General features: G+C 51.5%; 3 protein-coding genes and 1 non-coding gene across 4 annotated transcripts; all 4 read right to left on the reverse strand.

Annotated features, from left to right (window-relative positions):
- Positions 1–1,159: 1,159 nt before the first annotated feature.
- On the reverse strand, positions 1,160–26,466 carry LOC149428728 (isoleucine--tRNA ligase, cytoplasmic-like; the record flags this gene model as incomplete). The annotated part of the gene is made up of 8 exons (XM_089667070.1): positions 26,421–26,466; positions 22,231–22,357; positions 19,684–19,840; positions 7,165–7,284; positions 7,000–7,082; positions 1,568–1,685; positions 1,336–1,483; positions 1,160–1,247 (listed from the first exon to the last, which is right to left on the reverse strand). Coding segments are annotated over exons 1-8 (872 nt in total), but the record flags the coding sequence as incomplete, so codon positions are not given.
- LOC149428729 (small nucleolar RNA SNORA84) lies at positions 19,938–20,070 on the reverse strand. Its single transcript, XR_016310688.1, has one exon. It is a non-coding gene; the product is annotated as a small nucleolar RNA SNORA84 (small nucleolar RNA).
- Positions 26,467–31,855: 5,389 nt separating the features above from the next.
- Positions 31,856–44,898, reverse strand: LOC149428730 (galectin-1-like). Its single transcript, XM_089667069.1, has 4 exons — positions 44,758–44,898; positions 38,632–38,711; positions 36,002–36,173; positions 31,856–33,913 (listed from the first exon to the last, which is right to left on the reverse strand). The coding sequence occupies exons 1-4, from the start codon at positions 44,767–44,769 to the stop codon at positions 33,770–33,772; spliced, it is 408 nt and encodes a 135-aa protein (XP_089523195.1). The 5' UTR covers positions 44,770–44,898; the 3' UTR covers positions 31,856–33,769.
- Positions 36,180–38,265, reverse strand: LOC149428731 (uncharacterized). Its single transcript, XM_089667068.1, has 2 exons — positions 38,244–38,265; positions 36,180–37,915 (listed from the first exon to the last, which is right to left on the reverse strand). Exons 1-2 carry the CDS (start codon positions 38,263–38,265, stop codon positions 36,825–36,827), a joined length of 1,113 nt encoding a protein of 370 aa, XP_089523194.1. The 3' UTR covers positions 36,180–36,824.
- Positions 44,899–51,232: the final 6,334 nt, after the last annotated feature.

A 51,232-nucleotide genomic window follows, 5' to 3' on the forward strand; every position in this document is an offset into this window, starting at 1 on the left:
AGTGGTGTATAGATAAATCCTAATCCCTGGCTCCGCCTTGTATAGTGGTGTACAGGTAAATCCTAGTCCCCGGCTCCGCCTTGAATAGTGGTGTACAGGTAAATTCTAGTCCCCCGGCTCCGCCTTCTATAGTGGTGTATAGGTAAATCCTAGTCCCTGACTCCGTCTTGTATAGTGGTGAAAAGGTAAATCCTAGTCCCTGACTCCGCCTTTTCTAGTGGTGTAAAGGTAAATCTTAGTCCCTGACTCCGCCTTGTATAGTGGTGTAAAGGTAAATCTTAGTCCCTGACTCCGCCTTGCATAGTGGTGTAAAGGTAAATCTTAGTCCCTGACCCCGCCTTGCATAGTGGTGTAAAGGTAAATCTTAGTCCCTGACTCCGCCTTGTATAGTGGTGTAAAGGTAAATCCTAGTCCCTGACTCCGCCTTGTATAGTGGTGTAAAGGTAAATCCTAGGCCCTGACTCCGCCTTGTTATAGTGGTGTAAAGGTAAATCCTAGGCCCTGACTTCGCCTTGTATAGTGGTGTAAAGGTAAATCCTAGGCCCTGACTCCACCTTGTATAGTGGTGTAAAAGGTAAATCCTAGTCCCTGACTCCGCCTTGTATAGTGGTGTACAGGTAAATCCTAGGCCCTGACTTCGCTTGTATAGTGGTGTATAGGTAAATCCTAGTCCCTGACTCCACCTTGTATAGTGGTGTAAAAGTAAATCCTAGTCCCTGACCCCGCCTTGCATAGTGGTGTACAGGTAAATCTTAGTCCCTAACTCCGCCTTGCATAGTGGTGTAAAGGTAAATCCTAGGTCCTGACTCCGCCTTGTATAGTGGTGTAAAGGTAAATCCTAGGCCCTGACTCCGCCTTGTATAGTGGTGTAAAGGTAAATCCTAGGTCCTGACTCCGCCTTGTATAAGTGGTGTAAAGGTAAATCCTAGGTCCTGACTCCGCCTTGTATAGTGGTGTATAGGTAAATCCTAGTCCCTGACTCCGCCTTGTATAGTGGTGTAAAGGTAAATCCTAGGTCCTGACTCCGCCTTGTATAGTGGTGTAAAGGTAAATCCTAGGTCCTGACTCCGCCTTGTATTAGTGGTGTAAAGGTAAATCCTAGTCCCTGACTCCGCCATAAATCCTGAACATTGATCAGACTGGTGGGAACTTTCCATACCTTTCCAGGATTTCGTACTCCTCTTCACCCTTGTACAGCGCAGACAGTCTGGCTTCCATCAGTACATAGACACTTCCGGTGGATTTATCTGCAGACAATAATAGAAGAGTTAATCTCTTCTCCAGGATGAAGGCGGCTTCCATGACCTCAGACAGAACAGTTTGAGCCCTACTCACCTCTCAGCTTGATGTAGATCAGTTCTGGATTGACGCACAGGGCCAAGTTGCTGGGCAGAGTCCACGGCGTGGTTGTCCAAGCTACCAGTGACACCGTGGGCTCATCCAGCAAGGGAAAGGTGACAATGACAGAGGGATCTTGAACATCCTGAGTTAGGAACACAAAGAGGATTCTTCAGTTATGTGAACATGTGCAGCCCATTACACAGAGCGCCAACCGCAGGAAACATACCTTGTAGTTCTGGTGCGATTCGAAGTTGGATAGCGGCGTGTTGCAGGCGGTGGAGAATGGCATGACTTTAACCCCGCGATACACCAATCCATTGTCATACAACTGCTTGAAGACCCACCTGATAGTAAGAGAATAGTGGAGCTCAGCAGGGGAATCCATCAAAGCCTTCCACAGGTCTGAGCAGCCGGTACAAAATATCCATGTCAGTGGAAGCCAGTTCCAAAAGTTCTTTGTTTTTTAACCCCTTCCAGTCCGGACACTTCCCCCCCCCTTCCAGTCCGGACGCTTCCCCCCCCCCCCTTCCAGTCCGGACGCTTTCCCCCCCTTCCAGTCCGGACGCTTTCCCCCCCTTCCAGTCCGGACGCTTTTCCCCCCCTTCCAGTCCGGACGCTTCCCCCCCCTTCCAGTCCGGACGCTTTCCCCCCTTCCAGTCCGGACGCTTTCCCCCCCCTTCCAGTCCGGACGCTTTCCCCCCCCCTTCCAGTCCGGACGCTTTCCCCCCCCCTTCCAGTCCGGACGCTTTCCCCCCCCCCTTCCAGTCCGGACGCTTCCCCCCCCCCCCCTTCCAGTCCGGACGCTTTCCCCCCCTTCCAGTCCGGACGCTTTCCCCCCCTTCCAGTCCGGACGCTTTCCCCCCTTCCAGTCCGGACGCTTTCCCCCCCTTCCAGTCCGGACGCTTTCCCCCCCCTTCCAGTCCGGACGCTTTCCCCCCCTTCCAGTCCGGACGCTTTCCCCCCCCTTCCAGTCCGGACGCTTTCCCCCCCTTCCAGTCCGGACGCTTTCCCCCCCCCTTCCAGTCCGGACGCTTTCCCCCCCCTTCCAGTCCGGACGCTTTCCCCCCCTTCCAGTCCGGACGCTTTCCCCCCCTTCCAGTCCGGACGCTTTCCCCCCCCTTCCAGTCCGGACGCTTTGCCCCCCCTTCCAGTCTGGACGCTTTCCCCCCCTTCCAGTCCGGACGCTTTCCCCCCCTTCCAGTCCAGACACTTCCCCCCCTTCCAGTCCAGGCCAATTTCAGCTCTCTCACACTTTGAATGACAATTGCGCGGTCATGCAACACTGTACCCATATGAATTTGTTTAGCATTTTGTGAGACAGATAAGCTTTATTTTGGTGGTATTTATTCACCGCTGGGATTTTTATTTGTTTTGCTATGTAAATGAAAAAGTCCAAATATTTGGAAAAAAGTGTTTTTCTTATAAAATTTTGCAAATAAATAATATTTCATCATAAATCTTGGCCAAAATTTATTCCGTTATCTTTTTAGTAAAAAAAAAAAAAAAAAACCTAAATTAGTTTGTAACCAAAAATTATAATTTTTCAACATTTTGTTTTTTTACATTTTATTTTTTTTTTATATTATTTATTTTTTACATACGGTCACCCTAGCAGTACAGTGTCACCATGGTGACCCTGTACTACTTGTGGGAGGTGATAAAGATTTTTTTTTTTTTTTTTTACACCGATTGCTTTTACACCCATAAAGGCTGTAAAAGCAATAATTTCACCTTATCTCTGGCTGCATTCTTGCAGCCATTGAGAACTACTGTGTGAGCTGTGATTGGTCACAGCTTGTCACATGGTAGAAAGCTGTTGTGAATAGCCCTGTACCATGTGACCTCTGTGATCATTCACAGATTTCACACGTAGTAAGCAATGATGTCAGAAATGACATCTTGATTACTACTCTGCATGTGATCACTGATTGGCCAATCAGTGATCACATGACCAGGACCTCGCACAGAGGTCCTGTATGACGATCGATGTTCCACTGTGTCCTCCGGACACAGCGGGCACCGGATCGCGGTTGTCAGGAATGGACTGGCCAGCAATAGTGGGACTCAGCTGCCTTATGAGCTGCAGTACCAGGGCTGGCCAGCGGGTGCTCCCAGCAATCAGAGACTCAACCTTGCAGCCAGTCAAACACCTGGAACTAATTATACTGGTGTATTTAAGGGACATTCAGACCTGCAGACTCTGCCTTGGTGTTGTGTTTCTCTTGGGCCCTGTATCCTGTTCCTGCCTGATTCTCTGCTGACCCTGCTCTGATCCCTGGCTTGTCTGACCATTCTCCTCTGCCTGACCCTCTGTACCACGCTGCCCGCTACCTGCTGAACCTGGCTTGTGACCCTGACCATTCTCCGCTTGCTCCCCCTGTACCTACCTGCCCGACTGATATTGACCCGGCCTGCCTGACGATGCTTGCATTGTATGTACTGTTATCTGTGGGTGGTTTGGTTTGGTTTGTTTGCACTGTGTTATGTTTTAGTATTGCACTGCGTTTATGTTTGTATGGTTAGTGTTAATAAATTACATTGTTTATAACATATCTGAAGTCTGCGTTTCCCTGCGTCAGTCACACACCTCTGGTCATACCCGGGAGCCCTGACAGCGGTGCTGCGCGCTCCCAGGGAGCACGCACAAGCAGGGGGCGGGGAGGTCGTTTATAAACGGCCACCCGACTCGCACTGCCACCTTCCGGCCATTTATATACAACAGCCGGACGGGAGGTGGTTAATCAAGGTTTTATTTAGAGTTCACACACAGTTCTCATAAAACAAAACCAATACAACCATGCAGCCCTTCCAGTCCCACCCCATACCCGCAGAGCAGAGACGGCCATGTCAGACATCAGGTAACTACTGTCTAGTCCAAAGGACCCCGCCCCCTGGGCCGTGAACCAATATTTGTCTGCGGCCTGTTAGGAACCGGGCAGCAAACCAGGACGTGAGCGAACCAGCCTGAGCTCCACCTCCTGGAACTATACTGTAAACTGCGCATGCGCGCGATCTGGGTTGTGTGCTCCCTAATAATCTAACGCCTGGTGATCTGAGGGGGTGATGCTAGCACTGGGAAGCGGCTGCAAATACAGATCATACAGAGTGGTTTGAGAGAGGGGGGGGGGATGGGGAGAGAAAGGGAGATGGGGAGAAGGAGAGAGGGAGAAGGAGAGAGGGAGAAGGAGAGAGGGAGAAAGGAGAGAGAGAGGGAGAAAGGAGAGAGAGAGGGAGAAAGGAGAGAGGGAGGGAGAAAGGAGAGAGGGAGGGAGAAAGGAGAGAGAGAGGGAGAAAGGAGAGAGGGAGGGAGAAAGGAGAGAGGGAGGGAGAAAGGAGAGAGGGAGGGAGAAAGGAGAGAGGGAGGGAGAAGGAGAGGGGGAGAGGGGGGGAGAGGGGGGGAGGGGGGGAGAGGAGAGAGAGGAGAGAGGGAGAGAGAGGAGAGAGGGAGAGAGAGAGAGAGAGAGAGGGAGAGAGAGGAGAGAGGGAGAGAGAGGAGAGAGGGAGAGAGAGGAGAGAGAGGGAGAAGGGGAGAAGAAGGGGAGAAGGGGAGAGGGAGAAAGGGGAGATGGAGAAGGGAGAGGGGGAGAAGGAGAGGGGGAGAAGGAGAGGGGGAGAGGAGAGGGGGAGAGAGAGGGAGAAGGAGAAAGGGGAGAAGGAGAGAGGGAGAAGGAGAGAGAGAAAGAAAAAAAGAGAAAAGAAAAAGAGAGACAGCATGACAATGACCCCAAAACATACCGCCAAGGCAACAAAGGAGTGGCTCAAGTGTTGTTTAGGAGAGTGAAGAGATTAGAAGAGACCCCCAGTAAGGTGGGTAAGGGACAAGAGACCCCAGTAAGAAGGATAAAAGAGGAGAAGAGACCCAGTGTTGGAGACCCTCTTATACTAAGTGCTAATAAGGAGGATGAAGGGGAAGTGGAGACCCCAGTATTGGAGACACTCTGATACTAAGTGTTGATAAGGAAGGGTGAAGAGATTAGAAGAGACCCCAGTAAGGAGGGCAAAGGAGAAGAGACCCCAATAAGGAGGGCAAAGGAGAAGAGACCCCAGTAAGGAGGAGGAGAAAAGAGCCCAGTAACGAGGAAGGAGAAGAGATTCCAGGATTGCACACAAGCTTATACGAAGTGCTGATATATGGAGGATGAAGGTGAAGAGGAGACCCCAGCGTTGGAGACCCCTCTTATACTAAGTGCTGATATACGGAGGATGAAGGGGAAGAGGAGATCCCAGCGTTGGAGACCCTCTTATACTAAGTGCTGATATAAGGTGGATGCAGGGGAAGAGGAGACCCCAGCGTTGGAGACCCTCTTATACTAAGTGCTGATATATGGAGGATGAAGGGGAAGAGGAGACCCCAGCGTTGGAGACCCTCTTATACTAAGTGCTGATATAAGGTGGATGCAGGGGAAGAGGAGATCCCAGCGTTGGAGACACTCATACTAAGCTTTGAAAACAAAGGGTGAAGGTGAAGAGACCCCAGTATTGGAGACACTCTGATACTAAGTGTTGATAAGGAGATTGAAGAGATTAGAAGAGACCCCAGTAAGGAAGAAGGGGGAGAAAAGACCCCATTAAGGAGGAATGAGAAGAGGATTCCAGGATTGCACACAAGCTTATACGAAGTGCTGATATAAGGAGGATGAAGGGGAAGTGGAGACCCCAGTATAAGAGACACTAAAGATGAGGTCTCCAAACATTCTAAGCAAAAGGCCAGTTTAGTGTCATTAAAGCTTTGGGGGGGAGGGGGCGACTGTGGCCAGTGGGGAGTAGAAAATGCTCCGGGATCAGATCCTGATGGTTAGTTTTAAAGGATGGAATAGTACCCCATTGTTGATTTAAATGAGAAGAGTAGTACCCCATTGATGGTGTCAGTAGGGGGAATAGTGCCCCAAGGACCAGGTAAAGCCAAGCAAAAGACCACATCCAGCCCCCAGGCTGCAGATTGGAGACCACTGTACTAAAGTGTTGATAAGAAAGATGAAGTGATTAGAAGAGACCCCAGTGTTGGCAGCCATTGGCACAGATCCTTCCCCGTTCACTGCTGATGTAGAATAGGTGCTTCCTATACAGAGAGACTGAAGAAACCAGAGATGACCTCCTATACACAGGACATTAAATGAGGAGATCAGGACTGTTCATTCAGCCCCCTCCATGCCAGAAAACAGAGCAGGCTTGGTGTAATGCTGGTCCAGGTTCAAGTACTCACTGACATTCATGGGTCACTGTGTCCTCCATTCTGGAAGCAGCACTATACCTAAAAAAGCAGTGAAGTGCCCCAAAGTTTATGTAAATGTTTATTATTTTTTTTTTTTTTAATTATTTTTTATTAAATAACAAACGTTATACTTACCTGCTTTCTGCAACGGTTTTGCACAGAACAGCTACGAACCTGCCCTTCTGGGGTCCCCAGCTGATGACTGTGGCTCCTCCTCTTCTCCAAGTGCCCCCCATATCAAGCCACTTGCTGCAGGAGCACTCTATCCTAAGCCGGGCTTTGTGTGTCCATAGACACACACAGCGTGGCTCCCTCCTCATAGGATTTGGCTAACAAACAGCAGGAGCCCAATGGCCTAGCACCCCCTTACCACACAGGTCAGTTGCTGTTCTCTGGAGGATGAATTCAGATTAATTAACAGGAAGGAGTGATAGCCCAGACATTACCATACAGACTCCATAAACCAGGGGTACAACGTCTTGTAGTCATTCCTAAAGTCAATCCAGCGGCCCAGCCTGGTGACGCTGACCTGTGGGGGAAGGGGTGAGAAAATGTCAATGACTACAGACCACTCTGACCCAAAAGTATCCCCAGTGACCCCTCGACTTTACCTCCCAGTCCTGAGAGTATCTCATGACAATCCCGCGGCACTGCTTGTTGTACTCGGCGATGCCCATCTTAGCAACGTCTTCAGGTCCTTTGATCCCCAGGGTCTTGTCAATCTCATATTCCTGATGGAGGTAAAGAAGTCAAAAGGCACAATCATAATGGAAACTTTTTAGGGGTCTTCTATAGTAACTGACACAGGAAAACGCAGAGAACATCGAACATGATGCACTCCTTATCTCATCTACCCGGGGCTGGGACAAGGGGGAGCACAGTTAGCCATCCTCGCCCTGGGCACTGGATTTGCTTGTCCCGGCATGGCTTCTGTCCATGACACTGTCAGGGTCCTGTCCATGGCAGGAGTTCTGGAAGATCTGGTATTACTGCCAGTACTCTACATGGCCGCAGAAGTACACATCAGCCTCAGTCTGGTGCCAGATGGCCTTTATAAGGAGGCTCATCACTTCCTCTGGTTGCTGGATGATTTCTAGCTCCCCGTGCCGTTCCTGGTTCCTGTGATTCTGATCCGTGATTTCCCGTTACCGACTCGGCTTGCTCCTGGACCCGTCCACTCTGATTTACCCCTGATCTGACCTCGGCTTGGCTTACGGATACTCACTCTCTCCTCAGTGTATGCCCTCGGCTATCCCATCTGACTACGACCGCTCTGATTCCCACCTGGTACCTGACCTTGGCTTGAGCCGACTATCCAGTAAACATCCAAATCCCGGAAGGGCTTACATACCCACGCACAGGCGCCTCCTGTCTGCAGACCTATCTCCGTGCACCAGCTGTGCTTCTGAGTGGACCACCAACCAGCACTCCTACAGGCGACCTCTGCAACTTTGGGCCTGACTCCCGCTGTCCCACTCTCAGGGGAGTCCGGAAATTAGCCACAAGGGAAGCCCTCTCTCCATTGGCCGCCATCACCAGGTACGTGATAGACACATTGGAAATATGAAACAAACTTTAACCTCCTCCCGCCCGCCATATAAGGCGGTTCTCTCGTTCTGGGAGGACGTCATATGACATCCTCCTACCCTACGTCCCACCCCACAAGCCAAAGTACTAGGTGTCATTCTAGACTCCAATCTGTCTTTCCAGCCCCAGATCCAATCGCTGACAAATTCATGCAGACTCCACCTCTGCAACATCTCCAAAATACGCGCGTTCCTAACCCCGGACACCCCTAGGCAACTCATCCACTCCCTCGTCATATCACGACTTGACTACTGCAACTCCGTCCTCCCCAGCCTACCCCAACACAGGCTATCCCCGCTTCAGTCTATCCTGAATTCTGCGGCCAGACTCATCCACCTCACCAACCGCTCCGTATCCGCCTCCCCCCTCTGCCAATCCCTCCACTGGCTTCCGATTGCCCAACACATAAAATTCAAAATATTAACATTGATGTACAAAGCTGTTCATAATACTGCCCCTAACTACATCACCGACCTGATATCCATCTACCACCCAAAACGCACTCTCCGCTCCTCACAAGACCTCCTACTCTCAAGTTCCCTGGTCTCCTCCTCCCATGCCCGTCTCCAGGACTTCTCCAGAGCTTCCCCCATCCTCTGGAACTCGTTACCCCAATCCATCAGACTGCCACCTACCCTCCTCGCCTTTAGGCGCACCCTGAAAACCCACCTCTTCAGGGAAGCCTACCCCGCCCTCAGCTAATTGCTGATCTCCTCCACTCTTCCTACCACTCCATCCCCCACAGCTATTTCCTCCTGTAACACTCTCCCCTCCCTCCTAGATTGTAAGCTCCAAGGAGCAGGGCCCTGGAACCCCTCGTGTATTGTATTGTTACTGTACTGTCTCCCGCTATAATGTACAGCGCTGAGCAAACTATTGGCGCTATATAAATACTATATAATAATACTCTAACCGCCCGGGGACACGCAGCGCGGCGATCAGTGGTACGCTGCGTCCCTGGCACACAGCGGATCACCGATCAACGGAAAGAGCCAAAGACTTTGGCTCTGTCATGTGATCAGCTGTGTCCAATCAGAGCTGATCGCATGTAAATAAGGAAATGGTAAGGATGGGAATTGCCCAAGTCTCCGGTTACTGTGTTAGGAGTCACATGACCAGCGTGCCCAACTTCCTGTACCATGTCACCACGACCAGAATAGGATTTCATTTTACACTTGTGGTCCAGCCCCCTACTTTTGTACTTTTGTTTGTAGGCCAGATGCGAGGACTATACCACACTAAAGGGCCAGAGTCAAGAAAAGAGCCACTAAAGGCCAGCAGTGGACCAGCAGAAGTCGTTCAGTATTCCCAAGTGTTTATACCTACCTAACAGGTCAAGGGAGAAGGTGAGTGTATGGTACTTATTCGGTAATGGGAAACTATGGATTAGCTTTCACGGTGGAGAAATGTGACCTTTTGATTATTGCATCTTGAAGCACGTTTTTTTTTTTTTTTTTTTTCAATGCGAGTGCGTATCTGGGAGAGTATATTTTACTATTTTTTACACTACGGTATATATTTTTGATTTTTCATGCACGGCTTTGGAGCTAAAGGTCCAATGAAGATATAACACGTGGAAGGAGCACTACATGGATTACAAATTTGGAGGCTACACAGTCCAAAAAGTGTCACAAAATCAAAATCCTGGGGAGTCTGAAAGGCTCCGTAAGACCACTCCGCGTAACTCAAGCGGGAAAGGAAAGGGATCCCCAGAGCCCCACCCACCCATTTGTAGACTTCTATATTGAAGGGACACTGAAGCAAGAAATGGCCCATCGTCTAGGTCAGGGGAAGGCAACCTGCGGCTCTCTAGCTGTTGTGGAACTACATTTCCCATGAGGCATTGCAACATTACAAAACTGACAGTTACAGCTATGACTTGCATTGGCATGATGGAATTTGTAGTCCTGCAACAGCTGGAGAGCCACAGGTTGCCTACCCCTGACCTAGACGATGGGCCATTTCTTGCTTCAGTGCCCCTTCAATATAGAAGTCTACAAGCGGGTGGGTGAGGCTCTGGGGATCCCTTTCCTTTCCCACTTGAGTTACGCAGAGTGGTCTTACGGAGCCTTTCAGACTCCGCAGGATTTTGATTTTGTGACACTTTTTGGACTGTGTAGCCTCCAAATTTGTAATCCATGTAGTGTTCCTTCCACGTGTTATATGTTCATTGGACCTTTAGCTCCAAAGCCGTGCATGAAAAAGCAAAAATATATACCGTAGTGTAAAAAATAGTAAAATATACTTGTCAGGAATTCCCGCCGCGATGGGCTCGGCGCAGACGCAGTGCACCGCCCTGTGTCAGAATGCGGGCACTGAGACCTGGCCGTCCGCAGCGAGGGAGTTCGCGCATGCGCAGTAGGGACCGCGGGCACGCGCGTAGCACCGATGGCAGCGCAGGGCGGGATATTTAAATAGCCCTGAGCTGTCATTCAGTGCCTTCTGGTCTTTCCTTGTATCCTGTATCTGCGAACCTGTTCTAAGTAAGTTACTGACCCGGATTGTACCTGACCTTGTTGCCTTCTCCTGCCCAGACCCTTGCTTTGCCTGACCTCTCTCCTGAATGTCCCCGTTTGGATCTGACCTTCCGTTGCTGACCTGGCGTGTGACCCGACTACTCTCTGCCCGCTGCCTTGTACTGCTCTGTCCCCACTGTTACCGACCCGGCCCGTTTGACCCTGCACTTGCTCAGCCATCCATCCCGACGGGATCACCCGACCTCCTCACATCAGGCTCTTCCCTGCGGGAGCCCCTGGCGAATACCGCTACCACTGACAGGCGTGCTCAGTAGCCACGACCTGGTCTCGGGGTACTTCAAGTCCATCCCCACCATCAGGGGCTCTGGTGAACACGTACCCTGGGGCTTAGATACCGTGAGCTGGGGACGTCTGGCCAGTGGAGTGCTAGTGGTACCGCCTGGTGGTCCCTTACAATACTCTCCCAGATACGCACTCGCATTAAAAAAAAAAAAAAAGAAAACATGCTTCAAGATGCAATAATCAAAAGGTCACATTTCTCCACCGTGAATGCTAATCCATAGTTTCCCGTTACTGAATAAGTACCATACACTCACCTTCTCCCTTGACCTGTTAGGTAGCTATAAACCAGTGGTGGGCAACCTTTTTTTTCAACTGAGCCAAATCTCGCCAAAACCACGATTGAAATTTATTTTGAGAGCCACATTTTTAAAACTGAAAATACATCTCCCATATAGTAATTCATCCCCCATAGTAATTCATCCCCCATAGAGTAATTCATCCCCCATATAGTAATTCATCCCCCATAGTAATTCATCCCCCATAGAGTAATTCATCCCCCATATAGTAATTCATCCCCCATAGTAATTCATCCCCCATATAGCAATTCATCCCCCATATAGCAATTCATCCCCCATATAGCAATTCATCCCCCATAGCAATTCATCCCCCATAGCAATTCATCCCCCATATAGTAATTCATCCCCCATAGAGTAATTCATCCCCCATAGAGTAATTCATCCCCCATAGTAATTCATCCCCCATATAGCAATTCATCCCCCATAGCAATTCATCCCCCATATAGTAATTCATCCCCCATATAGTAATTCATCCCCCATATAGTAATTCATCCCCCATAGTAATTCATCCCCCATATAGTAATTCATCCCCCATAGTAATTCATCCCCCATAGTAATTCATCCCCCATAGTAATTCATCCCCCATAGTAATTCATCCCCCATATAGTAATTCATCCCCCATATAGTAATTCATCCCCCATAGTAATTCATCCCCCATAGTAATTCATCCCCCATATAGTAATTCATCCCCCCTATAGTAATTCATCCCCCATATAGTAATTCATCCCCCATATAGTAATTCATCCCCCATATTAATTCATCCCCCATATAGTAATTCATCCCCCATAGTAATTCATCCCCCATATAGTAATTCATCCCCCATAGTAATTCATCCCCCATAGTAATTCATCCCCCATAGTAATTCATCCCCCATAGTAATTCATCCCCCATATAGTAATTCATCCCCCATATAGTAATTCATCCCCCATATTAATTCATCCCCCATAGTAATTCATCCCCCATATAGTAATTCATCCCCCCTATAGTAATTCATCCCCCATATAGTAATTCATCCCCCATATAGTAATTCATCCCCCATATTAATTCATCCCCCATAGTAATTCATCCCCCATAGTAATTCATCCCCCATATATTAATTCATCCCCCATAGTAATTCATCCCCCATAGTAATTCATCCCCTATATAGTAATTCATCTCCTATATAGTAATTCATCCCCTATATAGTAATTCATCCCCCATATAGTAATTCATCTCCCATATAGTAATTCATCTCCCATATAGTAATTCATCTCCCATATAGTAATTCATCCCCCATATAGTAAGTCCCCCATATAGTAAGTCCCCCCCCATATAGTAAGTCCCCCATATAGTAATTCATCCCCCATATAGTAAGTCCCCCCCCATATAGTAAGTCCCCCCCCATATAGTAAGTCCCCCCATATAGTAAGTCCCCCCATATAGTAAGTCCCCCCATATAGTAAGTCCCCCCACATAGTAAGTCCCCCCACATAGTAAGTCCCCCCTGTGTCAATTCACTTACCTTTGCTCTGCGCGTTCCTCTCGCCGTGCTTCCCGCGCCGTTCTGGTCTTCAGGGCGGACTGAGAGAGGAGAGGAGTTCGTCACGCTGCCCCGCCTACATCCTGGCTGCCCCGCCTACATCCTGACAGCTGCAGAGTCCTGACTTTTGGGGCGGCCGCCCGAGAGGAGGGAGGGGAGCGGGCGGCCGTCTGAGAGGAGGGAGGGGAGGGGAGGTAAGGGGGCGGCCGCCCTGCACACGCCCGTCCGAGAGGAGGGAGAGGAGGGAGGGGAGCGGGCGCCCGGCACACAGAAGAGCCGCATTTAAGCTTGTAAAGAGCCGCATGTGGCTCGCGAGCCGCGGCTTGCCGACCACTGGTATAAACACTTAAAGTTACTGAACGACTTCTGCTGGTCCACTGCTGGCCTTTAGTGGCTCTTTTCTTGACAAGTCCTTCCTGTCGAGATGGTGGTGCAACAGCATTCTGGGTGAGGTTGGGTCTTGAGAAGAACGGGTGGCGGCCGGGAGCCTGGACAAAGGCGTGGAGGAATGTCAGGTCCCCGTAGCTGCTGTCTGTCAATCTCTGGGGGGCGTGGCTTTTCTGTCCTTTCAGGTTCCCTAGACCAGTGTTTTTCAACCTTTTTTGTGCAAAGGCACACTTTTTTCATGAAAAAAATCACGAGGCACACCACCATTAGAAAATGTTAAAAAAATTTACCTCTGTGCCTATATTGACTATATATAAAGTAATTCTCTTGAATAGGAATCAAACACAAAGAAATTATTTTATAATTACTTTATTATGAAATAATAAAGTATTTTATAATTGGACCCGGGGGCCGGACCAAGAGTAGATGAATGATGTGTATGTGTCATCCATAGTAAGTATAGTAATATTCCCCCATAGTAAGCATAGTAATTAATCCCCCATATAGTAATTCATCCCCCATAGTAATTAATCCCCCATATAGTAATTCATCCCTCATATAGTAATTCATCCCCCATATAGTATTTCATCCCTCATATAGTATTTCATCCCCCCATATAGTATTTCATCCCTCATATAGTAATTCATCCCCCCATATAGTATTTCATCCCCCCATATAGTATTTCATCCCCCCATATAGTATTTCATCCCTCATATAGTAATTCATCCCTGATATAGTAATTCATCCCCCATATAGTATTTCATCCCCCCATATAGTAATTCATCCCTCATATAGTATTTCATCCCCCACAGTACTATTCCCCCCCCCCCTTCTAGTAAGCCAAGTCCCCCGTGTCAATTCACTTACCTTTTGCGTTCCTCTCGCTGTCTTCCCGCGCCGTTCGGGTCTTCAGGGCGGACTGTGAGAGGAGCCTAGCTCCCCTCCCCTCACGTTCGGCACGCTGCCCCGCCTACACACATCCTGACAGCCACATCCGCAAGCCGGATTAAAAGGTCCGCGCGGACTTTTGGGGCTGCCAACCGAGAGGAGGCAGGGGAGCGGCCGACCGAGAGGAGGGAGGGGAGCAGGCGCCCGGCACACAGAAGAGCCGCATTAGACTGGGTAAAGAGCCGCATGTGGCTCGCGAGCCGCGGCTTGCCGACCACTGAATCATTAGATTCTAATGATTGGTCTATTTGTGAGCCGAAGCCACATGTTACAGATGAAATTGGAATTTTTCCCACGGCACACCAGACAATATCTCACGGCACACTAGTGTGCCGCGGCACAGTGGTTGAAAAACGCTGCCCTAGACAGTTCAGATTCTTGAACAAAGGCTGCATGCGTGGGATCAACGTTTCATCGTTCCTTAGCCTGAGGGGGGGTTTAGGTGACGTTCGGTCGGGTTTGCTGAGATACATTATAAAGATAATAAAATATGATTGGTTCAGTTTTGTTTTTTTCCGGCAAAAGAAGTAGTTTACTGTTTTTTACGCTGAAGTAAACGGTTTTTGTTTAATTTTATATATACTGTATATGCACAACAATGTTACACAAGAAGGAGAAGGCAGAGGCCGGTGCAACAATGTTACACAAGGAGGAGGAGGCAGAGGCCGGTGCTACAATGTTACACAAGGAGGAGGAGGCAGAGGCCGGTGCTACAATGTTACACAAGGAGGAGGAGGCAGAGGCCGGTGCGACAATGTTACACAAGGAGGAGGAGGCAGAGGCCGGTGCGACAATGTTACACAAGGAGGAGGTGGCAGAGGCCGGTGCTACAATGTTACACAAGGAGGAGGAGGCAGAGGCCGGTGCGACAATGTTACACAAGGAGGAGGTGGCAGAGGCCGGTGCGACAATGTTACACAAGAAGGAGGAGGCAGAGGCCGGTGCGACAATGTTACACAAGGAGGAGGAGGCAGAGGCCGGTGCTACAATGTTACACAAGGAGGAGGAGGCAGAGGCCGGTGCAACAATGTTACACAAGGAGGAGGAGGCAGAGGCCGGTGCTACAATGTTACACAAGGAGGAGGAGGCAGAGGCCGGTGCTACAATGTTACACAAGGAGGAGGAGGCAGAGGCCGGTGCTACAATGTTACACAAGGAGGAGGAGGCAGAGGCCGGTGCGACAATGTTACACAAGGAGGAGGAGGCAGAGGCCGGTGCGACAATGTTACACAAGGAGGAGGTGGCAGAGGCCGGTGCTACAATGTTACACAAGGAGGAGGAGGCAGAGGCCGGTGCGACAATGTTACACAAGGAGGAGGTGGCAGAGGCCGGTGCGACAATGTTACACAAGAAGGAGGAGGCAGAGGCCGGTGCGACAATGTTACACAAGGAGGAGGAGGCAGAGGCCGGTGCTACAATGTTACACAAGGAGGAGGAGGCAGAGGCCGGTGCAACAATGTTACACAAGGAGGAGGAGGCAGAGGCCGGTGCTACAATGTTACACAAGGAGGAGGAGGCAGAGGCCGGTGCTACAATGTTACACAAGGAGGAGGAGGCAGAGGCCGGTGCTACAATGTTACACAAGGAGGAGGAGGCAGAGGCCTATGCGACAATGTTACACAAGGAGGAGGAGGCAGAGGCCGGTGCTACAATGTTACACAAGGAGGAGGAGGCAGAGGCCGGTGCTACAATGTTACACAAGGAGGAGGAGGCAGAGGCCGGTGCAACAATGTTACACAAGGAGGAGGAGGCAGAGGCCGGTGCTACAATGTTACACAAGGAGGAGGAGGCAGAGGCCGGTGCTACAATGTTACACAAGGAGGAGGAGGCAGAGGCCGGTGCTACAATGTTACACAAGGAGGAGGAGGCAGAGGCCTATGCGACAATGTTACACAAGGAGGAGGAGGCAGAGGCCGGTGCTACAATGTTACACAAGGAGGAGGAGGCAGAGGCCGGTGCTACAATGTTACACAAGGAGGAGGAGGCAGAGGCCGGTGCAACAATGTTACACAAGGAGGAGGAGGCAGAGGCCAGTGCAACAATGTTGCACAAGGAGGAGGAGGCAGAGGCCGGTGCTACAATGTTACACAAGGAGGAGGTGGCAGAGGCCGGTGCTACAATGTTACACAAGGAGGAGGTGGCAGAGGCCGGTGCTACAATGTTACACAAGGAGGAGGTGGCAGAGGCCGGTGCTACAATGTTACACAAGGTGGAGGAGGCAGAGGCCGGTGCAACAATGTTACACAAGGAGGAGGAGGAGGCAGAGGCCGGTGCAACAATGTTGCACAAGGAGGAGGAGGCAGAGGCCGGTGCGACAATGTTACACAAGGAGGAGGAGGCAGAGGCCGGTGCTACAATGTTACACAAGGAGGAGGAGGCAGAGGCCGGTGCGACAATGTTACACAAGGAGGAGGAGGCAGAGGCCGGTGCGACAATGTTACACAAGAAGGAGGAGGCAGAGGCCGGTGCTACAATGTTACACAAGGAGGAGGAGGCAGAGGCCGGTGCGACAATGTTACACAAGAAGGAGGAGGCAGAGGCCGGTGTGACAATGTTACACAAGGAGGAGGCAGAGGCCGGTGCTACAATGTTACACAAGGAGGAGGTGGCAGAGGCCGGTGCTACAATGTTACACAAGGTGGAGGAGGCAGAGGCCGGTGCTACAATGTTACACAAGGAGGAGGAGGCAGAGGCCGGTGCTACAATGTTACACAAGGTGGAGGAGGCAGAGGCCGGTGCTACAATGTTACACAAGGAGGAGGAGGCAGAGGCCGGTGCTACAATGTTACACAAGGAGGAGAAGGCAGAGGCCGGTGCTACAATGTTACACAAGGAGGAGGTGGCAGAGGCCGGTGCTACAATGTTACACAAGGAGGAGGAGGAAGAGGCCGGTGCTACAATGTTACACAAGGAGGAGGTGGCAGAGGCCGGTGCTACAATGTTACACAAGGAGGAGAAGGCAGAGGCCGGTGCTACAATGTTACACAAGGAGGAGGTGGCAGAGGCCGGTGCGACAATGTTACACAAGGAGGAGGTGGCAGAGGCCGGTGCGACAATGTTACACAAGGAGGAGGTGGCAGAGGCCGGTGCGACAATGTTACACGAGGAGGTGGCAGAGGCCGGTGCGACAATGTTACACAAGGAGGAGGAGGCAGAGGCCGGTGCTACAATGTTACACAAGGAGGAGGTGGCAGAGGCCGGTGCGACAATGTTACACAAGGAGGAGGAGGCAGAGGCCGGTGCTACAATGTTACACAAGGAGGAGGAGGCAGAGGCCGGTGCTACAATGTTACACAAGGAGGAGGTGGCAGAGGCCGGTGCGACAATGTTACACAAGGAGGAGGAGGCAGAGGCCGGTGCGACAATGTTACACAAGAAGGAGGAGGCGGCAGAGGCCGGTGCAACAATGTTACACAAGAAGGAGGAGGCAGAGGCCGGTGCGACAATGTTACACAAGAAGGAGGAGGCAGAGGCCGGTGCGACAATGTTACACAAGAAGGAGGAGGCAGAGGCCGGTGCGACAATGTTACACAAGGAGGAGGTGGCAGAGGCCGGTGCTACAATGTTACACAAGGAGGAGGCAGAGGCCGGTGCTACAATGTTACACAAGAAGGAGGTGGCAGAGGCCGGTGCGACAATGTTACACAAGGAGGAGGAGGCAGAGGCCGGTGCTACAATGTTACACAAGGAGGAGGAGGCAGAGGCCGGTGCTACAATGTTACACAAGGAGGAGGTGGCAGAGGCCGGTGCGACAATGTTACACAAGGAGGAGGAGGCAGAGGCCGGTGCGACAATGTTACACAAGAAGGAGGAGGCGGCAGAGGCCGGTGCGACAATGTTACACAAGAAGGAGGAGGCAGAGGCCGGTGCGACAATGTTACACAAGAAGGAGGAGGCAGAGGCCGGTGCGACAATGTTACACAAGGAGGAGGAGGCAGAGGCCGGTGCGACAATGTTACACAAGAAGGAGGAGGCGGCAGAGGCCGGTGCGACAATGTTACACAAGAAGGAGGAGGCGGCAGAGGCCGGTGCGACAATGTTACACAAGGAGGAGGTGGCAGAGGCCGGTGCGACAATGTTACACAAGAAGGAGGAGGCAGAGGCCGGTGCGACAATGTTACACAAGGAGGAGGTGGCAGAGGCCGGTGCTACAATGTTACACAAGGAGGAGGCAGAGGCCGGTGCGACAATGTTACACAAGAAGGAGGAGGCAGAGGCCGGTGCGACAATGTTACACAAGGAGGAGGAGGCAGAGGCCGGTGCGACAATGTTACACAAGAAGGAGGAGGCGGCAGAGGCCGGTGCGACAATGTTACACAAGGAGGAGGTGGCAGAGGCCGGTGCTACAATGTTACACAAGGAGGAGGCAGAGGCCGGTGCTACAATGTTACACAAGGAGGAGGAGGCAGAGGCCGGTGCTACAATGTTACACAAGGAGGAGGTGGCAGAGGCCGGTGCTACAATGTTACACAAGGAGGAGGTGGCAGAGGCCGGTGCGACAATGTTACACAAGGAGGAGAAGGCAGAGGCCGGTGCGACAATGTTACACAAGGAGGAGGAGGCAGAGGCCGGTGCGACAATGTTACACAAGGAGGAGGAGGCAGAGGCCGGTGCGACAATGTTACACAAGGAGGAGAAGGCAGAGGCCGGTGCGACAATGTTACATAAGGAGGAGGCGGCAGAGGCGGGTGCTACAATGTTACACAAGGAGGAGGAGGCAGAGGCCAGTGCTACAATGTTACACAAGGAGGAGGCAGAGGCCGGTGCTACAATGTTACACAAGGAGGAGGTGGCAGAGGCCGGTGCGACAATGTTACACAAGGAGGAGGCAGAGGCCGGTGCTACAATGTTACACAAGGTGGAGGAGGCAGAGGCCGGTGCTACAATGTTACACAAGGAGGAGAAGGCAGAGGCCGGTGCGACAATGTTACACAAGGAGGAGGAGGCAGAGGCCGGTGCTACAATGTTACACAAGGAGGAGGTGGCAGAGGCCGGTGCTACAATGTTACACAAGGAGGAGGAGGCAGAGGCCGGTGCTACAATGTTACACAAGGAGGAGGTGGCAGAGGCCGGTGCTACAATGTTACACAAGGAGGAGGTGGCAGAGGCCGGTGCGACAATGTTACACAAGGAGGAGGTGGCAGAGGCCGGTGCTACAATGTTACACAAGGAGGAGGTGGCAGAGGCCGGTGCGACAATGTTACACAAGGAGGAGGAGGCAGAGGCTGGTGCGACAATGTTACACAAGGAGGAGGAGGCAGAGGCCGGTGCGACAATGTTACACAAGGAGGAGGTGGCAGAGGCTGGTGCTACAATGTTACACAAGGAGGAGGAGGAGGAGGCCGGTGCTACAATGTTACACAAGGAGGAGGAGGATGAGGAGGCCGGTGCTACAATGTTACACAAGGAGGAGGAGGCAGGTGCTACAATGTTACAAGGAGGAGGAAGCAAAGACTGACGCTACAATGTTGCTGACCGATTCCTGGTACATAATTCTCACCCTGCCTCCATTCTTCCCTCCCAGAATCCTCAGCATTGTGCTCACATCTCTATGGTCATTGTAGGACAACTTACCACTGGCAGGCCGTGACAGTCCCAGCCGAAGCGTCTCTCCACATAGAACCCGCTCTGGTGGGCAAACCTGGTGACAATGTCCTTGATAGTCCCGGCCAGGATGTGGCCGTAGTGCGGAAGGCCTGTAGCAAACGGCGGGCCATCGTAGAAGGTGTATCTGTGGGTGAGAGAATGAACATGTACATCCCCGTTACTCCACAGACCTGCGTACCACAAACAGGAGAGCAGATCCGCAGGCAGGGTCCCACCAAGGCACATGTCACTGTGACCGGGCTATGGGGACAGCACAGCGACGTCATACCCCATGCTAACATCACAGCAATAATGTGCGCCCTTCATCATACGCTGGAGTGCAGCAACATCATACAGATCCAGCAACCACAGGGCAATAAACATGGTGCCAGGGCACAGAATTCACATGGGACACACAGCAACCCCACCACTGCAGGGTCTCACCTGGGTTTATTATTGTGTGTGCGCAGCAGCCATGGTCTCACCTGGGTTTATTATTGTGTGGGTGGAGCAGCCATGGTCTCACCTGGGTTTATTATTGTGTGGGCGCAGCAGCCATGGTCTCACCTGGGTTTATTATTGTGTGGGCGCAGCAGCCATGGTCTCACTTGGCTTTATTATTGTGTGGGCGGAGCAGCCATGGTCTCACCTGGGTTTATTATTGTGCGGGTGGAGCAGCCATGGTCTCACCTGGGTTTATTATTGTGCGGGTGGAGCAGCCATGGTCTCACCTGGGTTTATTATTGTGCGGGTGCTGCAGCCATGGTCTCACCTGAGTTTATTATTGTGCGGGTGGAGCAGCCATGGTCTCACCTGGGTTTATTATTGTGCGGGTGGAGCAGCCATGGTCTCACCTGGGTTTATTATTGTGCGGGTGGAGCAGCCATGGTCTCACCTGGGTTTATTCTTGTGCGGGTGCAGCAGCCATGGTCTCACCTGGGTTTATTCTTGTGCGGGTGCAGCAGCTATGGTCTCACCCGAGTTTATTATTGTGTGTGCGCAGCAGCCATGGTCTCAGCTGGGTTTATTATTGTGTGTGCGCAGCAGCCATGGTCTCACCCGGGTTTATTATTGTGTGGGTGGAGCAGCCATGGTCTCACCCGAGTTTATTATTGTGTGTGCGCAGCAGCCATGGTCTCACCCGGGTTTATTATTGTGTGGGTGGAGCAGCCATGGTCTCACCTGGGTTTATTATTGTGTGTGCGCAGCAGCCATGGTCTCACCTGGGTTTATTATTGTGTGGGCGGAGCAGCCATGGTCTCACCTGGGTTTATTATTGTGTGGGCGGAGCAGCCATGGTCTCACCCGGGTTTATTATTGTGTGTGCGCAGCAGCCATGGTCTCACCTGGGTTTATTATTGTGTGAGCGGAGCAGCCATGGTCTCACCTGGGTATATTATTGTGTGGGTGGAGCAGCCATGGTCTCACCTGGGTATATTGTTGTGCGGGTGCAGCAGCCATGGTCTCACCTGGGATTATTATTGTGTGGGCGGAGCAGCCATGGTCTCACCTGGGTATATTATTGTGTGGGTGGAGCAGCCATGGTCTCACCTGGGTATATTATTGTGTGGGTGGAGCAGCCATGGTCTCACCTGGGTATATTGTTGTGCGGGTGCAGCAGCCATGGTCTCACCTGGGATTATTATTGTGTGGGCGGAGCAGCCATGGTCTCACCTGGGTATATTATTGTGTGGGTGGGGCAGCCATGGTCTCACCTGGGTATATTATTGTGTGGGTGCAGCAGCCATGGTCTCACCTGGGATTATTATTGTGTGGGCGGAGCAGCCATGGTCTCACCTGGGTATATTATTGTGTGGGTGCAGCAGCCATGATCTCACCTGGGTATATTATTGTGTGGGTGGAGCAGCCATGATCTCACCTGGGTTTATTATTGTGTGGGTGGAGCAGCCATGATCTCACCTGGGTTTATTATTGTGTGGGCGGAGCAGCCATGGTCTCACCTGGGTATATTATTGTGTGGGTGGAGCAGCCATGGTCTCACCTGGGTATATTATTGTGTGGGTGGAGCAGCCATGGTCTCACCTGGGATTATTATTGTGTGGGCGGAGCAGCCATGGTCTCACCTGGGTATATTATTGTGTGGGTGCAGCAGCCATGGTCTCACCTGGGATTATTATTGTGTGGGCGGAGCAGCCATGGTCTCACCTGGGTATATTATTGTGTGGGTGCAGCAGCCATGATCTCACCTGGGTATATTATTGTGCGGGTGCAGCAGCCATGGTCTCACCTGGGTATATTATTGTGCGGGTGGAGCAGCCATGATCTCACCTGGGTTTATTATTGTGTGGGCGGAGCAGCCATGATCTCACCTGGGTTTATTATTGTGTGGGCGGAGCAGCCATGGTCTCACCTGGGTTTATTATTGTGCGGGTGCAGCAGCCATGGTCTCACCTGGGTTTATTATTGTGCGGGTGGAGCAGCCATGGTCTCAGCTGGGTATATTGTTGTGCGGGTGCAGCAGCCATGGTCTCACCTGGGTATATTATTGTGTGGGTGCAGCAGCCATGGTCTCACCTGGGTTTATTCTTGGATTGCTTTAGACACTCCTGGAAACAGTCCAGTGATTTCCACAGTTCCAGAATCTTCTCCTCCTCAGCCGGGAAACTGATCGTCTCTGGAAGCTGAAGGTCCATTGTGGAGCCTGTAGGAGGAGCACAGGAGTCACACTTGAAAATCATCACCTCTCCTATGGTACAGCAAGGCCACCACTTCTGCACACCGCCACCATTCACTGACCACAGACCGCCAATCACCGGCCCTACAAACACCGCCACCATTCACTGGCCACAGACCGCCAATCACCGGCCCTACAAACACCGCCACCATTCACTGGCCACAGACCGCCAATCACCGGCCCTACAAACACCGCCACCATTCACTGGCCACAGACCGCCAATCACCGGCCCTACAAACACCGCCACCATTCACTGACCACAGACCGCCAATCACCGGCCCTACAAACACCGCCACCATTCACTGACCACAGACCGCCAATCACCGGCCCTACAAACACCGCCACCATTCACTGACCACAGACCGCCAATCACCGGCCCTACAAACACCGCCACCATTCACTGGCCACAGACCGCCAATCACCGGCCCTACAAACACCGCCACCATTCACTGGCCACAGACCGCCAATCACCGGCCCTACAAACACCGCCACCATTCACTGGTCACAGACCGCCAATCACCGGCCCTACAAACACCGCCACCATTCACTGACCACAGACCGCCAATCACCGGCCCTACAAACACCGCCACCATTCACAGACCGCCAATCACCGGCCCTACAAACACCGCCACCATTCACTGGCCCTACAAACACCGCCACCATTCACTGACCACAAACTGCCAATCACTGGCCCCACTAACACCGCCACCATTCACTGACCACAGACCGCCAATCACCGGCCCTACATACACCGCCACCATTCACTGACCACAGACCGCCAATCACCGGCCCCACAAACACCGCCACCATTTACTGACCACAGACCACCAATCACCGGCCCTACATACACCGCCACCATTCACTGACCACAAACCGCCAATCACCGGCCCTACAAACACCGCCACCATTCACTGACCACAGATCCCAATCACCGGCCCTACAAACACCGCCACCATTCACAGACCGCCAATCACCGGCCCTACAAACACCGCCACCATTCACTGACCACAGACCGCCAATCACTGGCCCCACAAACACCGCCACCATTCACTGACCACAGACCACCAATCACCGGCCCTACATACACCGCCACCATTCACTGACCACAAACCGCCAATCACCGGCCCTACAAACACCGCCACCATTCACTGACCACAGACCGCCAATCACCGGCCCTACAAACACCGCCACCATTCACTGACCACAGATCGCCAATCACCGGCCCTACAAACACCGCCACCATTCACAGACCACCAATCACCGGCCCTGCAAACATCGCCACCATTCACTGGCCACAAACTGCCAATCACTGGCCCTACAAACACCGCCACCATTCACTGACCACAGATCGCCAATCACCGGCCCTACAAACACCGCCAATCACCGGCCCTACAAACACCGCCACCATTCACAGACCGCCAATCACCGGCCCTACAAACACCGCCACCATTCACTGATCACAGACCGCCAATCACTGGCCCCACAAACACCGCCACCATTCACTGACCACAGACCACCAATCACCGGCCCTACAAACACCGGCACCATTCACTGACCACAGACCGCCAATCACCGGCCCTACAAACACCGCCACCATTCACTGACCACAGACCGCCAATCACCGGCCCTACAAACACCGCCACCATTCACTGACCACAGATCGCCAATCACCGGCCCTACAAACACCGCCACCATTCACAGACCACCAATCACCGGCCCTACAAACATCGCCACCATTCACTGGCCACAAACTGCCAATCACTGGCCCTACAAACACCGCCACCATTCACTGACCACAGACCGCCAATCACTGGCCCTACAAACACCGCCACCATTCACTGACCACAGACCACCAATCACCGGCCCCACAAACACCGCCACCATTCACTGAACACCAATCACCGGCCCTACAAACACCGCCACCATTCACTGACCACAGACCACCGGCCCTACAAACACCGCCACCATTCACTGACCACAGACCACCAATCACCGGCCCTACAAACACTGCCACCATTCACTGACCACAGACCACCAATCACCGGCCCTACAAACACCGTTACCATTCACTGGCCACAGACTGCCAATCACCGGCCCTACAAACACCGTTACCATTCACTGACCACAGACCGCCAATCACCGGCCCTACAAACACCGTTACCATTCACTGACCACAGACCGCCAATCACCGGCCCTACAAACACCGTTACCATTCACTGGCCACAGACCGCCAATCACCGGCCCTACAAACACCGTTACCATTCACTGGCCACAGACCGCCAATCACCGGCCCTACAAACACCGTTACCATTCACTGGCCACAGACCGCCAATCACCGGCCCTACAAACACCGTTACCATTCACTGGCCACAGACCGCCAATCACCGGCCCTACAAACACCGTTACCATTCACTGACCACAGACCGCCAATCACCGGCCCTACAAACACCGTTACCATTCACTGGCCACAGACTGCCAATCACCGGCCCTACAAACACCGTTACCATTCACTGGCCACAGACTGCCAATCACTGGCCCTACAAACACCGCCACCATTCATTGGCCACAGACTGCCAATCACCGGCCCTACAAACACCGCCACCATTCACTGGCCACAGACCACCAATCACTGGCCCTACAAACAACTGGCATTCGTATTGGTGCTCAGAGACCGCACTTTAGGCTCCAGAACCATGGGGCCAATTTAAACAAAGCAGAGATGAATAGGGGTCACATAAACCTCCTTCCCTCTCATGCATACAGAGCAAGACCACACACACCTCCCCCCTCACATATATGATTTGCAGCATATGGCGTCATACAGGATTGGGGGGTGTAATACCTCGGGGGGAGGGGGGTACATTGGGTACACGGGGGTGGGGGAGGGGCATAATCCCTCAGGAGGGACACATTGGGGTACACAGGGATGGGGGAGGGGGTATAATCCCTTATATAGGGGGACACATATTGGGGTACACAGGGATGGGGGAGAGGGTATAAACCTTCAGGGGTACACAGAGGTGGGAGAGGGCTATATTCCCTCATATAGGGGGTACACAGGGGTGGGGAGGGGTATAATCCCTCATATATGGGGACACATATTGGGGGAAGGGTATAATCCTTCATATATAGGGGGGACACATATTGGGGTACAAAGGGGTAAGGGAGGGGTATAATCCCTTAGAGAGGACACATTGAGGTACACAGAGGTGAAGAAGTTATATAATCCCTCACATGGGGGGGACACATACTGGGGTACACAGAGGTGGGGGAGGGGTATAATCCCTCATATGGGGGGCACATATTGGGGTACACAGGGGTGGGGAGGAGTATAACCCCTCATATAGGGGGACACATATTGGGGTACAGATGTGGGGGAGGGGTATAATCCCTCATATGGGGGACACATTGGGGTACACAGAAGTGGGGAAGTATAACCCCTCATATAGGGGTACACAGGGGGGGGGGGGGGGGGGGAGTATAACCCCCTCATATAGCGGGACACATATTGGGGTACAGATGTGGGGGAGGGGTATAATCCCTCATATGGGGGACACATTGGGGTACACAGAAGTGGGGAAGTATAACCCCTCATATAGGGGTACACAGGGGGGGGGGGGGGAGTATAACCCCCTCATATAGCGGGACACATATTGGGGTACACAGAGGTGGGGGAGGGGTATAATCCCTTAGAAGGGACACATATTGGGGTACACACCAGGTGGGGGAGGGGTGTAATCCCTCATATGGGGGGACACATTGGGGTACACAGGGGTGGGGGGAGTATAACCCCTCATATAGCGGGGACACATTGGGGTACACAGGGGTGGGAGATGGGTATAATCCCTCAGGGGGACACATATGGGGGGAGATGGGTATAAACCCTCAGGGGGACACATATGGGGTGTGACCTATTTGGGGGTATACAGGGGACATATTGGGGTATCAGACATTTGGGGTGTATCCGGGTGAAGTAGCCTCGCCCCCTCCAGCGGTATCACCCTCCCCGGCTCCGCTCTCACCTGCTCACCCAGCTCTCTGATGCAATGACAGGAAAGCATGAGCGGAAGAGGAAACAACTACGAGCGAGGCCACGCCCCGCCAGTCACACCTCCCGGGATATGCCGCTTCCTTATTCCCTGTTTAAGCGATGGGCGTGGCTCTGCGTCGGGCTGGGTGTAGGAACATGGCGGCGGGTGTAGGGCAGAGCGGGCTCGATGTCAGAGGCTCACGGTTCGCTGTTCTCCGTGCCCCCTCCCCTCTTGTATTTGGTACGTGCTGTGATTGGTAGGATGGCGAGGCTCCGCAGTGCAAGTGTTGTGATTGATCGGAGGGCGGGGCTCTGCATGTGCAGTATTGTAATTGGTAGGAAGGCGAAAGGCGGGGCTCAGCAGTTGTGATTGGTAGGAGGGCGGGGCTCAGCAGTTGTGACGGTAGGAAGGCGGGGCTCAGCAGTTGTGATTGGTAGGAGGGCGGGGCTCAGCAAGTGTGATCCGTAGGAAGGCGGGGCTCAGCAGTTGTGATTGATAGAAGGGCGGTGCTCAGCAGTTGTGATTGATAGAAAGGCGGGGCTCAGCAGTTGTGATTGATAGAAAGGCGGGGCTCAGCAGTTGTGATTGATAGAAAGGCGGGGCTCAGCAGTTGTGATTGATAGAAAGGCGGAGCTCAGCAGTTGTGATTGATAGAAAGGCGGAGCTCAGCAGTTGTGATTGATAGAAGGGTGGTGCTCAGCAGTTGTGATTGGTAGGAGGGCGGGGCTCAGCAAGTGTGATCCGTAGGAAGGCGGGGCTCAGCAGTTGTGATTGATAGAAGGGCGGTGCTCAGCAGTTGTGATTGATAGAAAGGCGGGGCTCAGCAGTTGTGATTGATAGAAAGGCGGGGCTCAGCAGTTGTGATTGATAGAAGGGTGGTGCTCAGCAGTTGTGATTGGTAGGAGGGTGGGGCTCAGCAAGTGTGATCCGTAGGAAGGCGGGGCTCAGCAGTTGTGATTGATAGAAGGGCGGTGCTCAGCAGTTGTGATTGGTAGGAGGGCGGGGCTCAGCAAGTGTGATCCGTAGGAAGGCGGGGCTCAGCAGTTGTGATTGATAGAAAGGCGGAGCTCAGCAGTTGTGATTGATAGAAAGGCGGAGCTCAGCAGTTGTGATTGGTAGGAGAGAGGGACTCAGCAGTTGTGATTGGTAAGAATGCGGGGCTCTGCAGTGCAAGTGTTGTGATTCTGAAGGGGCGGTGCCACCGGCCTGCGTGGTGATTGGTGCGTGTTTTGGAACCTGGTCAGCAGAAATGCTGGTTGCACAGATAGGAATGGTGCAGCACTGTGAACTGAACACCGCAGTAGTACATGTGTGTGAGTGAGAATACATACAAGACATTTGAAACAACAAAGGGCAACACCAAACCCCTCCCACTGTATCCATCAGGAAGGAAAAACAGAAAAGATACCTCAAATCAGTAGTTTTTACTAGAAAATTACTTATAACCTCCAAACATTATATATATATTATTTTTTTTTTTAGATTGATAGAAATATATATATATATTCATTCATTTTATTTTTTTTTCTGCAAAGACCCTGGAGAACAAAAATGGCAATCGCTGCAATTTTTCATATCACGTGGTATTTGCGCAGTGGTTTTTTTAAGCGCACTTTTTTCTGTAAATACACTTTAATTTTTTATAAAAACACACAATATATTCCACAATTTTTTTTTTGTGTAAAATATGAAAGAGGATGTTACGGCGAGTAATTAGATACCTAACATGTCATGCTTTAAAATTGCGCACGGTCGAGGAATAGAGACAAATTACGGTACTTAAAATTCTCTGAAGGCGACGCTTTAAACATTTTTACAGGTTAATAGTTTAGAGTTACAGAGGAGGTCTGGCGCTAGGATTATTGCTCTCGCTCTGACGTTCGCGGCGATACCTCACATGTGCTGCGAACGCTGTTTACATGTGTCCGCGACTTACGTATGCATTCAATCCTGCGTGCGAGCACAGAGGGCTGGGGGCGCTTTCATTTTTTTTCTTAGTTTTTTTATTTTTTACTTTTTATTTTTACATTGTGCCTTTATTTATTTATTTATTTATTGGTATCACTTTTATTCTTGTGACAAGGAATGTAAACAGCTCTTGTAATAGAAATGAGCGTGACAGGTCCTCTTCAAGGAGAGATCTGGTGGATCAAAAAGACCCGAATCTCTCCTTTACCTTTATAATAAAAACATTTTTTTTTTTTAATCTTTTGCCTTAAAAAAGAAAAAAAATTGTTTACATCCACCCCAAAACGGAAGTGACGTCATGACGTCACTCTGGTCCTCCAAAGCCATAAAGATCAGAGACTTCAAGGAGAGATCTGAGGTCAAAAAGACACCAAATCTCTCCTTTAGCTTTAGAAATGAAAAGATAAAAAAAAACCTGACCTCCATCTTTGTACAATGAGCAGCCTCCATCTGTGATGACTGGCCTCCAGCTTTGTACAATGAGCAGCCTCCATCTGTGATGACTGACCTCCATCTTTGTACAATGAGCGACATCCCTCTGTGATGACTGACCTCCATCTTTGTACAATGAGCAGCCTCCATCTGTGATGACTGACCTCCATCTTTGTACAATGACAGTCCTCCCTCTGTGATGACTGACCTCCATCTTTGTACAATGAGCAGCCTCCATCTGTGATGACTGACCTCCAGCTTTGTACAATGAGCGACATCCCTCTGTGATGACTGACCTCCATCTTTGTACAATGACAGACCTCCCTCTGTGATGACTGACCTCCATCTTTGTACAATGACAGACCTCCATCTGTGATGACTGACCTCCTTCTGTGATGACTGCCCTCCATCTTTGTACAATGAGCAACCTCCCTCTGTGATGACTGCCCTCCATCTTTGTACAATGAGCAACCTCCCTCTGTGATGACTGCCCTCCATCTTTGTACAATGAGCAACCTCCCTCTGTGATGACTGACCTCCATCTTTGTACAATGAGCAACCTCCATCTGCGATGACTGACCTCCATCTTTGTACAATGACTGACCTCCATGTATCCTGACTATGTACCTCTATGTTCAATTTCCAACCTCCATCTAGGTACCATGAAGACTCACCTCTCCCTATGTACCATGACCCACCTCCATCTATGTACCATGAAAACTCACCTCTCCCTATGTACCATGACCAACGTCTATTTATTTACCATGACTGACCTCCCTCTATCATGTACCATGACCCACCTCCATCTATGTACCATGGTTGACCTCCCTCTGTCATGTACCATGACCCACCTCCATCTATGTTCCATGACTGACCTCCCACTATCATGTACCATGACCCACCTCCATCTATGTTCCATGGTTGACCTCCCTCTGTCATGTACCATGACCCACCTCCATCTATGTTCCATGGTTGACCTCCCTCTGTCATGTACCATGACCCACCTCCATCTATGTTCCATGGTTGACCTCCCTCTATCATGTACCATGACCCACCTCCATCTATGTTCCATGGTTGACCTCCCTCTATCATGTACCATGACCCACCTCCATCTATGTACCATGGTTGACCTCCCTCTACCATGACCCACCTCCATCTATGTTCCATGACTGACCTCCCTCTATCATGTACCATGACCCACCTCCATCTATGTTCCATGGTTGACCTCCCTCTACCATGACCCACCTCCATCTATGTTCCATGGTGGACCTCCCTCTATCATGTACCATGACCCACCTCCATCTATGTTCCATGGTTGACCTCCCTCTATGTTCTACGTCCGACCTCACCCCAACCACTATGTATGATTGCCGACCTCCAACCAATGTCTGTAGGCCCAGCACAGTGATCCATGTGTCAGTGTAGGTCACTTTTTCCAGCAATATTCCTATTGCACTTGTTTTAGTTTTGGTTTCCCCAGGGCGATGGCATTATTGGGGCCAACGTGATGGAGTGACACCAGGGGCCCCGGCAGGGATGGAGAGCCAGGTGTGTGCGCTCCTCATCCTCTCTTTCAGTAGAAAGTTGCGTGGACAGGAACATGGCAGGATCTGTCATTCCATGCGGTGCTGAAGGTTCACCCATCACTGAACACGGACAGCATAATTTAGGTGGAGTCCACGAGCCTTCATCCCATCTGTAGGAGGATCCTCTCTTTTCTGAAGCTGGATGTGGACCAACAATTGGCCCTTGGGACCATTAGGGGCCATCAGGGGTCAGGTCTCTACTTTGGCTATCCTGTTCCACAGACTGTTGGCGTGTGTGTAACTCTGCAGTAACTCTTAGCTCTAGCACCCCCCCTGGCTGTACTATGGTACTACAACATTCACTACAACATTCACTACAACATTCACTGCCGCAACTACCGCCCCTACCCGACCACCGCCTGTGCCGGCCGATTCCCGCTGCGGCTGCTCTTCTTCTGTATTTATTTAACCTCTTGCCGACCGCAGATAGCTGAATGACGGCTGCACTGCGGCCGGCCAGTTCTAGGAGGATGTCATATGACGTCCTCCCAGAACATGCTCTCCTGGGTGCCCCTCGGGGGGGACACGCGGCGATCTCCGTGATCGCTGTATCCTACGGACACAGCTGATCACGTGATGTGGTAAAAGGCCAATCACAGCGGCCTTTTACCACTTGATCAGCCGTGTCCAATGACACGCTGATCACCGGGAAATGCAATTGCCGGTTCTTGGCTGCACTTTCCTCACGCTGTCAGAACGTAGGGAAAGTACTGCCGAGAACCGGCAGTTGTCAGAGCAGGGATCGGCAGTGCCCTGATGATCGTGCCCAGCAGTGCCACCCACCTGTGCCCAGCAGTGCCACCCACCTGTGCCCATCAGTGCCACCCACCTGTGCTCATCAGTGCCACCTATCTGTGCCCATGAGTTCCACCCACATGTGGCCATCAGTGCCACCCACCTGTGCCCATGAGTGCCACCCACATGTGCCCATCAGTGCCACCCACCTGTGCCCAGCAGTGCCCAGTAGTGCCACCCACCTGTGCCCATCCATGCCACCCACCTGTGCCCAGCAGTGCCACCCACCTGTACCCATCAGTGCCACCCACATGTGCCCAGTAGTGCCACCCACCTGTGCCCATCCGTGCCACCCACCTGTGCCCAGTAGTGCCACCCACCTGTGCCCATCCGTGCCACCCACCTGTGCCCAGCAGTGCCACCCACATGTGCCCATCAGTGCCACCCACATGTGCCCATCAGTGCCCACCAATGCCCGCCACCAGTGCTCATCAGTGCTTCCAGTCAGTGCCATCCGTGCCACCAGTCAGTGCCATCAGTCAGTGCCACCCATCAGTGCCAGCTCAACAGTGCTGCAAATCAGTGCCACCTATCAGTGCTGCCTATCCGTGCCACCTCATCGGTGCCGCCTATCAATGCTGCCTATCCGTGCCACCTCATCAGTGCCGCCTATCAGTGCAGCCTCATCAACGCACATCAGTGAAGGAGAAAAATTACCTGTTTGCAAAATTTTATAACAGAAACAAAGAAAAACTTTTTTTTTTTTCAAATTTTTTTGCTCTTTTTTTTGTTTATAGCACAAAAAATAAAACCCCCAGTGGCGAGTAAATACCACCAAAAGAAAGCTCTATTGGTGAGAAAAAAATTATAAAAATGTCATATGGGTACAGTGTTGCATGACCGCGCAATTGTCATTCCAAGTACGACAGCGCTGAAAGCTGAAAATTGGCCTGGGCAGGAAGGGGGTAGAAGTGTCCTGTAGGCAGGAAGGGGGTAGAAGTGCCCTGTAGGCAGGAAGGGGGTAGAAGTGCCCTGTAGGCAGGAAGGGGGTAGAAGTGCCCTGTAGGCAGGAAGGGGGTAGAAGTGTCCTGTAGGCGGGAAGGGGGTAGAAGTGCCCGGTAGGCAGGAAGGAGGTAGAAGTGCCCGGTAGGCAGGAAGGGGGTAGAAGTGCCCTGTAGGCAGGAAGGGGGTAGAAGTGCCCGGTAGGCAGGAAGGGGGTAGAAGGGTCCGGTAGGCAGGAAGGGGGTAGAAGTGCCCTGTAGGCAGGAAGGGGGTAGAAGTGTCCAGTAGGCAGGAAGGGGGTAGAAGTGCCCTGAAGGCAGGAAGGGGGTAGAAGTGCCCTATAGGCAGGAAGGGGGTAGAAGTGCCCGGTAGGCAGGAAGGGGGTAGAAGTGCCCGGTAGGCAGGAAGGGGGTAGAAGTGCCCGGTAGGCAGGAAGGGGGTAGAAGTGCTCGGTAGGCAGGAAGGGGGTAGAAGTGCCCTGTAGGCAGGAAGGGGGTAGAAGTGTCCTGTAGGCAGGAAGGGGGTAGAAGTGCTCGGTAGGCAGGAAGGGGGTAGAAGTACCTGGTAGGCAGGAAGGGGGTAGAAGTGCCCTGTAGGCAGGAAGGGGGTAGAAGTGCCCGGTAGGCAGGAAGGGGGTAGAAGTGCCCTGTAGGCAGGAAGGGGGTAGAAGTGCCCTGTAGGCAGGAAGGGGGTAGAAGTGCCCTGTAGGCAGGAAGGGGGTATAAGTGCCCGGGGGGCAGGAAGGGGGTAGAAGTGCTCGGTAGGCAGGAAGGGGGTATAAGTGTCCAATAGGCAGGAAGGGGGTAGAAGTGCCCGGTAGGCAGGAAGGGGGTAGAAGTACCTGGTAGGCAGGAAGGGGGTAGAAGTGCCCTGTAGGCAGGAAGGGGGTAGAAGTGCCCGGTAGGCAGGAAGGGGGTAGAAGTGCCCTGTAGGCAGGAAGGGGGTATAAGTGCCCGGGGGGCAGGAAGGGGGTAGAAGTGCTCGGTAGGCAGGAAGGGGGTAGAAGTGTCCTGTAGGCAGGAAGGGGATAGAAGTGCCCGGTAGGCAGGAAGGGGGTAGAAGGGCCCGGTAGGCGGGGGGTTAACATATCATTTGGGCCTTTCTGAAATTTACTTTTTTTCGGCATTTTATGGTTAAAAGTGGAAAGAACTACCTGTGTACATATTTTATCCAGAAAAGCTTTAAAAAAACACAAAAGTTCAAAAAGATTTTTTTTATCGTTTTACTGGAAATTCAAGAAATCAGAAAGTGCAGCATGAGCGCCATCTGTGGGTTACTGCGTGCATTTAACAAAAAAGTAATGCCGCAGTCCTCCAGCAGGGGGCGCCATGCATCAGGCAGCGACTGCGGCAATCGATCCAAAGTCGGTGTCACTGGCTGGACGATCAAAGGAGCGGTTGGCTCCGGCACTAGAGAGCTCGCCGGGTATAGAAATGTGGGTGAAATTCATTTCTAATAAATGGACTGAGCAAAGCACGCTGTATATGAGCAGCAAGGGTACAGATTGGGTAGGGGGAGGGGAGGTTGGGGGGGGGCGGGGGGTACAAAACAATTTTTTTTTTCTTCGTTCACTCCGGCCTGGATATGGAGACGCGGGACGGGCGGCTCCTCTGCTGCCGGATTCCTCATTCTAGTGTCAGGCACTTGAGCTGGAGGCCTTCCAAGGACAGGAACTCGATCTCCTCTGCGGGGAAGCGGGATGGAAATGAGAAATTCTCTCCGGAGGATAGCTGGACCTTGATGTTGTCCTGCTCAAACTTGAAGCAAATCTGGAAGGAGAGAGGAGGCACGGTGTCAGCCTGGCACTAGGATGGACGACTATAAAAAGCCAACAAATATTGGCCATAGGGACTAAGAGACTCTGCCACCCGGGGCCGGGACAAGGTCATCCAGCGTCCAGGGCGAAGATACCAAATGGAGTCTCCCCCCCACCCCAAAATGTATTCTATTCTATTGTTTTTGCTATTCTATTCTATTTTACTCTTTCTATTCTATTCTGTTTTATTCTATTCTTTTAGAAATTTCGGAAGATGTCTATATTCTGATACTAATGCAGGCCATAGACGAGTCGAAAATTGGCTGATTTTTCGTCCGAAAAGAAAAAATCAGCCGATTTTCACACCGATAGTGGGTTCATTGGTTGGCCGTTTTTCGGGGTTTTGGCACATTTTTTTTATCAGTAAAGTTGGAAAATTTGTGGCGGATTTTGACAATCGGTCAATTTTACCGGCAATGATGGGCAAATCAGCCGATCGTTTTACCAATAAAAAATCTGCGCATGAGCCGTGACCTGCAAGAAGAAGAAGAATTCCAGTCCGCTATTGTATTTTACATGAAAAGTCTTGCGGTTGCAACAATGTATCTATTTGTATCCGAATAAAGACATCTGTATCCGAAATGGAAACAAATGGATACAAATGGATACATTGTTGCAACCGCAAGACTTTTCATGTTAAATATAATAGCGGAGCTCTCTGCAGGGACAGAAGTAAAAATGCCGGCCGTAGACGGGATGAAAATTGCAGATTTTTTTTACCGTTGGTGGTAACGTCGGCCGATCGAACGACCGATTTTTCATTTTTTTTTTTTTTTAAATAGCCAATTTTCAACCCGTCTATGGCCTGCATAATGCACACAGCCTTTTTTTTTATAGGAAATCAGCAATGTTGAAATTGTTTTCGAATTCAAATCCAAATTTCGGACTAAATCTGTTCTATTTTTTTCTATTCTTTTATCTTCTTTTGTATTCTGTTTTATTCTATTCTTTTATTTTCTAATCTGTTCTGTCCTGTTTTACTCCATTCTTTTATTTCCTATTTTATTCTATTGTTTCATTTTCTATTCTAATCTGTTCTGTTTTAGCCTGTTCTTTTCTATTCTATGGTTTTATTTTCTATTTTATTCTATTCTTTTTTTTCTATTCTTTTCCCTTATTTTCGATTCTATTTTATTCTATTCTATTCTGTTTTTTTTGCTCTGTTCTTTTCTATTCTATTTTATTCCATTCTTTTATTTTCTATTAATTTTTTTCTATTCTTTTCCCTTATTTTTTATTCTGGTTTATTCTATTATTTTACTTTCAGTTCTTTTCTATTCTATTCTGTTCTGTTTTACTCTATTCTTTTCTTTTCTATAGGTTTTATTCTATTCTTTTATTTTCCATTAATTTTTTCTATTATTTTCCCTTATTTTCTATTCTATTTTATGCTATTATTTATTTTCTATTCTGTTTTAGTCTATTATGTTCTGTTGTATTCTATTCTTTTATTTTCAGTTCTGTTTTATTCTATTCTGTTCTGTTTTAATCTATTCTTTTCTATTGTTTTATTTTCTATTCTATTCTTTTATTTTCCATTAATTTTTTTCTATTCTTTTCCCTGATCCCTGTCTGGTGATCCTTGGGCATCTGAATCCTGCAGCTGGTGCTGCCCGTGCATTGGCCCTCATGCCACTCTGTGCCCCCACACCTCTACCACCACTACCAGTGGTGTTAGACAAAAAAGTGCAAGAGGAACCGCCTCTTCAGCTTGATCTCCACCAAGATAGAGGTGGTGCCACTTTGCCCCATACAAGGTTGGTCCTGCCCCTCCCAGTGTGGATGTACCGAGGTTTCTGACCCCTCCTGTGTACTGGTCTCTGATCCCTGTCTGGTGAACCTTGGCCATCTGTATCCTGCAGCTGGTGCTGGCCACTGCATCGGCCCTCATGCCACTCTGTGCCCTCACATCTCCACTACCAGGGGTGTTGGACTAAATAAAGGTGCAAGAGGAACCCCCTCTTCAGCTTGATCTCCACCAAGAGGTGTTGCCACTTTGCCCCATACAAGGTTGGTCCTGCCCCTCCCAATGTGGACATACCGAGGTTTCTGACCCCTCCTGGAAGGGGAAGAAGCTCTCCCTCTGCTCCGCTCCCCAGTTGTTGTCCTCCTTCGAGTTGCAGACTATCTTGTGGCTGTCTCCATGGAGGTCGAATCGAGCATTAAAGTGTAGCAGATAATTCTTCGGATCTTTCCCCAAATTTATGGCAAATCTAGAAAGACAGAAACGGCAATTATTCTTCTCAGCTGACCTCGGGAGATGCAGAGCTTGAGTCATTCCCCGGTGGTACTCCTATGCGTCTTAAAGGCGCCTCTGTCACTTTGAATGATAATTCATAATAGCAAATTACATAGAAATGATATCAGATAATATTCTTACCGATTTAAACCGATAACGGTTCGCTTGAAAAATATTTATAAAAATACGGTGTCCTGTAAGAAATGTCCCCATACCAAGACGTATCTGATGTGAACCTGTAGCCAGGATATGGACATATTTGTAACAAGCCGTAAGCAAGCTTTATGACAATCCCTCACTGACCTTTGTAGTTGCAGCCACTGTGGAACAATTCATCCTGAGAGAAGCAATAAATTAGTTCAGGTCAGGTCTCATTGCAATGCTCTCCTGTCTTCTTGTGTACCTGCTGCCCTGAGAGGAAGAAGGGTGAGCTGAGCTGCTGAGTCACTGCTGGGAGAGGGAACAGGGTGGACTGAACTTATGGGTCAATGCTGGTTTAGGGAGCAAGGTGACCTGAGAAACTGCTGGGAGAGGGAGCAGGGTGAGCTGAGCAACTGCTGGGAGAGGGAGCAGGGTGAGCTGAGCAACTGCTGGGAGAGGGAGCAGGGTGAGATGAGCTGCTGAATCACTGCTGAGAGAGGGAACAGGGTGAGCTGAGGTGATGGGTCACTGATTGTTGAGGGAGCGGGGTGAGCTGAGCAACAGCTGGGAGAGGGAGCAGGGTGAGCTGAGCAACTGCTGGGGGAGGGAGCAGGGTGAGCTGAGCAACTGCTGGGAGAGGGAGCAGGGTAAGCTGAGCAATTGCTGGGAGAGGGAGCAGGGTGAGCTGAGCAACTGCTGGGAGAGAGAGAAGGGTGAGCTGAGCAACTCTTGGAGAGGGAGCAGGGTGAGCTGAGCAACTGCTGGGAGAGGGAGCAGGGTGAGCTGAGCAACTGCTGGGAGAGGGAGCAGGGTGAGCTGAGCAACTGCTGGGAGAGGGAGCAGGGTGAGCTGAGCTGCTACTGGGAGAGGGAGCAGGGTGAACTGAGCTGCTGCTGGGAGAGGGAGCAAGGTGAACTGAGCTGCTGCTGGGAGAGGGAGCAGGGTGAGCTGAGCTGCTACTGGGAGAGGGAGCAGGGTGAACTGAGCTGCTACTGGGAGAGGGAGCAGGGTGAACTGAGCTGCTGCTGGGAGAGGGAGCAGGGTGAGCTGAGCTGCTGCTGGGAGAGGGAGCAGGGTGAGCTGAGCTGCTGCTGGGAGAGGGAGCAGGGTGAGCTGAGCTGCTGCTGGGAGAGGGATCAGGGTGAGCTGAGCTGCTGCTGGGAGAGGGAGCAGGGTGAGCTGAGCAGCTGCTGGGAGAGGGAGCAGGGTGAGCTGAGCTGCTGCTGGGAGAGAGAGCAGGGTGAGCTGAGCTGCTGCTGGGAGAAGGAGCAGGGTGAGCTGAGCAACTACCGGGAGAGGGAGCAGGGTGAGCTGAGCAACTGCTGGGAGAGGGAGCAGGGTGAGCTGAGCTGCTACTGGGAGAGGGAGCAGGGTAAGCTGAGCAACTGCTGGGAGAGGGAGCAGGGTGAGCTGAGCTGCTGCTGGGAGAGGGAGCAGGGTGAGCTGAGCTGCTGCTGGGAGAGGGAGCAGGGTGAGCTGAGCAACTGCTGGGAGAGAGAGCAAGGTGAGCTGAGCTGTTGCTGGGAGAGGGAGCAGGGTGAGCTGAGCTGTTGCTGGGAGAGGGAGCAGGGTGAGCTTAGCTGTGGAGTCCCTGCTGTGGGAGGGAGAAGGAACACTGGTCTAAGGAGTGACTACTAGGAGGGGGAGCTGAACTAACATGTTAAAGCTGGGAAGGTGAGCTGAGCTCCTTAGTCACATGGGAGAATATTATTATTATTATTATTTTAAATGTATTGAGTACGGCCAAAATTGTAGTATTTCAAATATATATTTTCTCCCATGTGGGGATATCTACCCAACAGTAGCTAAAGCCCTGTGAGGTCCCCAGGGAGCAAAATGCTAAAGAAAGATTAACAGCTAAGTCATAATTTTGTATAAAATTGATTTTTTATTTTTAGCTGACCTCCAGTGGGTACATGTACCATGGCAAGGAGGAAATTGCCGAGACCTCTGCCCATCAGACGGATGGAGAATGTTGAAGAGGAGGGATGTAGGACGGGTGCAGGAGGATCATACATTGGAGTCAAAGGATTGTCAGGTGTCCTTTGTCAGATGATGGCGGCTAAGTCATCAGACATGTTTTATCCGGGTTGACATTTATAGAAGGACAAATGTTTGCACTATCGCTCGGAGCCAAACCATCCAACGTCGGCTTTTATTTCAGGGATCACGTCCGCCAAATTCCCAGTGAGGGAGGTTGGATGTACTGTACTGTGCTTTTGGCTGATGATTGTATTATACAGAGACAATATATTTTATAATAGGCTGCCTAGGCTTGAACCATGACCTACCCTTTACAGCCCTCGGGAATGATGCCCTTCACCTCCACGCAGTGACCATGTTTGACGTTAAGGTTTTTTAAGACTACACCCTGTATAGGAGAAAGGAAAGAATGATTACACCCTGTATAATAGAGAGGCAGATGGATTATTATACATTAACAGAGAGATATAGAACACCTACAGTTGGGCTCGAAAGTTTGAAGAATCGGAAATATACAGGATGGACCATATAAAGAACACACGAGTGAGCCGGCAAAACCCATTTCTTATGGGACTCATATTCTGTACCTGGAGGTGATACCAGAATGGCCCAATCATAAAACAAGTCAACCAATGAAATGCCCCCCCCCCCCCGTTCAATAGTCTGCATCCCCTGAGTTCCTAATCCTACGTATTGCCCCCTTTAGTATCAATGACAGCGGTCAGTCTTCTGTAATGGTTGTCCATGGAGCCCCTGAATCCTTGCCGGTGGTAGAGCTGCCCATTCGTCTCGGCAAAATGCCTCCAGGTCATGCAAAGTCTTTGGTGGTCTTCCACGAATCGCATGTTTGAGATCTCCCCAGAGTGGCTCGATGATATGAAGGTCAGGAGACTGTGATGGCCCCTCCAGAACCTTCACCTTTTTCTGCTGTTACCACTGGAGGGTCAACTTGGCCTTGTGCTTGGGGTCATTGTCCTGCTGGAAAGTGCAAGAACGTCCCATGCGCAGCTTTCCTGCAGAAGAATGCAAATTGTCTGCCAGTATGTTCTGATAACATGTTGCATTCATCTAGACATCAATTTTCACAAGATTCCCCGTGCCTTTACAGGTCACCCCCCCCCCCAAGAACATCAGTGAGCCACCACCATGTTTCACAGTGGGGATGCATTTCTTGTCACTATAGTTCTTGTTGACACCTTTCCAAACATAGCAGTTATAGCTGTGCCCATAAAGCTCTATTTTGGTTTCGCCACTCCAGATTACAGTGTGAGGTGTGTCAAGGTATTGTCGGCGTATTGCAACCGGGCTTTTTTGTGGCCTTGGCGCCGTAAAGGCTTCTTTCTGGCAACTCGGCCATGCAGCTAATTTTTGTTCAAGTATCGTCGTGTTGTGCTCCTTGAAACAACCACACCATATTTTTCCAGAGCAGCCTGAGGTTACCTGTAAGGTTTTTCTTTGTCTTCCAAACCATTCTTCTGGCAGTTGTGGCTGCAATCTTTCTTGGTCTACCTGACCTTGGTTTGGCACCAAGAGATCCCCAAATTTTCCACGTCTTAATAAGTGATTGAACAGTACTGACTGGCATATTCAGGGCTTTGGATATCTTTTAATATACTTTTCCATCTTTATAAAGTTCCATTACCTTGTTACGCAGGTACTTTGCCAGTTCTTTTCTGATCCCCATGGCTCAGTGCATCCAGATGAGAGCTAACAAACTCATTGACTATTTATATACAGACACTAATTGCAATTTACAAAAACCACAGATGTGGGACATTAACCTTTCATTGCCATTTTAACCCGTGTGCAGGGGCGGACTGACCATTCAGAAACTCGGGCACTGCCCGAAGGCCCGGGGTCAGTAAGGGGCCCCATGAGATGCCCCTGGTACCTTTCATAGGCTATTTTGGGTGTGGTTTGAGTGTGGACGAGCACACAGGGGCCCCATGATCCCCTATTGCCCAGGGGCCCCATGAGTTGTCAGTCCGCCCCTGCTCGTGTGTATCACCTTGTGTGTCTGTACCAAGGCCAAACATTCCAGGGGGGGTGGGGGACTTCTGATCCATGGGGTAGATTACATCCTGTATAAATTGGGGGGTTATTACACCCTGTATAAAGGGGGAGGGTTATTATATCCTGCATAAAGGGGGGGTTATTACACCCTGTATAAAGTGGGGGGGTTATTACACTTTGTATAAAGGGGGGTTATTACACCCTGTATAAAGGGGGGGGGGTATTACATCCTGTATAAAGGGGGGGTTATTACACCCTGTATAAAGGGGGGGGGGTATTACATCCTGTATAAAGGGGGAGGGTTATTACATCCTGTATAAAGGGGGGGTTATTACACCCTGTATAAAGTGGGGGGGGGTTATTACACTTTGTATAAAGGGGGGTTATTACACCCTGTATAAAGGGGGGGGGTATTACATCCTGTATAAAGGGGGGGTTATTACACCCTGTATAAAGGGGGGGGGGGTATTACATCCTGTATAAAGGGGGGGTTATTACACCCTGTATAAAGGGGGGGTTATTACACCCTCTATAAGGGGGGGGGTATTACATCCTGTATAAAGGGGGGGTTATTACACCCTGTATAAAGTGGGGGGGGTTATTACACTTTGTATAAAGGGGGGTTATTACACCCTGTATAAAGGGGGGGGGGGTATTACATCCTGTATAAAGGGGGGGTTATTACACCCTGTATAAAGGGGGGGGGTATTACATCCTGTATAAAGGGGGGGCTATTACACCCTGTATAAAGGGGGGGGTTATTACACCCTCTATAAGGGGGGGGTATTACATCCTGTATAAAATTGGGGGTTATTACACCATGTATAAAGAGGGGGGTTATTACACCCTGTATAAAGGGGGGGGCTATTACACCCTGTATAAAGGGGGGGGGCTATTACACCCTGTATAAAGGGGGGGTATTACATCCTGTATAAATTGGGGGGTTATTACACCCTGTATAAAGGGGGGGTATTACATCCTGTATAAAGGGGGGGTTATTACACCCTGTATAAAGGGGGGGTTATTACACCCTTTATAAGGGGGGGGGGGTATTACATCCTGTATAAAATTGGGGGTTATTACACCCTGTATAAAGGGGGGGTTATTACACCCTGTATAAAGGGGGGGGGGGTTATTACACTCTGTAAAAAGGGGGGGGGTTGTTAAATCCTGTATAGAGGAGGGGTTATTACACCCTGTATAAAGTGGGGGTATATTACATCCTGTATAAAGGGGGGGTTATTACACCCTGTATAAAGTGGGGGGGTTATTACACTTTGTATAAAGGGGGGGTATTACACCCTATTGAATAGGGGGGTACTATGAATATCACCCCTTGTATCACAGAGTGGGATGAATATTACACATTGTATAAAGTGGGGGGGTTATTACACCCTGTAAAGTGGGGGGGGGGTTTATTACACTTTGTATAAAGGGGGGGTATTACACCCTGTTGAATAGGGGGGTACTATGATTATCACCCCTTGTATCACAGAGTGGGATGAATATTACACATTGTATACAGACAGAAGAGACGTCTCCTGGTTGCGGTTCCTGAACTCCGGCTAAGTTCGGAACTTTTGGCGGTCCGCGGAGCTGACATCACATTTTGGCGGTCCGCGGAGCTGACATCACATTTTGGCGGTCCGCGGCGCTGACATCACATTTTGGCGGTCCGCGGAGCTGACATCACATTTTGGCTCTGTCGGTTCCTTTGTGTGTGTGGGGGGGGGAGGGAGCTCATCCAACCCCAGCAGATCACATCTAGAGACAGATCAATGACTGGGCAATAGATAAATCTTCCTTCTTATAATGTTCCTATCATGGACGGCGGCTGCCCAGACCTTTCTATAAGTGATGGTCCTATCCACAGCCAGCCAGCGGGGGCCAGTCATTGGTGGCACAGAGCCCGCACCGCGTGCGCGGTTAGTAACAATGATGTACTTGGTTTGTACCGTCTGAGATTAATTCTAGTCTGCATGTCGGTTTGTGGTCACGAGTACATCAGATATCCATTATGGGGAGCGGCCGGGGAAGGGGGGGGTGTCCCACCCACCACCGCCTCCCATCCGGCAAGGAAAGAGTTAATGATCTGGCACAATGGATTAACCCCCCCGGAGGGGCTGGACCTGCCACGTCTCAGAATAGAACCGTTATAAGTATAGAACTGAGCAGCACATGGTTAATATAACCACAGACATTGTAAAAAGAGACGAGGGGGGGGGGGGCACGGAAATAATGAGTCACGGAGGCCAAGTGTGGAGGAGACGTGCGTCAGGCCAGTATATAGAGAGTATATACCGAATAGTGAGAGCAGACCCAGCAAGACGGGCCCAGTGCCAGGATGTGAGAATTCACCCATCACACCCGAAATCATGCGGATAACTGGAAGGACAAGAAATATAATAATAGCCTACACCCAGCAATTGTACACCAACCTGTGTCCACGCCCGGCAACTGTACACCAACCTGTGTCCACGCCCAGCAACCCCACACCAACCTGTGTCCACGCCCGGCAAACCTACACCAACCCGTGTGCACGCCCGGCAACCCTACACTAACCTGTGTCCACGCCCGGCAACCGTACACCAACCTGTGTCCACGCCCGGCAACTGTACACCAACCTGTGTCCACGCCCAGCAACCCCACACCAACCTGTGTCCAAACCCAGCAACCCCACACCAACCTGTGTCCACGCCCAGCAACCCTATACCAACCTGTGTCCACGCCCAGCAACCCTATACCAACCTGTGTCCACGCCCAGCAACCCTATACCAACCTGTGTCCAGGCCCGGCAACCCCACACCAACCTGTGTCCACACCCATCAACTGTACACCAACCTGTGTCCAAACCCAGCAACCCTACACCAACCTATGTACACGCCCAGCAACCCTACACCAACCTGTGTCCACGCCCAGCAACCCTACACCAACCTGTGTCCACGCCCAGCAACCCCACACCAACCTGTCCACGCCCAGCAACCGGCCACACCAACCTGTGTCCACGCCCAGCAACCCTACACCAACCTGTGTCCACGCCCAGCAACCCTACACCAACCTGTGTCCACATCCAGCAACCCTACACCAACCTGTGTCCACGCCCAGCAACCCTACACCAACCTGTGTCCACGCCCAGCAACCCTACACCAACCTATGTCCACGCCCAGCAACCCTACACCAACCTGTGTCCACGCCCAGCAACCCTACACCAACCTGTGTCCACGCCCAGCAACCCTACACCAACCTATGTCCACGCCCAGCAACCCCACACCAACCTGTGTCCACGCCCAGCAACCCTACACCAACCTATGTCCACGCCCGGCAACCCCACACCAACCTATGTCCAAACCCATCAACTGTACACCAACCTGTGTCCACACCCGGCAACCCCACACCAACCTGTGTCCAAACCCATCAACTGTACACCAACCTGTGTCCACACCCAGCAACTCCACACCAATCTGTGTCCTTGCCCAGCAACCATACACCAACCTATGTCCACGCCCATCAACCGTACACCAACCTGTGTCCACACCCAGCAACCCCACACCAACCTGTGTCCACGCTCAGCAACCCTACACCAACCTATGTCCACACCCAACAACCCCACACCAACCTATGTCCACGCTCAGCAACCCCACACCACCCTGTGTCCACGCACAGCAACCCCACACCAACCTATGTCCACACCCAGCAACCCCACACCAACCTGTGTCCACACCCAACAACCCCACACCAACCTATGTCCACACCCAGCAACCCCACACCAACCTATGTCCACGCTCAGCAACCCCACACCACCCTGTGTCCACGCACAGCAACCCCACACCAACCTATGTCCACACCCAGCAACCCCACACCAACCTGTGTCCACACCCAACAACCCCACACCAACCTATGTCCACACCCAGCAACCCCACACCAACCTATGTCCACGCCCAGCAACCCCACACCAACCTATGTCCACACCCAGCAACCCAACTCCCACCAATGACCACACCCAGCAACACTACACCAACCACTGCCCACACTCTATACTCAGCACTACACATCACCCCTCTACCTACCACTGCCCACACCCAGCAACCCCATACCCACCACACCCCACATACCCACCACTGTCCACACATAGCAACCCTATACCTACCACTGCCCACATACCCACCACTGTCCACACATAGCAACCCTATACCTACCACTGCCCACATACCCACCACTGTCCACACATAGCAACCCTATACCTACCACTGCCCACACCCAGAAACTCTATACCCACCACTACATATCACCCCACTACCCACCACTGCACCCATCACCCCTCTACCCACCACTGCACCCACCAGCACTATACCCACCACTGCCTAAAACCCATAATACCCCGTAGCCCAGCATTTGCAGCTTCCGTCGGTGCTCATACTCACGTCAGCTGCCATCGTGCTCCTGTAGCAGAGAAACTTGTGAACAGCTGCACTTCTCCTTCTTCATATATAGGAGGTCTGCTCAGGCTGGAACCAGCCAGGAGGAGGGCTCACCCCTCCCAGCGCTCCCTGGGCTGAGAATTGTTCCAGAACCCTTCATTACAGAGAATGAATGAAATGTGGATGCAGAATGACTGGGTGGGGGCTGTCCATCGCCATCCCACTGTGATGTCATCACCGACCGTACACGGCAAGGGGACAGATTGATGGATCCTCACCAACACCAGGGTACAAGCCAGGCAACGTCATTTCTACAACGAAAAGTAACAATTTACATCACATGGGATACATGACATCACCTGAGACCCCTGACATCACCTGAGACCCCTGATATCACCTGAGACCCCTGATATCGCCTGAGACCCCTGACATCGCCTGAGACCCCTGACATCGCCTGAGACCCCTGACATCGCCTGAGACCCATGACATCACCCGAGACCCCTGACATCACCCGAGACCCCTGATATCACCTGAGACCCCTGATATCACCTAAGACCCCTGACATCGACTGAGACCCATGACATCACCTGAGACCCCTCACATCACCTGAGACCCCTCACATCATTTGAGATCCCTGACATCATATGAGATCCCTGACATCACCTGAGACCCCTCACATCATCTGAGATCCCTGACATCATATGAGACGCATGACATCACATGAGACCCGTGACATCACAAAGACCCCTGCCATCACCTGAGACCCCTGACATCATCTGAGACCCCTGATATCACCTGAGACCCCTGACATTATCTGAGACTCCTCACATCATCTGAGATCACTGACATCATCTGAGATCCCTGACATCATATGAGACGCATGACATCACATGAGATCCCTGACATCATCTGAGACCCCTGATATCATCTGAGACCCCTGATATCACCTGAGACCCCTGACATTATCTGAGACTCCTCACATCATCTGAGATCACTGACATCATCTGAGATCCCTGATATCATATGAGATGCATGACATCACATGAGACTCCTGACGTCATCTGAAACCCCTGACATCACCTGAGACGCTTGACATCATCGGAGACCCCTCACATCATCTGAGATCCCTGACATCATATGAGACGCATGACATCACGAGACCCGTGACATCACAAAGACCCCTGCCATCACCTGAGACCGCTGACATCATCTGAGACCCCTCACATCGTCTGAGATCCTTGACATCCTATGAGACGCATGACATCACATGAGACCCCTGACATCATCTGAGATCCCTGATATCATATGAGACGCATGACATCACATGAGACCCCTGACATCATCTGAGATCCCTGATATCATATGAGACGCATGACATCACATGAGACCCCTGACATCATCTGAGATCCCTGGTATCATATGAGACGCAGGACATCACATGAGACCCCTGACATCACCTGAGACCCCTGACATTATCTGAGACCCCTCATGTCATCTGAGATTCCTGACATCATATGAGACGCATGACATCACATGAGACCCCTGACATTATCTGAGACCCCTCACATCACATGAGACCCCTGACATCATATGAGATACATGAGATCAACTGAGACCCCTGACATCATCTGAGACCTCTGACATCACCTGAGATCCCTGACGTCATCTGAGATCCCTGACGTCATCTGAGGCCCCTGACATCACATGGGACCCCTGACATCACCCGAGACCCCTGACACCAATGCGGTGCATTAAATCATGAGACACAATACACCACATGAGATGCATTAAATGTATAATAATAGTGTGTGACTGTGGGGGAGGGGACATTAGAGTGTAAGCTCCTCTGGTGCACAGACTGATGTGACTGTGGGGGAGGGGACATTAGAGTGTAAGCTCCTCTGGTGCAGAGACTGATGTGACTGTGGGGGAGGGGACATTAGAGTGTAAGCTCCTCTGGTGCAGAGACTGATGTGACTGTGGGGGAGGGGACATTAGAGTGTAAGCTCCTCTGGTGCAGAGACTGATGTGACCGTGGGGGAGGGGACATTAGAGTGTAAGCTCCTCTGGTGCAGAGACTGATGTGACCGTGGGGGAGGGGACATTAGAGTGTAAGCTCCTCTGGTACAGAGACTGATTTGACTGTGGGGGGAGGGGACATTAGAGTGTAAGCTCCTCTGGTACAGAGACTGATGTGACTGTGGGGGAGGGGACATTAGAGTGTAAGCTCCTCTGGTACAGAGACTGATGTGACTGTGGGGGGAGGGGACATTAGAGTGTAAGCTCCTCTGGTGCAGAGACTGATGTGACCGCGGGGGAGGGGACATTAGAGTGTAAGCTCCTCTGGTGCAGAGACTGATGTGACCGCGGGGGAGGGACATTAGAGTGTAAGCTCCTCTGGTACAGAGACTGATTTGACTGTGGGGGGAGGGGACATTAGAGTGTAAGCTCCTCTGGTGCAGAGACTGATGTGACCGCGGGGAGGGGACATTAGAGTGTAAGCTCCTCTGGTACAGAGACTGATTTGACTGTGGGGGGAGGGGACATTAGAGTGTAAGCTCCTCTGGTACAGAGACTGATGTGACTGTGGGGGAGGGGACATTAGAGTGTAAGCTCCTCTGGTACAGAGACTGATGTGACTGTGGGGGGAGGGGACATTAGAGTGTAAGCTCCTCTGGTACAGTGACTGATGTGACTGTGGGGGGAGGGGACATTAGAGTGTAAGCTCCTCTGGTACAGTGACTGATGTGACTGTGGGGGAGGGGACATTAGAGTGTAAGCTCCTCTGGTACAGAGACTGATGTGACTGTGGGGGAGGGGGAATTAGAGTGTAAGCTCCTCTGGTACAGTGACTGATGGGACTGTGGGGGAGGGGACATTAGAGTGTAAGCTCCTCTGTACAGAGACTGATGTGACCGGCTCAGTGTTCTCTGTGCAGCGCTGCGGTATATGTCAGAGCTATATAAATGTATAATAATAATAGTGTGTTACTGTGGGGGGGGGGGCATTAGAGTGTCAGCTCCTGTGGTGCAGAGACTGGTAAATGCCCCCCCATGTTGTTCTAGGTCATTTTGGTTGCCCCATTATCTCTTGCACTTTGATGGTGACATTTCTGGGTGTAGAGGAGGATTTCTCGTCGCAGATTGTGCAGATGTGTCGCTGGGTGGAAATGAAGGCGGTCTCTGCGGTTTGGCTGCTCTCCTGTGTGTCATGTGGAGGTATCCGGGGGGCGCAAATCCGGGACATTGACTGAGGCGTGACAGTCCTGGGGACACAGGGAGGTGACACGCTGGGAGCAGAGCAATGCTGGCTCCATCCTTCTGAGCACGCAGGATCCCTGTACACACCGCTCAGAGCAGGTGCTGAATGTGCCGCCTGGACACTGTGTGTGTTGTATGATGTCTGTGCACCTGGCTGTGCGTGTTGTATGGTGTCTGTGCACCTGGCTGTGCGTGTTGTATGGTGTCTGTGCACCTGGCTGTGCGTGTTGTATGGTGTCTGTGCACCTGGCTGTGCGTGTTGTATGGTGTCTGTGCACCTGGCTGTGCGTGTTGTATGGTGTCTGTGCACCTGGCTGTGGGCAGCATGTGATGTCTGTGCACTTGGTTGAGGATGTTGTGTGATGTCTGTGCACCTGGCTGTGCGTAGTATGAAGTATCTGTGCACCTGGCTGTGAGTGATGTGGAACATCTGTGTACCTGGATATAGGTAGTGTGTGATGTCTGTGCACCTGGCTATGGGTGGCTTGGAACATGTGTGCATCTATATATTGGTATCTTAGATCATCTGTGCACCTGGCTGTGGGCATATGAAGTCTGTACACCTGGCTATGGGCAGCATGGGACATCTGTGCACCTCGGTATTAGCTATGGGTGACGTGTGATGTCCATGCACCTGGCTATGGGTGACATGCAATGTCCATGCACCTGGCTATGGGTGACATGCAATGTCCATGCACCTGGCTATGGGTGACGTGTGATGTCCATGCTCTGACTATGGGTGACCTGTGATGTCCATGCACCTGGCTATGGGTGGCGTGTGATGTCCATGCACCTGGCTATGGGTGACGTGTGATGTCCATGCTCTGGCTATGGGTGGCGTGTGATGTCCATGCTCTGGCTATGGGTGGCGTGGGAAATCTATGCACCTGGCTATGGGTGACGTGTGATGTCTATGCACCTGGCTATGGGTGACGTGTGATGTTAATGCCTGGCTATGGGTGACGTGTGATGTCCATGCTCTGACTATGGGTGGCGTGTGATGTCCATGCACCTGGCTATGGGTGACGTGTGATGTCCATGCTCTGGCTATGGGTGACGTGTGATGTCCATGCACCTGGCTATGGGTGGCGTGTGATGTCCATGCTCTGACTATGGGTGACGTGTGATGTCCATGCACCTGGCTATGGGTGACGTGTGATGTCCATGCTCTGGCTGTGGGTGGCGTGTGATGTCCATGCACCTGGCTATGGGTGACGTGTGATGTCCATGCTCTGACTATGGGTGGCGTGTGATGTCCATGCACCTGGCTATGGGTGTCGTGTGATGTCCATGCTCTGGCTATGGGTGGCGTGTGATGTCCATGCACCTGGCTATGGGTGGCGTGTGATGTCCATGCACCTGGCTATGGGTGACGTGTGATGTCCATGCACCTGGCTATGGGTGACGTGTGATGTCCATGCACCTTGCTATGGGTGACGTGTGATGTCCATGCTCTGGCTATGGGTGACGTGTGATGTCCATGCACCTGGCTATGGGTGACGTGTGATGTCCATGCTCTGGCTATGGGTGGCGTGTGATGTCCATGCACCTGGCTATGGGTGACGTGTGATGTCCATGCTCTGGCTATGGGTGACGTGTGATGTCCATGCTCTGGCTATGGGTGACGTGTGATGTCCATGCACCTGGCTATGGGTGACGTGTGATGTCCATGCACCTGGCTATGGGTGACGTGTGATGTCCATGCACCTGGCTATGGGTGGCGTGTGATGTCCATGCACCTGGCTATGGGTGACGTGTGATGTCCATGCACCTGGCTATGGGTGACGTGTGATGTCCATGCACCTGGCTATGGGTGGCGTGTGATGTCCATGCACCTGGCTATGGGTGACGTGTGATGTTAATGCCTGGCTATGGGTGACGTGTGATGTCCATGCTCTGACTATGGGTGACGTGTGATGTCCATGCACCTGGCTATGGGTGACGTGTGATGTCCATGCTCTGGCTATGGGTGGCGTGTGATGTCCATGCACCTGGCTATGGGTGACGTGTGATGTCCATGCTCTGGCTATGGGTGACGTGTGATGTCCATGCACCTGGCTATGGGTGGCGTGTGATGTCCATGCTCTGACTATGGGTGACGTGTGATGTCCATGCACCTGGCTATGGGTGACGTGTGATGTCCATGCTCTGGCTGTGGGTGGCGTGTGATGTCCATGCACCTGGCTATGGGTGACGTGTGATGTCCATGCTCTGACTATGGGTGGCGTGTGATGTCCATGCACCTGGCTATGGGTGACGTGTGATGTCCATGCACCTGGCTATGGGTGTCGTGTGATGTCCATGCTCTGGCTATGGGTGGCGTGTGATGTCCATGCACCTGGCTATGGGTGGCGTGTGATGTCCATGCACCTGGCTATGGGTGACGTGTGATGTCCATGCACCTTGCTATGGGTGACGTGTGATGTCCATGCTCTGGCTATGGGTGACGTGTGATGTCCATGCACCTGGCTATGGGTGACGTGTGATGTCCATGCTCTGGCTATGGGTGGCGTGTGATGTCCATGCACCTGGCTATGGGTGACGTGTGATGTCCATGCTCTGGCTATGGGTGACGTGTGATGTCCATGCTCTGGCTATGGGTGACGTGTGATGTCCATGCTCTGACTATGGGTGACGTGTGATGTCCATGCACCTGGCTATGGGTGACGTGTGATGTCCATGCTCTGGCTATGGGTGGCGTGTGATGTCCATGCACCTGGCTATGGGTGACGTGTGATGTCCATGCTCTGGCTATGGGTGACGTGTGATGTCCATGCACCTGGCTATGGGTGGCGTGTGATGTCCATGCTCTGACTATGGGTGACGTGTGATGTCCATGCACCTGGCTATGGGTGACGTGTGATGTCCATGCTCTGGCTGTGGGTGGCGTGTGATGTCCATGCACCTGGCTATGGGTGACGTGTGATGTCCATGCTCTGACTATGGGTGGCGTGTGATGTCCATGCACCTGGCTATGGGTGACGTGTGATGTCCATGCACCTGGCTATGGGTGTCGTGTGATGTCCATGCTCTGGCTATGGGTGGCGTGTGATGTCCATGCACCTGGCTATGGGTGGCGTGTGATGTCCATGCACCTGGCTATGGGTGACGTGTGATGTCCATGCACCTTGCTATGGGTGACGTGTGATGTCCATGCTCTGGCTATGGGTGACGTGTGATGTCCATGCTGGCTATGGGTGACGTGTGATTCCATGCTC

The sequence above is a fragment of the Staurois parvus genome, unplaced genomic scaffold, assembly GCF_062004578.1.
Source record: "Staurois parvus isolate SC_StPar_1 unplaced genomic scaffold, SC_StPar_1.0 ptg003002l, whole genome shotgun sequence".
Lineage (NCBI taxonomy): Eukaryota > Metazoa > Chordata > Amphibia > Anura > Ranidae > Staurois > Staurois parvus.

Excerpts from the sequence above, each read along its gene's own strand:
- LOC149428730 (XM_089667069.1), bottom strand. Across the intron at positions 36,174-38,631 it reads ATTCCCGAGGGCTGTAAAGG|ATTTGCCATAAATTTGGGGA; the intron begins GTAGGTCATGGT and ends CTGTCTTTCTAG. Across the intron at positions 33,914-36,001 it reads AGGAGGGGTCAGAAACCTCG|ATTTGCTTCAAGTTTGAGCA; the intron begins GTATGTCCACAT and ends CTCTCCTTCCAG.
- LOC149428731 (XM_089667068.1), bottom strand. The coding sequence starts at position 38,265 with ATGGTACATGTACCCACTGGAG. Across the intron at positions 37,916-38,243 it reads GGTACATGTACCCACTGGAG|CTCACCCTGCTCCCTCTCCC; the intron begins GTCAGCTAAAAA and ends TCCACAGCTAAG.